This window comes from Lycium barbarum, chromosome 5, assembly GCF_019175385.1.
Source record: "Lycium barbarum isolate Lr01 chromosome 5, ASM1917538v2, whole genome shotgun sequence".
Taxonomy (NCBI): domain Eukaryota; kingdom Viridiplantae; phylum Streptophyta; class Magnoliopsida; order Solanales; family Solanaceae; genus Lycium; species Lycium barbarum.
Window position 1 is genome coordinate 5,133,471 of NC_083341.1, and position 69,873 is coordinate 5,203,343.

At 34.3% G+C, this 69,873-nt stretch overlaps 3 protein-coding genes and 1 non-coding gene across 7 annotated transcripts; 2 read left to right on the forward strand and 2 right to left on the reverse strand.

Annotated features, from left to right (window-relative positions):
• The first annotated feature begins 11,656 nt into the window (after positions 1-11,656).
• Positions 11,657-18,650, forward strand: LOC132640231 (scarecrow-like protein 13). Of its 3 annotated transcripts, none has more exons than XM_060356742.1 (3): positions 11,657-11,881; positions 16,042-17,842; positions 18,259-18,650. In XM_060356742.1, the coding sequence occupies exon 2, from the start codon at positions 16,204-16,206 to the stop codon at positions 17,824-17,826; it is 1,623 nt and encodes a 540-aa protein (XP_060212725.1). In that variant the 5' UTR covers positions 11,657-11,881; positions 16,042-16,203; the 3' UTR covers positions 17,827-17,842; positions 18,259-18,650. The 3 variants fall into 3 exon arrangements, with proteins under 3 accessions (XP_060212725.1, XP_060212724.1, XP_060212723.1); XM_060356741.1 differs by having other exon boundaries at positions 11,658-11,881; positions 18,233-18,650; XM_060356740.1 differs by lacking the exon at positions 18,259-18,650 and having other exon boundaries at positions 11,659-11,881; positions 16,042-18,102.
• A 2,811-nt stretch (positions 18,651-21,461) lies between these two features.
• On the reverse strand, positions 21,462-26,547 carry LOC132640232 (ras-related protein RABA5a-like). Of its 2 annotated transcripts, none has more exons than XM_060356744.1 (3): positions 26,266-26,547; positions 23,098-23,491; positions 21,462-22,137 (listed from the first exon to the last, which is right to left on the reverse strand). In XM_060356744.1, the coding sequence occupies exons 2-3, from the start codon at positions 23,351-23,353 to the stop codon at positions 21,803-21,805; spliced, it is 591 nt and encodes a 196-aa protein (XP_060212727.1). In that variant the 5' UTR covers positions 23,354-23,491; positions 26,266-26,547; the 3' UTR covers positions 21,462-21,802. The 2 variants fall into 2 exon arrangements, with proteins under 2 accessions (XP_060212727.1, XP_060212726.1); XM_060356743.1 differs by having other exon boundaries at positions 23,014-23,491; positions 26,266-26,545.
• Positions 26,548-37,873: 11,326 nt separating this feature from the next.
• Positions 37,874-37,954, forward strand: TRNAL-CAG (transfer RNA leucine (anticodon CAG)). The gene has a single exon. It is a non-coding gene; the product is annotated as a tRNA-Leu (tRNA).
• A 753-nt stretch (positions 37,955-38,707) lies between these two features.
• On the reverse strand, positions 38,708-49,761 carry LOC132640233 (putative MO25-like protein At5g47540). The gene is made up of 11 exons (XM_060356745.1): positions 49,453-49,761; positions 43,764-43,925; positions 43,414-43,532; positions 42,260-42,334; positions 41,900-41,993; positions 41,628-41,687; positions 40,764-40,832; positions 39,975-40,073; positions 39,305-39,349; positions 39,115-39,217; positions 38,708-38,954 (listed from the first exon to the last, which is right to left on the reverse strand). The coding sequence occupies exons 1-11, from the start codon at positions 49,579-49,581 to the stop codon at positions 38,872-38,874; spliced, it is 1,038 nt and encodes a 345-aa protein (XP_060212728.1). The 5' UTR covers positions 49,582-49,761; the 3' UTR covers positions 38,708-38,871.
• Between the last annotated feature and the right edge of the window lie 20,112 nt (positions 49,762-69,873).

Consider the following 69,873-nt stretch of genomic DNA (forward strand, 5'->3'; position numbering starts at 1 on the left):
AGTTTATACATCGATAAGAATTAACCTTAGAAGTTAAATTTACCGCAGGTTTAACTTCCGAATCCGCTTTTATCTATAATTATCTTTAGACTTGTGTAAAAACCATCTCTCTATATTCCTTATTTCTTTATCTTTTTCTTGTTTCTATGCTAAATATAGCTTTAATTTGTACTATATGAAACTTATTTTCTAGTTATTGTAGCATTGGAAGGTAGTGCTTGGAGGAGAACTAGAGGAAAAAATAAAAGCATAAAATGACAAGCAATAGAAGTGGGAATTATCATTGGAGTCCATGATTCCTCACTAACACTAAAATACAATTTATAAAGTCTGCCTAACATTCTCCCAGTATCTATAGCTATATAGCTTTGCTTTTGGAATAGAAAAATAAAATTAAAATAAAATCAACATTCTTTCTTGCTTACCTAATCCCAAATTTTGGGGTTTTGTCTTTAAGTAATTGGATGATAGTGGCATGGAGAGATGAAAGCTGCAGATGCTATAAATACATCATTTTGCATCAACGACAATGCATAGAACTTAATTAATTAAACTTACCCACAAACTTAATTATCTTGCATCGACGTCAATGCATAGAACTGAATAATTATTTATACATATTAAGTGAATTTTTTTTTAACACAAAATGTGCTTTTGGAAAAATGGCTGAGCTTTGACAAATCCGTAACTAAGAACGTGTTTGGATTGACTTATTATAGGTACTTTTAAGCCAAAATAGCTTTTAAGCACTTTTCTAGTGTGTTTTTTTAGGTTTTTAAATCACTTATTTTTAAGCCAAAATAACAAAAATGAGCAAAAACCATAAGTTAGGATTTCCAAAAATTTAACTCCGCCCATGGTGCGTGTATCTTTTTCTTCCTTATTTTTCTTCTCTTTTCCCCTTTCTAGTGTGCCAAAAGGGACATATGTTTTCAATTTGGGAGGAAAGAAAGCGCAATCTATGGGGGTTTTTGTCACAACTTATAATGGGATGGTTTGTGTTGGAAGTTGCTAACATGTTGCATTATCCCATGAGTGAATTCCATTTTACCACCCTAACATTTAAGGGTTGGGAAAAGATACCCCCTCACATATTGATGAAAACGATAACCCCCTATCCAATATTTTCCGGTGAGAATCTTTTGTTTTTAATAAAGATTTTTTTTCTTTTTCTTTCTAGAATTAAATATAATATATAACTCTTATTATTATCTCATTCATCTATTCTTCTGAAAATAATGTATAACAACTACTTGAAAAAATCTGTTAATAAATTTCAAGCTACATTTCGTTTTTTTTTTTGGGGGGTGGGGGGGGGGGTGTATTAGATTGCCAATATCTTAATTATTATACAATCTAGTATTAGTACCCGCGTGAGCGGACGATATTAAAAGACACTAATCTATGTTAAATTGTGATGTCGCTTGTTTGAGTACATTGTGTCATAACAAATGTCAAGTATCATCTAATTTTCGATATAATATACTCAAATTAATGATATTTCTGTGAAATTAAAGGAAACAAATTAAATCTTTTTAAATATTATTTGATTTAATCTTTATATTTAATTCATAATGAATACACACACACACACACATTTCTCTATCAGTTTTTCTTACTATGATATTTTAATTATTTTCTTTGTCAATTAGTATCTTACGTTTAATCAAAATAATATCATATATGATTTTAGTCGTGATTTTGAATTCGTCCAAAATATAAATAGAAACTTTTTCTTGTTACTTGTCGTAAGATATATTGATAAATTTAATAATTACTACTAAGCACTATTTTATATAAGCAATTGAATTATCTTCTTTTTTGTTTCCGGTCCACCAAATTTTTTTGTTTTAATTTTAATTGTTAATATATATATAGAGAGACGAAAGATTCAAAACTTGGATATATAGAGAAAAATATAGATAAGATTTAACAAAGATTAAATCTCGTTTCAATGGCTAGTTTAGTGACTTTTTTTTTTTTTGAAATTAATTACTTATTCTCACCGGAAAATATTGGATAGGACGGTTATCGTTCACATTCAATATGTGAGGGGGGTAGCATTTCCCAACCCTTAAATGGTGGGGGTAAAGTGGGATTCACTCTTATCCCATTTATGGAGGTAAAATTATTACTCTTATAGTAATTGATAAAGTACAGTAAGTAGCTAGTCTAAATTATGCTATGTACTTACTATTTTGCCCAATTGAGAAATGGTGCCAATGAAGAAGCCACTTTGTCTAATTAAATGGATAAAGGTACCAGTTAGAGGTAGCAAAAATGAGCCAGCAGCAATCTATAACCCGCCCAACTTCTAACAGGTTGGACATTAAATAATTTTCGTATGGGTTGATTTGGCCAGAAAGACAAAGCATTAGTCTCATGCGTGAAAGATCTTTAACTATACAAAAGCAAATTTACAAGGGATCACTTATTTAAGCCAAAATTACTAAGCTCTGATGAATCAGTATTTTGTACACTACATCCGTCCTTGCTATCTTCCTCTCAACCTGCCCGCCAACTTTGAGCAGATTGCATTTTTGTGGACTAATTTGACAAATTTATTACATTCATCGAAAGTAAATGAGTGAATATGATATTTAGCAGGGGTGTTCATGGTTCATGGTTCGGTATATATGATTCAACTTTTACATGAAAAGAGATCATACTATGTTCTTTGTTAAACATATAAATTAACAAAACCAAAATAAAAAGATTCGGTTTGGTTTATTATGGGTTTTGTTATGTTTTTGGGAGGTTTTTTATGATCTTTTTTCCACATGAAATGTTAACTCAATTATTTAATCTACTAGAATTAAAGATAGAAATTCAGCCACAAATATGGAAATGATCCCGACTATTTGTCAGGATTTGTGACTAAAATCTTGACGTTCACCATAACTTGTTGTTAAGATAAGTTTTGTGATTAAAATCTTGGCAATTCGTCATTATTTGCGGACAAAATTCTGATGATCACTGTAATATGTTGTTAAGGCAAGTCTTAACCAATATCAAATAAGAAATCCTAAACCGACAAGGTTTTGCTACAGATTTTGGCAAAACAATTATTCTTCTACATTTTTAACGAGGCTAAAATTTAAATAATGACACCCGAAGATCCTATTTGTGCAAATTACCCGTTGATGGGCCCCCTGCTGTTGGCCCAATAATATTGGTTTTCCTGCATGTTGGTAGGTAATCAAAAGCTAGCCAACACAAAGGCATGATACTTGTTGGGCCCAATGATACATACAAGTCATTGGGCAGCCTCGTAATGACAAATTGACAACTCGTTTCTTGACACAAATTATTTGCACTGACCGAAATATCAAGTTCTCAAACAGGCACTATTTTTTTTTAATTTTTATTTTTATACTTAGCTATAAGACGACAGTGCGATGCACAAATTATCTCACATTCACACAGGATCCGGGGAAGGATGTCGTTCTAAGCATAAACGGGTCAAGGATTTAAATTTTATGGGTTCAATCTTAAGATTCTTAGCATTGAACTCATTATATTTTTAAAATTATGAGTTCATATCTATTATTTATTAGATTTAGTAATTTTTTACATATAAATGTACGATCGCGTCGAAAGTTTGGGGTTTGAACCCCTTCATACAAGGTTAGATACGCCCCTTGTTCTAAAGGAGTATAATATAAGTAGCTTACCTTCACACAAGCATTAGCGACTTCACGACTCGAACACGTAATTTATAAATCACACAAAGACAACCTTAATGTTGCTCCAAAGTTTCTTTTCTGTATTTACCTATAATTTGTAAAATTATGTCTCCTCCTAAGAACTTGCATGCTTACTATTTACTTTTAGTAATTATAGCAGAGACATCTACTTTCCCTTGAACAATCATTTATTTCTCAAAAATTAAATTAAGATACGGCAAGTTAGACCAGACACCTTCATCATCAAGAAAAGCTAAAGTAAAGATATTCATATACTAGTGTTTCAATAGAGAAAAAAAGGCAATTTCTATTGTGATGAGTGATGACACACAAGATATTGATAGACCCGTCAAAATGGTGATTTGGTTATATTACTAAAAGATGACGTTGGATGACTAGTTTAACTAGGTCCCATTATGATGACACACAAAATTTCACTATTTCCTTTGTCTCATTTAAATGTCGTGTTGACCAAAAGATAATATTTTAGAATATAAACTAATTAATTTAAATTATATTTTTACTATTAAGGAGGTCAAAAGTGCTTGATAGCATTTACTTTCTAATTAATAGGAGTAATAAAGTGAGGAAAAAAATAAAGTGAACTAGTCAATTATATGTTATAAATTATATGTTATACTTAATGTTTTATTATTTAATGTATTAACATTGAAAGATGCTTAAAATTGGACGGAGGAAGTAAATTAATTTCTTCGTTTAGTGGACTGGTCAAGGGCTCAAAAATCAAAAGCTTATCTCATGAATTTGTTGAAAAATAGGGGTGAGTGACTGAATGAGTTAACTAGTTATACTTGCTATTAGAATATAACTGTAGTATTATTTTATCATATGATACAAGCAATCATATGATACAAGCAGCACACAGTATTAAATTAGCAACCATTATTGTTTCAAACACATAATCCACAGAGTTTGAACATTCATAATTCATTGTTGCTAGATTTGGTATGAGAATTAAGGAAATGGTTTAATGCTTAAACATAAACCTTAGGCTACTTTTCTTCACTTCTTTTTCTAATTCTTAATTATCTTTTCAACTGTTTTACTTATCCTTACCCATTTCCAGGATGCTTTTACTCTTTATCATTGCCCATCTCTAGGATGTTCTTTTTCTTTCATATTAATAAAAATGTTTTCTCTCTTTCTAGGAGTTGGGGATGGAAAGGACACAACCAAAATCTTGACCACCACCGATGCCGGTCAAGTGGGTCGGGTCAGGCTGGTACCGTCCTAGCTTGGCCCTGTACTGATATTGGGATCAATCCAACACTACTAAGGAGGTGGGAGACTGGGCTAGGGGGAGGGGTGGGACGGGTCTATATATGGGGCTCGTTGGATTGAACTCTTAAGGACCGAGAGGCAAGCTCAGTAGTCTAGACCGGGGGACTTGATTTTAGCATTTTTTTTCTAATTTTTTACAACCGTTAACAAGTAGTGGGCCGGGCCGAACACCTAAAAAGTCCCCAATTCCGATCCCCTAAAGCCCCCTAACCCTAAGCCCCCTAAAACTCCAGATGGTACCGGCCTGAGAGTGGTCAAAGGGCCATGATCGGCCCAGCCCAACTCTTTATTGGGATTAGGAAGGGACTCGTATGCATGAAGATTTAAAGATTGACTTTTTAAGGTTGTCTGCATACATCGAATTCTCTTATAATATGTATCATGAAGACACGTGGTAAGATGAATAAGATTTTTTTTTATTTTCAAACTTTTGGATTCAAGCCTTGTAAATGGAGTTTTTCAGGTAAGAAGTATTTCTCTCTTAAATGAGTTTTACATGATGCAAATCTTAAATTAACCGAATCAATAAATTTTGTGTACTGTTAAAAAAAATTTCTCAATTACATGCCTATATAGTAGATAAGATCATCCAAAGTAATAAGAATCTTTGTATACCAGCTCAACTTGATTATTTTTAGTCCACTTTGCCAACTACACAAATCCAATATCTATGATTAAATAATACTTTTCAGTCTTTTAAGTAGGACAATTAAGGGTTTAATGGAAGCTACCCACAAATGAGAAAGATCTAGACGTAGTATCAATAGCGGTCCATTTTAATTATTTTATACATTAAATTAAAAAAAATCTGGTCACCTTTTTCTTGCACATGGTCAAATATTATTACTCACTTTTTTTTTTGTTTCACAAGTTTGATGTTTAACATAGATATTTTTTTTTGGCTTAATACCCAGATGAACCCTTAAACTTGGCATGTTTTGTAAGATAGACATATAAACCTATAAGATGACCAGATAGACACTTAAACTTACTCAAAGTGTATTTTTCAAGTTTTTCAGTTGTTTTGAAAACAAAAACTATATTTTTCAAACACTCACAATTTTCATGGCCAAACAAGCCCTAAATATATCACAAAATATTTTTTTTTAAAATGCAAAAATAAGGCAAACGCATATACATGAGACTATAAATGTGCACTTAAACCAATAAATACTCGCTAATTGCAATTTTGCAGCTTTCAATTAACTCGGTTTTTTTTTTTTACACTTGAATAATTAAAAAACAATAACTTTAACCAATAAAAATCCTTAAAAAAAGAAATTTCAAATTAAGAAATTTCTTTTTTTTAAGGATTTTCTTCTCGGCTTTACAATTTTCTTAATTTGAAATTTCTTTTACACTTGAAATACTGAACTTAGAAATTTCTTAATTTGAATTTTTTTTTTTTAAGGATTTTTATTGGTTAAAGTTATTGTTTTTTAATTATTCAAGTGTAAAAAAAAATCCGAGTTAATTGAAAGCTGCAAAATTGCGATTAGCGAGTATTTATTGGTTTAAGTGCACATTTATAGTCTCATGTATATGCGTTTGCCTTATTTTTGCATTTTAAAAAAAATATTTTGTGATATATTTAGGGCTTGTTTGGCCATGAAAATTGTGAGTGTTTGAAAAATATAGTTTTTGTTTTCAAAACAACTGAAAAACTTGAAAAATACACTTTGAGTAAGTTTAAGTGTCTATCTGGTCACCTTATAAGTTTATATGCCTATCTTACAAAACAAGGGTCCATCTAGGTATTAAGCCTTTTTTTTTCTACAATTATTCAATTTTAAGCTAGCAAATTAATCTTCGTATAGACGGGGGTTCCACTTATAGAAAAGATACAGAAAAATATCAGAAGATAATGAGAGGGGGTCATTGGTAATATATTATATACCCACCCTTTATCATCAATTCTTCATCAAAATATATAGGAAAAAGAATGGAAGCATCAAAGAATTCAAGAATTAGACTCTCCAAAAGCTTAACTCTTTCTTGAACTATCATCATTACAAATTAATCTCTATTAATAGTGAATTTCTAATTAGTTTCAATTCTCATATATTAAACTCTCTTCTTTTTGTTTTCTTTGATTTTGTGAAACTAGAATACAAATATTTGCAAAACTATAAGTAGAAGATTCAAATGATGAAGACATTTGATAGGTAAGCCTTCTAGAAATCAAAATGGTTTCATTTTGACTTTTAATTTTTCTTTCTATTTGTTTGCTACAATATATATATATATATATATTTGTCTTTCTTGTGTATTGTCAATATATCCTACGTAACTCTATGTTGAACTACATGAATGATGCTCGTCATTTCAAGCCATTGTTATCACCAAAACAAGCAAAAAATAAAAACAAGGTTGGGAAGTGTCTCTTTCTCATCTTCTATAGCCAATTTCCACAATTTCCTTTTCTTTTTGCGGTTTAAAATTGGGAAACTGTCTAGTAAAAAAACACTATTTCCTCAGCCCAAAGAAAAAGATCAAAGCCAACAGATTTTGACTCACGTAATTGACGAGGAAATAAAGTCCTTATAGCTATGGAGTATTGGTAGGGTTAACTTAAAAAAGTTTAAGCAAATGCCCATGTCGTGGTTCCACTAGGAGTTATTTAGCATTGAAATCAAGTTGAAAATGATCCACTAGGACTTCTTCAGCATGGAAATTAATGATTTTTCGAAATTTTGATCAAAATTTTCAATTTGAGCTATATTCAACATGATTTATCTCTCAAGATATAGTCAATTCAATCATCCTTTCTTCATTTACTATTTTCTTAGCATTGCCTGAAAATATATAAAGTTATAAATATTAATATTAATATTGGATAGAAGAAAGTCTCAGCATTACACAAAATTTTTGTACGCCACGTAAATCAATATATACATCTACATTTAAGTGCATGATCTTACCATTAAAAATTGTGATATAGCAGTAGGTATTCCTTTTTCGTTAACCAGCTATCTAGAGTTCGAGCTCTTGGAATTGAGTTGTCTTTGGCAGGTAACACTTACCCCGAAATGAAACTTCCCGACATGAATACGGAATTACGTATTAGTCGAGCCCGTAATAAATATAGAACAAAAAAAAAAAAAGTGAACAATCTTGGAACTTTCGATATCATGACTGACCCCTAGCTACTTACTGAGTAATTAGCAAAAGACTTAGATCAGGAGAAAAAAAAGTCATGAAAATGACAAAGGAAACAGCTTGGGATGATACTAAAATAGGCCATTACTATAAGAGAAGGACCAAGGAAGATCATTACTTGTTTCCATGTCATCATCACATTTCGTCTTTTTTAAGTTACAATACAACAGTTGGTCATTTTTATAAATAATAAATGAATTTGATTAAAAACATGTGAGGAAAATTTAATTTAAGTGTGCTTAAATAATGTTTGTTTCCATCTTCCAGGAACCTAACAGCTGCAAATAAAAACAAATCCAAACGCGGTCTTCTTTGTCGGCACACATATTATATTACCCTTAATTTCATGTTTTATTTACATGATATGCCATTTATAACTTTCGTACGCAATTTCTCTATGTTTTCTTTAACGCTAGCATTCTCGAAGTACTTTGTGTACGATACTTGGGAATTTAAACTGTTGTTTCAGCCCTTGAAAACATAGAAATAAATGCACACATAGTGTTTTACGTAGCTGGAAATGTCAACAGGATATCTAGAAGGTCCATGATCCAAGATGGTGATTTAGGTTTTAGGGGGTGTTTGGTACGAAGAAAGTTGTTTTGTGTGATTGATGTGAGTAAAGTCGTAGCAACAATAGCATTTCTATAATTTGTGAGAGGGACCAACTCCCCGAAAGGCTAGAAGGCGGCGGAAAAGTAAGCCGAACCTCTAATCGATTTGGACACATAAATAATTTTCAGCGTTTCAATTTTTCATGAAAAGTAAGTGATTCTCTTAGTTATTTTTTTGGTGTTTGGTAAATAACTAAGAGATATTGTTTAAGAACATTTATATATAATCTAAGCAAATATTATAGTCAAGGGTGAAGCAGGAGCGGACAGAGGGTATTAGTTGCGGGTTCAGACGAACCCAGTAATTTTTGTTTAGACCATATATTCCTTTTTTAAAGATCCATTAAGTATGTAAGAAAATTTAATTTCGAACCCAGTAACGTAACTATCACGACTATGAGTTTGATTCAAGTTGAAAACCCAATAAACTTTAAATTCTGACTCTCTCTGAAATAGGGTAAGGTGGTGGGGTTGGGGTACTGTTGGTGCGAGGGACACTACTAAAAAACACTCTATTTTTCCACTGAAAAATGTTCAGTGGCTAATTCCTACTAAATGTCGGAAGGAAAAACCAAAATAATAGTGTTTTCACACGGAAAAATTATGAAGTTTCCTAGCATTTCAATGGAAATTTGTTTCCCACCATGCATTTTCCCGGTGATCTGATTCGATGGGAATAATGTGGGAAAATCATGTTTTAAAGCACAAATTTCCCACTAAATGTCGGTGGGAAAACTCTCAGTTTCTAGTGGTGGGAGTGTGTATATGACTCACAAAACAATTCAGTTAACCTATGTTTAATTATCCCTTTGTGTGTGCTAGGATTAGCCAAATCAAACATCCCTTGGTCGTTAGGGTCAAACACAATGACAATAGGGTAGGAATTGTTGTTAGTGAGAGTGGGGTTAGGGGTAGAGGCAGTGGTGAGGGTTGGGACTTAGGGGTTAGAGTGCTGAAGGGTCCGGAGGAGAAAATTAGTAGTGTAATACTATTTATGAAACTCACTGGGTATGTTATTGTTGTTGTTTTTCTATTTTGATAGAAAAGTCATTTTCTTTACTTTTAAAAGTTCTATGTTTAAAAAAAAACTCAAAAAATATTTGACTAATCTATGAGAAAATTAGATTTTTTTTTTTTTCATACCAAACAAGCACACCTTCAGTGTTAACAAGTGAACCGTAAAAGTCAATTTAAACATATGAATGAGCAACGAGCAATAAGCAATCTCTTATATAGTGTTCCAAATATATGTCATGACTAAGAAAGAGAACAAAAGAGCAAGTCAAAATGGCTCCAGCAAGTTAAGCCTAGCTATGCCAAAAGGACTACTGCTTCACTGTGTGTGTCTTATTTTAAGGGATGGTTTGGTTCATGAATAAATTATGTTGGATATAATGCAAGAATTATGATACTAGGAATATCAATTGTCACTAAATTATTAAGTGAATATACATCTTATTTAATGTGAATGTTTTTTTTTTTTTTTTTGTCAGCCACGAATCTTTGGTTCAATGAGATATATTGTGCATAATGAAAAACATGTGTTTCGCCAAGTTCAAAAATACCAGTATTTGTTAATTTTAGGCTTCATTTATTTGCGACTAATGAAGATCTGAATTTGAATTATTCAAATCTCAAGCATTAAGGTATGTTTTTTTTTTTTTTTTTTTTTTTTTTATGATAACTTAATGAGTCTGGATAGGTCTGAATGATTAAAACGTATTACGTAAAATCTTAATATGATTAAGATATTATTAATACATTCTTATCGCTAATCATATCGGACCACCATTGTGGTCCCCTTCCCAACCATTAACAACTATCATTATTCTTGTTGTCGCGCACCATTATTAACTATCCACCACCCACAACCATCATATCAACCATCACCGTCAATCACCATAATTCGATGTCATCACCACAAGCCACCGTTTACGATCACCATCACCAACCATCATTACCACAATAACCACCAATTATTATTAATATCAACTACTACTACCATTGCTGCTACCCACCATCATCAACGACCACCACCTACTAACGACCACCTACAACCACCATCGATCATCAACCACAACCCCCAATCACCATAATCAGTCGCCATCACCACTAGCCACTGTTTATAATCATCACCACTAATTTCACAATTACCATAATAACCATCAATTTTTAACAACAATCACCACCACTACATATTGGTAACTAACGTTTTCAATCATTACACCAATTAACTATCACAATCATCAATCGCCACCACCAGGCACTAATTACTCCGATCAACCACCACCATTAATAATAAACCTACTACATCACCCCCCGTCGACAATCACAATCACCCCCATTACTCATCACCACCGCCAATACAATTTTCTTAAAATATTTTATTAATGTAATACTAAAGTAATTTTATTAGATATCTACTATCTTTTAAATAAAGACAAATTTATATATTTTAATATTGAAAAAATGATTATTTAACATTCAGATGTTACTGCAATATTTCATTACTCAATACGTATTCAAATATTTTAATTTTATTACATATCTAAATATTTGAATATACTTATTGTTTTAGATTTTGCTGCCACGTAATCAGGAGTCATATGTTCCAGTCGTGAAAACAACTTCTTGTACAATAAACTCCTATAATTCAATTTTTTTTCAGATCCCGCACATAGACGAAAGTCTTAGTGATTTTAATAAAAACAAAATAATTATTTCCCTCAACCACCTAGGATAATTTTTCAGTCTCTCACCGCGGGAAAGAATATTCTGTACTGACAGGCCAAAAAAGTATGACCAAATAAACTATGACTAGTTACACTTCCCACGTGGTGCCAGCAAACTATAGTCTACAATATTGGTGGAGGAAAATTTCAAGTTGTTATCTCCAAGAAGCAACAGCCCTGTATAGTTAATCTTTTTATTTTGTCTTCTAAGTCTTCCTTTGACTATTTAACAAGCACCAACAACTCTCAAAACAGTTTCATTTCTTCAATCATCATAATAAGACACAAGACCCTTTTTTTTCTCTTTCTCTTCTATTTAGCAGAACAACAAAAGTCTGTCTGAAGAAAATAATCTTGAATTCATCAACAAGACTTAATTCTTTTGAAGGTTTGTAATCTTTTCTTCATTTCTTTGTTGGTTCTGCAGTTCTTGTTTTTCTTTGACTATTAGTAGTAGCTGTTATTTGATTTTGTATGGAGTTTTGATTAGTCTTAAGTAGTGATTAATTACCTGTTAAATGCAAGTTCTTGACTTTTTTTATGGTTTAAGTAAGTTTCTGTTATTAATCTTGACAATCAAGTTTGCTTCTTTGCTTATAGTTTTGAATGAAAGTTTTCTATGACTTTTTTTGTTTATATGAAGCTGATTACCAAAAAATATACCATCTGATTTGATTCTTGTTTCTCCATCTCATTTCTTTATTGGGTTCCTTAAATCTTGTTTTTTGTTTGACTATTAATAGTGGCTGTTATTTGATTTTGTATGGAGTTTTGATTAGTATTAAGTAGTGATTAATTAGCTATTAGATGTAAGATTCTTGGCTTTGTAATATACCATCTGATTTGATTCTTGTTTCTTCATCTCCCCTTTTTTTTTTTTTTTTTTTAATCTTTATTGGGTTCCTTAAATCTTGTTTTTGTTTGACTATTAGTAGTAGCTGTTATGAGATTTTGTATGGAGTTTTGCTTAGTCTTAAGTAGTGATTAATTAGCTTTAGATGTAAGATTGTGACTTTGTAATATACCATCTGATTTGATTCTTGTTTCTTCATCTCCCTTTTCTTTTTATCTTTATTGGTTTCCTTAAATCTTGTTCTTTGTTTGACGATTTGTAGTAGCTGTTATGTGATTTTGTGTGGAGTTTTGATTAGTCTTAAGTAGTGATTAATTAGCTATTAGATTTAAGGTTCTTGACTTTGTAATATACCATCTGATTTGCTTCTTGTTTCTTCATCTCCCTTTTCTTTTTATCATTATTGGTTTCCTTAAATCTTGTCTTTGTTTGACTATTCCTTAAATCTTGTCTTTGTTTGACTATTAGTAATAGCTATTTTTTTTATTTTGTATGGAGTTTTGATTAGTCTTAAGTAGTGATTAATTAGCTATTAGATGTAAGATTCTTGACTTTGTAATATACCATCTGATTTGATTCTTGTTTCTTCATCTCCCTTTCTTTTTTCTTTTCTTTATTGGGTTCCTTAAATCTTGTTTTTGTTTGACTATTATTAGTGGCTAGATTTGTTTTTTATTTTTTATGGAGTTTTGATTAGTCTAAGCAGTGATAGGATTAACTGTTAAATGCAAGCTCCTGACTTTGTTTTGTGGTTTAATTAAATTTTTGTTTTAATCTTGAAATTTGGTCTTTGCTTATAGTTTTGGATGAAAATTTTCTGTGACTTCTGTATATATATGAAGCTGGTTATTTGTAGCTTCTTTTATTTGTTTTTTGTTTTGTGGGCAAAGGGCTGATCCAAGATTTGAACATTATGGGTTCAAGTTTGAATTTTTATCACAATCTATTTGATTTTTAATGGAATTTTGATTAATTAGTCTAAGTAGTGATTAATCGCCTATTAAATGCAAGTTTCTGACTTTGTTTGTGGTTTAAACAAGTTTCTGTTTTAATATTGAAAATCAAAGGTTTGTTCTTTGCTTACAGTTTTGAATGAATTTTTCTGTGACTTTGAAGTTTCTCTTTTTTCCCTTTTTTGGTTTGTGGGAAGAAGTGGATTCCAGATTTGAATTTTATGGGTTCAAGTTCGATTTTTCGTCACAATCTATTTGATGTACTGGCTTTGAAATTTATTATTTGTTCTTGTTTAGTGAATTTTTTAATATATATAAGGTTTAATGTAAAGCTACTGGGTTCAGATGAATCTGTATCTTGTATTCTGCATCCCCTCCTGTGGGTTTTGGGCAGAGACGGAACTACGTGGTCAGAACTAAGAAGGGGTTCAATTGAATCCCCTTAGTCGGAAAAAATACCTTGCAAATAGAGTAAAATTAAGATTTTATAATAAAAAATTGTCAAATCTCCTTTTAAATAAGGAAGCTTCTAGTGTATTGCTTAAAAATTGCTTAGATGTGCAAGTTCAGAACTCAGGTTTGACATTCTTGCATTTTTTGTTTTTTGTTTTTCTTGTTAAAACTTTTGACTCTTCGTTGGGGTTGTTGGAGTGGATTTGGAGAAGAATATGAGTATTGATTCCTCTCTTTTGCTTATGTCAATTATTCTTGATCTTTATGTTTGGTCGGTAAGATGGATGTCAATATTGAAGAGGTAGGGGTAGGCCAAAGAAATATTGGGGAGAGGTGATTAGACAGGACATGACGCAGTTACAACTTACCGAGGACATGACCTTAGATAGGAGGGTGTGGAAGACCCACATTAGGGTAGAAGGCTAGTAAATAAGTCTCGTTATCTTTCCTTATTAGTAGGCGCATTAGCGCATTATAGTTTCTTGTGCTCTGATTTATGTTATTATTTGCTACTTTCTGTACTTTGATTACTCTATTTTATCTGTGCCGCTTCCGTTATTTGCATTTCCATATCGCTTTGAATTCCTTGATTATCCTGTTTTTACTGTGTCGCTTGCATTATTTCATTGCAATATCGTTTTGAATCTTTTAACCTTATCTGACTCCCTTTTTATGCTTCTATTGAGCCGAGGGTCTCTCGGAAACATCCATCCTACCTTGGTAGGAGTAAGGTCTGCGTACATTCTACCCTCCCCAGACCCCAAGATGTGGGATCTCACTGGGTTGTTGTTGTTGTTGTATCTTTTTATATGTCATTTTTTGTAGCCTGGACACGAGTTCTGAATATTAAGTATGAATCATAGTTCAAATACAATTCTTGCTCTTAATATTCGAAGTAAGGAGTTTTTGTCTTCTGAGTAATCCAGTGGCGGATCTTCACCAAGGGGTTCATTACTATTATAGATACATAAAAAGAAAAATTGACCTTTCTACCATGTGATTTTCCGACTACCCTCCATCCCTCTAGCTCCGCCCCCTTGAGTAGTCTATTCTTGTTTCGTCTTCATGGGTATGAGAAAAGATTTAAACTCGACAGCTTTCTGGTCTGTGTTACCCTTTTTTTCTTAAAGGGCTTTAATCTTCAGTATAGTAGGAGATTTGATTGTTTCTATGTCTCCTTTTGGTTTTACAATTTTATTTATGTTGATTCTGTTTTCTCAATTTCAAAGAATAGTTTTATGTGTTTTCTGCCTTTTCCTCCTCCTTTCGAAGTTGCTAACTTCCCTCAAGTTACCATAAGATTGATCTCACACGTTAAGTTATTACTGTACTGATTAATTTTTCAGTAGTTAATGATCTGAATATTTCAAGTTCCTTACTTTTCGTCTGATGTTGTTGTATTTTTTTTTTAAAATTTTTTTTTTGTGGGTTGTGGGGGGTTGTGAATTTGTTGATGTTGCTAACTCTTCATTACAACAATCTGATTGCTTGTGAATTTGAAGATATTTTCTTTCTATCTGAATATTATCTGTTGTTCCCAATATTTAAATGGAAATTTGATGTTAGGCGTAGCATTTATTGAGATATCTGAAATAGGCTCTTTCTCGTTTTGATTTCATTTTTTTTATTCTTTTGTTGATAAGCTTGCCACTACATTTAGTTTTCTTTATTACTTTATTTAGTAGTTATACATAATGAATTAATCTTCTAATGCATTAGCTGTCTTTGCTTGTTCTTTTCTAGATGTGAGTTGGTTACATTTTATCTTTTTGTACTTTTGTTCATAAAACCAACTTCATTAATTATCGCGTTTTGTTTTTTTCCTTGATATTGTTGACTAATTACACATTCTGGTTTAGAGCTCGAATATCGAAGATGTAAAGAGATGCTTTTTTCCCACTGTGTGTGTTGTTTTGTTCTATTTCTAGGTTAATGATCTCACTTACTCTTACCTAATACTTATCTTTCCGGTGACCTATTAGAGTGAAAATTCTTTTACTCGATCAGTCTATAGAAGTTAAAACTGTTCGTTATGATACTTCTTATTCATACTTTGTGATAAAAAGATGTGGATGCTTTCTTACTTGTCTTACATCTTTTTCCAACTGGTATATTTGGTTCGGAACATTAAATATCGATCAGACCTGTGTAGACGCTGATGAAATTTACTTTTTTGTTCTTGAAAAAGCTTCTTTGTTCTATTGTCGAAATTCTCCTGTTGCCCTTTACTGCATTTTACCAAATTCTAGTTCATCAAGTATACTGATCATGATTTTCTTTATTTGGCAGATTTTGTTGGTTGTGACATTCGACGTATCTGCTGAAAACCTCTAAAGGTACCAAATCTAAGAAGCTTGGAACAGTTATGCAGCACCTTAGCCAATTCGAAGAGAGCACATATAAAAATAAAAAATAAAAAATAAAAAAAAGGAGCGCGTGACTGATACCGAGATGCAAGCATCCCAGAGACCTGAATCATCAGGCGGAGTTCACAAATTGTACCATCAGCCAACTGCGAAAGTTGAGCAATATTATAGCCCTTACAATGTTTTTAACAACAATTCCAACGATACTAGCAGCTCAGGTACACAAATCTCCTATGAGACACAAAATGAACAGTTCTTTACTCTCGACTCGCTTCCGGCTTCCGGTTATGTCAACTATGATTCGCCTCCAACTGTAAGTGTCTCGTCCAACTGGAGTCCCTTCTCTCCTCAATGTTCTAATTCATACATTTCAGATCAGCGGCATTCCTCAGATAACACGTACGGTTCACCTTTGAGCGGGTGTTCGGTAGTTGATGATGGCAATGCACTGAAACATGTGCTAAGGGAGATGGCAAATAATTTGCTCGGCCCTGACTCTGATATTGATGAAGACAGCAGTTGCTCTTTTAATGGCGAGGTCTCGAAACCTTCAAAGTGGAATCGAGTATTGGAAATCGCATCGAGTTTGGACGTGAAAGAGCTCCTCCTTGCCTGTGCTGAAGCAGTGTCGGATTCTGATTTCTCAGCTGCAGAAGTTCTGATGAATGTCCTCGAGCAAAAGGTATCGGTTTCCGGGGAACCTATGCAACGGTTAAGCGCATACATGTTGGAAGGGCTTAGAGCAAGATTATTTTCCTCGGGAAGTATTATATACAAAAAGCTCAAGTGCAACGAACCTTCTAGTTCAGAATTGATCTCTTACATGCAAGTCCTCTATCACGTCGTCCCTTACTACAAATTCGCCTACACATCCGCCAACGTTGTGATCGATGAAGCCATGAGGAACGAGAACAGAATCCATATAATTGATTTTCAAATTGCACAGGGAAGTCAATGGATGTTCCTCATGCATGATCTTGCTCGTCGGCCTGGTGGGCCCCCTTTCGTCCACATCACAGGTGTCGATGATTCTCAATCAGCTCATGCACGGGGAGGAGGACTTCAGCTAGTCGGTGAAAGGCTAGCAAAAGTTGCTGAATCATATAGAGTGCCTTTTGAATTTCATGCTGCTGCAATATCTGGATCTGAGGTACAGCTAGAAAACCTTATTATTCGACACGGAGAAGCCTTGGCTGTTAACTTCCCGTACGTGCTGCATCACATGCCAGACGAGAGCGTAAGCACTGTGAACCATCGAGACCGTCTACTAAGACTAGTTAAGAGCTTGTCCCCGAAGATAGTTACCCTTGTTGAACAAGAATCTAACACCAACACTTCTGCTTTCCTTCCGAGATTCCGTGAAACTATGGATTACTATACAGCAATGTTCGAGTCAATCGATGCAGCTCGCCCGAGGGATGACAAGCAGCGGATCAGTGCAGAGGAGCATTGTGTGGCACGAGACGTTGTCAACATAATAGCATGCGAGGGGGCTGACAGAGTGGAAAGACACGAACTTTTCGGGAAGTGGAGTATGAGACTTATGATGGCTGGATTTACTCAATGCCCCTTGAGTCCATCAGTTGGGGAAGCCATAAACAGCGTGTTGAAAGAGTTTAGCCCGAATTTTAGGCTTGCAGAGAGCAAAGGGGCGCTTTATCTCGGATGGAAGAACAGAGCTTTGGCGACTTCTTCAGCTTGGAGATGACTGCTGAAATGTTTGTGTAAGCTTTAAATCTCTCCTAATCTTTGATTTGTTGCCTTTTGGGAGGACTAGAAGATTGTATTGTTAACCCTTTCTGATTTACGAGATATAGGACAATGAAAATCTTAGGCTTGTACATGTTAACATTGGAAGGAAAATAGTCCTCTCTGAAATATAATTAGATATTGGGAATACTCTTGTCTCTTTTGCTGGTATGTTGATCTCTTTTTGAAATTTATGAATTGTATCAATAGTTGCTTTCATGATTACTGTTGATAATCCATTAGCCTGCTGGTTTCTTGAAACATAGTCATGACTAAACCCTTTACATCAAGGCTTATAAGCTGTACCAAACAGTTTCAAAAATAGAAGTGATCATATCATGTTTGATTCTTTGGTTGTCCCACAGATCTTAAATGTATCTATATGAAGCAGAAATCATGGTAGGAAGGGGATGATTATTTGTACAAATGGTAGTTCGAGCTTGGAACGAGCATGAAGAGATTAATGTTGTTTCTTTATCTTTTGAGTTATTCTGATCTTTGGTCTTTATCCTGACTGAGAAAAAAAGGGGATCACTTCTTATGGATTCATTAAGAATGATTCCTATATAGTCATGGCCTATTAGTAGTACAAGACGCTCTGGTGGGATTTTTACAGAAAAAAGATTGCAGTCAGTTTGATAATGATCCAGTGACATTGCTTCTTTAGCCCGAACGGGTGTGATGATTGAAGCAAAGAATAGTAGTGTTCCGCAATCAGATGGATACTGGTTTTGGACGAAAATTGCAGGAAGACTGTTCCAAATGGCTAATGAAGAGTTGTAGGGAAATAAAGATTGTCTTGCGGTGAGTAACTGGCGGATTTGACTAATATACACTGACAATGTAAAGATTTTTCACACTATTTGTGCATGAAGTTATATTCTATTCTCTGCTATTTGATACTCTGCTTAAACTTATGATTTTAGTACCAAATGTTTATATCAGTTCATCTGCGGCAATGAATGTTTAGATCGTTTCACCAATCTTAAAATATATGTTGCTCGGACTCTTCAAAGTTATCATCGTGTTTCGATTCTCCAAAATCTATGCATATTTGAAGGTTCTGACACTAGTGCGGCAACATTTAAAATTGCAGCAATGACTGCTTAACTCTTTATGCGAATTTTAAATCTCCTCTGTGATTGAACATGTGGTAATGGGACAGTACCTAAAGCACAGTCTGACAGACATTTGGAACGTCTATCAATCATTTTAGTCTCAATTTTGGATGACATTCTTTTTCATTTAAAACGTATCAAAATTCTTGAAGCCATTATACATTTGGAACATTTCTTTCATTTAACATAAATAAAACAATGATCAATGCTACATATATCTAATACATAATTTACAAGGATACACACACAAAAAAACACCCAAAAAGAAAGGATTATTAAAAGAAAATACACAATTAAGGAAAGAAGTTATTTATATATCGAAAAATCCTACGTTTAGCAAAAATGATACATCAAAAAATATGTTCAAGAATGTTGATTATTCCCTCTCTCGTATATCTTTGATCGCGATTCAACGCCCTGGACATTATTGTTGTTGTTGCTGTTGATATTGTTGTGCCTTGATCACAATTTGACGCGCTAGATATTGTTGTCGTTGTTGTTGTAGTAGTTGTTTTTCTTTTTACAGGCCTTTCTGCATTCTCTTTGGCATTCAGTCAATGTGAAAACTCTAATTTGCAAGCATTCATAATAACATTGTGGCAAAGAGTAATTCACATTGTTACTCCTTTCAGGTGCTACATTTGTAAATTTTGTTGTTGCTTCTGTAGCCACTAGCAGGCAAAATATCACCATCAAGGTAATCATTTTCCTGCTGGCCATTTTTGTAACAAATAACAAATTAGGATAAAATAATCTTTCTTTTTCTTGAATGGTTTATAAATGTTTGTGTTTTGATAGAAAGGAGGAGAAGGAAAAAGAAAGATTTTCTTGTTCTTTTTTACTTTGTTTCTTTCTTTTCCCTTCTTCTCTCTCTTTGAAAGATTCTTGTTTGTGTGTGTGTGTTTTTTTTTTTTGGAAAAGAATGAAAAGATTGGTTTATATATAATTGCTTACTATTAAATAAATAAATAAATAAATATGTAAATTAAAGGCCAAAGAAAATGAATGGGGTTGTGGATACATTTTTGTTAGACATTTCTATGGCTTAAAAGAATGTGATGGAAATTTCGCGTTGGTTTAGATTTGGAGAGAAATACATTATTTAGCTCACATAAAAATTTGGAATGCCAGTGATAAATAGTGCATTATATAGAATTAATTTCTTGAATTTAGGGTTATGGTTGTTGGGGAATTGTAACTGCTAAAAATAAGGGTCGTAACTTTTTCATCTAAATACATTAAGAAATAACACACTCATATATTATTTGAGAATTGCACTAAAAAATAACATAAAAAATAAAGCTCGCACGAAGCTTAACTTTTCTGGTTGAATCTTATCTTGCTGGATTAAACTGATAGAAAGAAAGGACGGGGCAACCACACATACTACTTTTTCAAAAAACACTTCGATAAAAAGTACTTAAAATAAGTTGATTTCGGCAACTTGACCAAACAGTTTAGTTCATAAGTTTAAAATCCTTAAAGAGCAAATTTTAGAAAGCAATGTTATATTAGTGAATATTGAATTGCTAAGGCTCTACATATCCACAAGATAAATGTCATACAAAAGTAGATCGTAAGATAGATGTGCAATTTTACAAAATGGAACAAGATTATATATAATCAGGTAATCACATCTAACGCAAGCATTAAATGGGAAGATCGGTTAAGATGGTTTGATCATGCTCAGACGGACCTCCACGTGCACTTCCACATGCGACAATATGATGATATAAGGGACTAAAAATGGTAAAGTGTATTTCTATGATAAGTAATTGTGATTCAGAAAAAACCTACAATTTCTTGAAAGCAATGCAAACTAATCAAAAAATAAAACAAATGGAAGCAGATTCATATAAGCCATACGAACTAGTTGGCGTAAAGGATTAGTTGTTACAACTTCGAACTCTCATATTAGATCTAATAACTCCTTTTTATTTTGGTTAGGAGCTTGTATGCACACATAAATAAGTGTGATGTTTAGAGCCTTTAATTTGTCTTTTGTATTGGAAAAAAATGAACACGACTAGAGTGGAATGAATACAGAAAATTCATATAGCAAACTCCAACCAACTCGAGACTAAAGTATAGTTGATACATTGAACACAAATTCTTAATTTTGAAGGACTCGTGTAGCTATGAATAAGATTTGGAATAATATTTTGAGATTATTTCAAATAAGTATATAATTATCAAACGGGCTAATTATTTCAACTTCAAACTTGAAATAAACTTCGAAGTTTAAAAAACATGATAAACTTCGAAGTTTGAAAAACATGTAAAAGCTTTTCAAGTTTTCACTCACAAAACTTAACTTTGTTTTCATGTCCAAACACAAATCCAGCTCCACATACCCTTTTTAAACTTCACTTCAACTACCACTTTCTTTCAAATCTCAATCAAATCTTTATCCAAATGCCTACTAAGACTAAATCTAATCAAGGAAAGAAACAAAGGCCAGGTTGAAGCACAAACATAACACAAACAGCTGAACAAATTGAATTATACAAAACTGAAAACTCAAAACACTGTAAAAAAAATGCTCTTCTCCCCTTGAGATAATTTATATTTGCTGAACGGAAAGTTTTCCCTATAGATAAAGGTTATACTTCTTCAACCAATAAGAAACTCAATTACATCATGGGAGAAGATACGTTGACATGTCTTAGGACTCACAAGAGGAATTGTTTTTTTTTTTTTTTTTTTTTTTCGTTTTCCACCCGGTGTCTGGTACCCACATTGGGGCCCGACAGGAAGTCCCAAATTGGGAGGTAAAGTGATCCCTAACAAAGGCGACTCCAAAAGATTGTTTACTTATTATGAACAACATCCACCTTTCTTTGTTTCTGAAACTGTTTCTTGATTTTCATCAGCCTGCAAAACCACAGTTTTACCATTTGCTAGCCGCCCGGAATCCTTTTTCTGGAGCTCTTGAGATTGAATAACCTTCCTGCTCAGAATATTATAGATCTCCCTAACAACTGTCTGAAAAGCAGAAGTAACATTCGACGAATCCAAAGCTGAAGTTTCGATGAAAAAAAGACCCTTTGCCTCAGCCAAGGCTTTGCCTTCAGCTGTTGTAACCTCCCTGGCCTCTTTGAGATCGGATTTATTGCCGACGAGTATTATAACCACGTTCATGTCCGAATGAGCTGTCAAACAGATTAAAGATACAAGTCAAAAGACGATGCTAGTCAACTTAAGGAAGACGTATGTTGCTTTATTTTATGAGCAATTTTAGAGACTATAAAGGATACTGGCTATCTTGCTCGGACTCTTTAAAAATGTCGATGGGTCCGTGTCGGATCCTCAAAAGTAGTGCATTTTTGGAGAATCTAATACAGGTATGGCAACATTTTTATAGAGTCCGAGCAACATAGGATACTCCTGCCTTCCAAAACCAACCAAGAAGAATCATACGGGAGGAAAATGCATGATGCAACAATGAGTTTAATGTACAGTTGGCAAAATAGATTATGTGTTAACCGACATGGCATAATCTCTGTCAACACAAAATTTTCAACTATTGAACTATAACAAAACAAAATCCCTTGAACGCCTTCCTCAAGTACCTTAAAACGTGGAGAATTTAGTTTAGGCAATTATAAACTAAATGAGAAAGCAAATTAGTAGTTAGTCAATCAACTAGCCTGTTTGGCCAAGCTTCTAAAATCAACTTATTTTGAGACGTGCTTTTTTTCAAAAGTGTTAGCAGTTTGTGTTATGGGTAATCAATTTGAAAGCACTTTTGAGCAGCAATTAGTCTTTGGCCAAGCTTTTAAAAAGTGTTTCTAAGTGTATTTTCTCAAAAGTGTTTTTCAAAAAAGTACTTTTGGGGAGAAGCAATTTTTTTCAGCTTCTGCTTCTAATCAGAAGCACTTATTTTTCTCCTGAAAGCTTGCCCAAACATGTCAGTTTTTTTTTTTTTTTTTTCAAAAAAACACCTTTGGCCTTCGATAAGCTTGGCCAAACAGGCTACTAAAAGTATAAACTAAAACAACAAAATTAATTAATAGCATATTGCTTACTCTGAAGTTCGTTAAGCCATCGACCAATGTTATCAAAAGTCAGGCGCCTACTAATATCATAAACAAGAAGAGCTCCAACTGCACCTCTGTAATATGCAGAAGTAACTGCTCTAAATCGCTCTTGACCAGCCGTATCCCATATCTGCGCTTTAACCTCTTTTCCATTTATGTCCATCTTTTGAGTCTGAAATTCTACTCCAATTGTCGATTTTGAGTTTGGATAAAATTCATCTCTAGCAAATCTAGCAAGCAAATTGGATTTACCAACTGCAGAATCACCAATCAATACAATCTTGAAAAGGTAATCCTCCTTTTTCTCTTCCTCGGAATTGTGTGCCATCTTCTTCACCACATAAAATGGGAAGCTAAAACACCATGACTATTTATTTATAACAATCTAAACATAATAGGGATAATGCCCCACCACCTGCTAAGCTCCCCCTCCCTTGCTTCTTGCCGCCAAGTATTATGCTCAAACCTGAAACCATTTGGATGGAAATCAAGCACTTTGGAAAAATGTGCACACAGAAAATTTTAGTTTTATATTCTAAAATGACGTCGCAAATTAGTTTGGGATTGAGGTGGTGTAGTAGTAGTTGCTGTTATAGTAGTATTTTATGATGACATACATAAGAACAATCTTTTGAACCCAAAGAGGTTTCCAAAATTCACCTAATTCAGTGTAGGTTTACCTGATTATTTTTTGAGAATGTTAACAGTAGTAGGTTAACCTAATTTTACCATGTTATTTTACAAACTACTGCTCAACAAAGTATGCGAAAAGACAAACAATCACCACACACTTCGCATGGGCTTTTTGTTGTGGTGTAGATAGAGGAGATAGGTTAGCGCAAAAAAAGAAAATAAGTACTAAATCTCAGTATATGGGGAATTACGACCATAGAACTGTTGGTGCTGTAAAACACAGGAATTAATTAAAATAAAAAACAGTACTTAGGATCTGAAAAATGCCAAAAAAAAAAAAAAGACGGATGCAATGCACAGAACTTCAGAAAGGAAAACAGATTTGTCAAACTCTTTTTGTAGAATCTAAACGTCGTATATTAAGCAACTCAAGATAATTTTGTTTCAAATGGACATGTTAACTATAATTCAACTAAGGGATATTCATCAAAAACCATAAGGAATTACAGATGGAGCTGTAACTTCTGAAAAAAGAAAGTCGTAGTCATGCATTTAGTATTCTAAGTATCATTTTGAATTCTCTGAGCTATACTGAAAAAAGACTAAAAGTTTATACACGAGCTGTAATTGATGAATCTTGAAGTTCAGCATTGTACATTTTACTACATTTCGACATCTTGTCCTCTTTCCCATATAACTGAAAATATTAGATTATTAACTTGCAGTATTTTACGGTTGCTCATGCTCCTTTTTTCATGTGCAAATCAGTCATAACGAATGATACAAATTGCACTTGTATTCTGCAAACATATACGAAGATTAATGATAAAGCTCTATGAAAACTAGAACGCCGACCACTTCTAACCCCTCTTTAACACTCCATTTTCAGCTAAAGCCACCTCGAAGATTAGAAGTTCCATCTCCCAAAGAACCTGCTTCAGCACTTTTTTTGTTTTGATATCGAAAGAGTCCGAGCCAAATTACACGCACCTCTCCAATTTTATCTAAAATTGCATCAACAACCTGTACGATAATCAGGTTGGCTATATAAATCTTGTATGCCATTAGCTCTCTGTAGGTATATTTCATTCCGTGACTACATAATTTGTCCTTTAGGGGAAATCAAAGGTTATATAGATCTCTACCTATCCATAGACAAGATAGTTTAATCCCAATTAGTTCACGTAGATAAGGATCCTTTGGTTACCTGACTCTGTTATTAGTTAACTCTACTCTTCCTATAACCTATGTTGTTCAGACTCTCCAAAAATGTTGCTGCACCCCTATCGGATCCTCAAGAAATGCACTACTTTTAGAGGATTTGACACGCACTCGGCGGCATTTTTGGAAAGTCCGAGCAACATAGCTAATAACAAAGACTTAATATCACACCAATAAACAGAAAGGTCAACGTTCAGCAAGTAGTAGTAATCCCTAAAATGGCTAGCACATAGCCTAAAAATTTATAACTTCAGCAGGTAGAAGTACTTCATAACATAGCTACCAGATCCCTTATCAGGAAAGAAAAAATAAAAACATGTCTAGCAGATTGTCTCCAAACTTATTCCAAAATAAAAACACATTCCTCATACGACAACTACATCCGAGTCCCAAACAAGTTGGGACCAAGCACGGAAAAAGGAGGGTTGCGGTAGTTGGCAACTAGCGTAAAACTTGTCAATTTATGATGAATCCTCATAATGCAGATAACCACATATTCCTTATCCAAGAAAAAAAAATATATTCTCACCCATCCTCTAGATCCATGAATAGGAAATGAGCCCCATCCACATGTAACTCACTTGGACAATTGAAAGCAAAATTGACCTTCAGATAGAACAGTATCCTAAAGTTGAATATTTTCCTATATGTGGACCCTTATAGTAGTAAATAATTTCAACAATAAGCTACACTGCATAAGCTGTCTCATCATGTCTACTAAAAATAACTCACAAAATATTTTGTATGACTCAAACAAGACATACAATAATTAGTAACTAATATAACAGTTTCCTGACATAACTGCTTCTAGTGCAACATCTTTAACACCTAAAATCATAGAATTTTGGCATTTACCCATTAAAGATAAAAATAGACACCTGATAACTAAATGCAATTAGCAACCAACTTCTTTTAGGATATTCCTAAATCAACCCCATATGTCCATTTCAAAGAAAAACTGGAAAAAAGCTGAAAAAATTCAATCTTTAGCATTTCTCAAACTCAATGATAACAAGAAACTAATAAATAAACAAATTGAGCTCAATGATAACAAGAAAGTAATAAATAAACAAATTGGATTAAAAAAAGTTTCAACCTTTATCATTTTTCAAGCTCAATGATAACAAGAAAGTAATAAATAAGCAACTTGGATTTAAAAAAAATTCAATCTTTAGCATTTTTCAAGCTCAATGATAACAAGAAAGCAATCTTTTCAATCTTTAGCATTTTTCAAGCTCACTGATAACAATAAAGTAATACATAAACAAAATTGGATAAAAAAAAGTTTCAATGTTTATCATTTTTCAAGCTCAATCATAACAATAAAGTAATAAATAAACAAGATTGGATAATAAAGTTTCAATCTTTTTTACAAAAGACACATACCCAATTCTTTATAATGATTCCCTTATGATTCAATCAAGTGTTTGATCAAATCAAGAACCATTTCTTGATTGCAGATCAATGAATCAAACAGGACCAAAATGGATTGATTTGAAAAATGTGGGGGGCTAAAAACATAGGAATCAAATGATTATGGGTTTGGGTTTTTGGAGAGATTAAGGACAATTTCAAGATTCAGACAAGATTGAAGTGGGCAAGAGAGAGAGAGAGATAGGAGAGAGAAACCAGATTTACAGCATTACACTATACAATGTTGAACAGATGGCAACAATAAGTGGGCTTATTTCAACTAATGGATATTGGTGGCCCAATCCAATTGAAAATATATTTCCCACCGTACCAATTTATGTAACACTTTTCGAATTTTAAGATTCAAACAAGTTTTTCTTTGATCGGATTTTTTTGGATATATCTTTTGATACTTTGAATTCTTAATTATTGTGACCTATAGTACTTTTTACGGGTGAATTGATTAAACGATCCTCTACAAAATATAATAGATTGTCTCTGTGTTATTTTAGAATCGTCCATCTATAAAGAGGGTCATATACCTCTATTCATTTTTGTAACGACCCCTTTTAACTAATTTTCTCTACTTTTTACGTAATTTTTAAATATATAAATTTTATTTCAAAAGGTTAAAGATTTCATGCTCGAATTCACAGTCAAAATTAGATTGTTTCGCTCTCGAAATTCGAACTGTGCTGATGTATATTTGATGTATATTCACTGTATATCAGTGTATATCGGTTGTTTATGGAATAGTAATGGGATATCAACAACAAGGATAGACAATTCTAGGGTTCTAGTCGAAGAATTGTAACTAGCAGTTCAGGGAATAATCCGAGAGAAGCTAAAATAGAAATATAGAGAGAGAAAGAGTTAATCTTGTATATTCATGAATGATTGACTGAAATTGTAGTTACAAGTACTTATAGATTCATGTGAATGCTTAACTCCTAATCTACAAAGCTACATCTGTCAATAACCACTTCTCACAATTGGACAGCCTGTACTAACAACTAACAATAGGAGTTGTAACTAACTTTTGAATTCTAACTAACTTTCAAACCTCCTAACTAACTACTGGACATCTGGTTCCTTGCTATCTGATTCCTTATCATCATACCATCATAACAACACTAGGACCTCCATTTAATAATTTGTAACATTGTAACAATACCCCCCACAAAACTACAGACTTGTCCTCAAGTCTGAAAAGAAAGAAATCTGTGGTGTAACTCAGAGACAAATTCCCAAGTAGCATCAGCTGCATCTAAGTCTGACCACTTCACTAGAACTTGAGCCACAACCTTATTACCTCTTTTGACAAGTCTTCTATCAAGGACAGCTTCAGGATTAGGACAATAAGGACTAGAAAGTTGAACCACAGGAGGATGAGTAAATGTAGAGGGAATTTCATGGCATTTCTTCAGTTGTGAGACATGAATTGTAAGATGAATGAGCACCTCAGGAGGCAACAACAACTTGTAGGCCACAGCCCACACCTTAGCTTCAACCATATAGGGCCCAAAATACTTAGCAGCTAGCTTGTTGTAGGGTATGACAGCAGCAGAAACCTGCCCATAAGGCTGTATTTTCAAATAAACCCAATCACCAACTTCAAAATATCTATCGGACCTGTGCTTGTCAGCCAAATATTTCATCCTCTGTTGAGCTCTTGAAATATGAAACTTCAAGAGAAGTATAATAGCTTCATTAGCAGTCAAGGATCTGTCCACCATCTCACAAGATGACTCCCCAGCCAAATAAGGAAGTGAATAGGAGGCTTTTGACCATACAAAACCTCATAGGGAGTGCACCTTATAGCTGTGTGATATGTGGTATTATACCACCATTCAGCTAAAGGTAAATACTTGGACCAATCAGCAGGACAATCAGAGCAAAAACACCTCAAGTAATTTTCAAGTGTCCTATTCAAAACCTCAGTCTGACCATCAGTCTGAGGGTGATAAGCAGTAGACCTATGCAGTTGGACACCTTGCAACGTGAACAATTCTTGCCAAAAAGTACTGAGGAATATGGGATCCCTATCACTAGTAATAGTAGCAGGCAACCCATGCAGTTTAAAGACATGATCAAGAAAGGATTGTGCCACAGACTGAGCTGTATATGGGTGATGCAAGCATATAAAGTGACCATACTTACTCAACCTGTCAACTACAACCAGAATGACATCCTTGCCTTTAGACTTAGGTAAGCCTTCAATAAAATTCATGCAGATATCAGTCCACACCCCATCAGGTATAGGTAGAGGTTGCAGCAAACCTGGATAGGCAGCCACATCATATTTGTGTCTTTGGCACACATCACATCTCTGAATGAAATCTCTGATGTCAGCAGCAAGAGACTTCCAATAAAAAAAAGATTGAACCCTTCTGATAGTAGCATCCATTCCAGAGTGCCCACCTTGTGTAGAATTATGCCATAGCCCAATAATAGTCTGCTTTAACTGTGAATCATTGCCCACAACAAGTCTGCCCTTCCACCTAAGTTGTTCATTGGACCAGGTGAAGGATTTAAAAGGTTGAGCTTGTAGCTTGATAATTAAGTCCTGCAACACTGAGTCATTTGTCCAAGTTGCTTGAATTTTCTCAAATAGGGAATCATGAGGCACTAGTAGTGAGATTGCCAATAACTTAGAATCAGGTCTTCTTGACAAGGCATCAACAGCTTTGTTTTCTGCCCCCTTCTTATATTCAATGGAGAAATCAAATGCCATGAGTTTAGAAATACCAGCGACCTGGAAATCAGTGTGAATATGTTGTTCTAACAAGTGCTTTAGTGCCTTCTGATCAGTTTTGACAGTAAATGGTCTTCCTAGCAAGTAATGGGACCATTTGGTGACAACAAATATGAGAGCCAACAACTCCCTATCATAGACTGAAATGGCTTGATGCCTTGGTTCCAAGGATTTACTAATATAGGCAATTGGATGCCTTTGTTGCATCAACACAGCACCAATACCTTTACCACTTGCATCAGTTTCCACCACAAAAGGTTTAGAGTAGTCTGGCATAGCTAGAACAGGTGCATAAATCAGTGCTAATTTCAGCTTTTCAAATGCTAAAGTAGCTTCCTCAGACCATTTGAACCCTTCCTTCTTGAGGAGATCATGTAAGGGTCTGCATGTAAAACCAAAACCTTGAATGAATCTCCTATAATAACCAACAAGACCTATAAATCCTCTGAGTTGCTTAATATTGCTAGGAATGGGCCAGTTTCCAACTGCAGCAATCTTCTTTGGATCTGTGGAAACACCTTCTTTACTAATGAAATGGCCCAGATATTCAACCTTAGGCACTCCGAAGGCACACTTGGACATCTTGGCATACAGTTGATACCTTTGCATCAAGTCAAAAACCACCTTGACATGCCCAACATGGTCACTTAGGCTCTTGCTGTAGATTAGGATATCATCAAAGACGACCAAGACTGTCTTCCTTAATAGTGGTGTAAAAACTGAATTTATCAAGATTTGAAATGATGAGGGTGCATTGGTCAGGCCAAAGGGCATGACTAGGAACTCATAATGCCCCTCATGAGTTTTAAAAGCTGTCTTATGAGTGTCATCCTCATGCATTCTTAACTAGTGATAACCAGCTCTTAAATCAATTTTTGAGAACACAACTGCACCACCTAATTCATCCAGTAGATCTTCAATTATTGGTATTGGAAACTTATCTTTTATAGTAAGCTGATTTAACTCTCTGTAATCTACACATAATCTCCAGCTACCATCTTTTTTCCCGACCAACACAACAGGTGAAGCATAAGGACTTGTACTATACTGTATAACACCTTGATCCAGCATCTCTTGAACAAGTTTTTCAATGATATCCTTCTTAATGCCAGGGTATCTATAAGGCCTCTTACTGACAGGATTAGCAGATTCCATAAGAGGTATTCTATGATCAAATGAGCCTCTATGGGGTGGAAGAGTAGTAGGGGGTTCAAAGATGCTAGCATATTGCTTAATTAGGACAGCTATAGCAGGTGTTAGAGATTCACCTTGAGTAGTTTGTATATTATGACACTGTAGATCATCCTCTAATCCAGAAATCAGTGATAGCATAAAGAATTGAGTGTCTTCTCCTTCTATGAGGTTGAGTGACTTAGCTTTGGCAGATTTGACTGAAGTACTTGCCCCCCTTAGAACATGCTTCTTACCCTGGTACATAAACTCTATGGTTCTATTTCTAAAGTCAAAGAGGATCCTACCAAGGGTGTTTAACCACTGGACTCCCAAGACAATATCAACATTACCCAAGGGCAACAATAAGAAATCTGAACTGGATGTTGTACCCTGTAACAACCATTGCATATTTCTACAAACTGAAGCTGTTTGGACCCTCCTTCCATCTGCTACACTTACTGATTGTTCCACAATAGAACTAGGCTTGCATCCTAGCTTCTTAGCTACTTTTTGATCAATAAAATTGTGGGTACTTTCGGTGTCTATTAAAACCTGCAAAGGTTTCTTCTCATGGTAGCCAGTTACCTTTATAGTTTGATATCCCATGACACCTGTAAAGGCCTGAAGTGAAATGGTCATGAACTCATCAACTTCTTCTGTGTACTCAGTTAGTGATTCTTCTATCCCACCTTCCTTAATTTGTTCCTCCTCCACTATATCCACTAGGAATATCTGCTTATTAGTATTACATTTATGCCCAGGGACATATTTTTCATCACAGAAAAAACAAAGTCCCTTAGCTCTTTTCTCATCCATCTCTGCAGGGGTTAACCTTCTTCCAGGAATTTTGTTGGTTTTTGAAGAATTTGGTTCAAAGGGCCTTTTGAAAGTATTTGGTGATTTTGGAAGGTGTTTGGTCTGTAGTGACTTGGGGTAGGTAGGAGTGCAGGTTTAGTGACAGTTTTCAATCCCCATGTTTTGGCCTGAGCTTCAAACATCTCTTCTTGCAACCTTGCAATTTTGTAAGCTTGCATCAAAGTTCTAGGAGCTTGTATCTTAACAGCTTTGTTCAGTTCAGGTTTAAGGCCTCCTAAGAAGCAACTTAGAGTGTTTTCATTTGACAAATTAACAACAGTTAACAATCTATCAAATTCAGCCTGATACTCTTTAACACTACCAGTTTGAGTTAAGTTCTTCAAGGACTCCATATGGTCTTCAAACTCCTCTCCAAACCTTTCATTTAAGGCCAATACATACTCAGTCCAAGTAGGATCTACTCTAGATTTCATAAATGATCTATGCGAAGCAATAGCCTCCCCTTCTAAGTGAATAGAAGTTACCTTTACTCTTTGATCAAAGGGGACCTCATCCATAGCAAAAAACTGATCCACCTTATAAAGCCAAGTTCTCAGATCCTGACCAGAAAATTTGGGAAATTCTAGTCTAGAGAATCTAGTAAAGAAGTTACCACTGTGAGCATGAACTTCTTTGGTTCTTCCTTCTGGTACAACATCCACAGAGCAATTCCTATCAACAGATGGAGATTCTGCTCTTCTTATTTCTTGTTCCTTGCCTCTTCCATTCATGTGATTGATAACAACTCTCATTTCCATCATCTCCTTATCAGCTGCTACATTGCGTTCATTCATATTGTTCATTCCCTCCATTAATTTTTGTAAATGTTCTTGGATCTGAGTCCATTTATCACTCATTTCTTCACCAGCTTGGTCTTGATTCTTGCTTCTTGTCACAATTTCGTTACTTCTGGTCATTATTTGCAGTCGAGAATCAGTGGCTCTGATACCAATTGATGTATATTTGATGTATATTCACTGTATATCAGTGTATATCGGTTGTTTATGGAATAGTAATGGGATATCAACAACAAGGATAGACAATTCTAGGGTTCTAGTCGAAGAATTGTAACTAGCAGTTCAGGGAATAATCCGAGAGAAGCTAAAATAGAAATATAGAGAGAGAAAGAGTTAATCTTGTATATTCATGAATGATTGACTGAAATTGTAGTTACAAGTACTTATAGATTCATGTGAATGCTTAACTCCTAATCTACAAAGCTACATCTGTCAATAACCACTTCTCACAATTGGACAGCCTATACTAACAACTAACAATAGGAGTTGTAACTAACTTTTGAATTCTAACTAACTTTCAAACCTCCTAACTAACTACTGGACATCTGGTTCCTTGCTATCTGATTCCTTATCATCATACCATCATAACAACACTAGGACCTCCATTTAATAATCTGTATTCTATAAATTTCATTTTATGTGAATTTGTTTGATTGAGTTCAAAATTTAATAAATTAAAAAAAAATATTTTTTTAAAATGTAATTTCATGTCATGATATTTTTATAATTATAAGATCATCACATTAATGTTGCAAAGAGATACATGATTGTTGTCTTGTTAAAAAGAATTTCTGTTCTTTTTCATTCTCAATAAGAATGCATTAACAAAAAAAATGCTCTTTTATATATAAATTACGTGGCAAAAGTAAGTGCTAACATATGAAAAACAATAGTCAATGACATAAGTAGGGAGATTTAGAATTTGAAATTTATAGGTTTTTGTTGCAAATAATTTGTAAGCATTTGTCTTGAAATTATTTTTTTCTTAGGATAAGGCACTATTACCCCCTGAACTATACGCGAAGTTGCTACGACACACCTTATCTTTCCTTGGGTCCTGTTACCCCTCTAAACTAATTTAAAACGAAATAATTACCCCCATAAGCGCTGACGTGGCAAGGAAAGTGTGTTTCACTCTCTTTGAGAGAGTGAGAAACATAAAAAATGGGAAAACTTTATTTTTTTTCTTAAAAATCTGTATTTCTTAAAATATGAAAAACATAATTGTTTTTTAAAAATATGAAAAATTCATTTTTTTAGAAAATAAATCTGGAAAACTGAGTCTTCTTATTAAAATATTTGGACATTTTTTAAATGTGGAAAACTGATTATTTTTTTTTATATATGAAAATAAATCTAGTTTTCCAAATTTAGTTTTAAAAAACGGGTTTTCCACATTTTAAAAAAATAATTAATTTTTCCAAAATTTTATAAAAAATCAGTTTTTTTTTCACATTTTGACAAGAAAAACACCTTTTCCGGATTTTATTTGAAAAATAAAAGTGTCCTAAGAAAATGAAATCATTAAAATAAAGATTTTTTAAGACATTTTAAAAACATAATCAAGTTTTCCATATTTTTAAAAATTTGATGTTTTCAGTTTTTTTTTTTTAAAAAACAAACTGGTTTTAAAAAAAAAATCAAATTTTCAATTTTTTTTTTACAAAATACGGTTTTAAAAATCTATTTTTTTAAACAAAGTTCAGTTTTTTATTTTTTTAAAAAAAATTGACACGTAAGCTGAAAAAATTAAAAAAAAAACAAATAAATACACATGTGGTAAGGAGAGTGTATGTCACTCTCCCATATGAGAGTGGACATTAACGTTTAGGAGGGTAATTATTCAGTTTTAAATAAGTTTAGGGGGTAATAAAATATAGGAAGAAATAAGGTGTGTTGTAGCAACTTCGAGTATAGTTAGGAGGATAATAGTATCTTATCCCTTTTTTCTTTGTATGCTTTTTAAGATTTTTTGTTTTTGTATGTTTTCCTGTACTTGATTATACCAAAATGAAGCATCACCAGTTGATCATGTGCTAGACGATTCCAGCCCGTTCGCCTGGTTCATATTTCGATGGTATCACACAATTAAGGTTTGGCCGAATTCAAGTTAATATACAATAATAATTTAATTCATGGTCAAACATTAAATATTAATTAATGAATTATTTAATATATATACATGATATGAACAAAAGTTGTTGAATTCACGTGAACTCATAAGTAACATGTAGATCTGCCTGCCGTCTATCCTTGTTGATATTAGTCATATATTAGTATAAGATGATCTTTTTTCTTTCTCTTTCTTCCTTTTTCTGATTTAATATTGTCAAATTAAGTTTTGAGTTTGACTCACACGTCAAAAGCTAGTTAAAAGGGAGGAGGATTACCCAAGCCTAACAAGGAGTTTAGTGTTCTCGTCCATCACTCATGTAGTATATTCTCTTCACCCCTCACGTCCAGATTCAGACAATCTTTATCCGGGGTTCTACTGTCCAGCCTGAAGCATGCACATTCATAGACCGATCTCTTCAATTATGCACTATAGAAGTAATCTCAACTTGATAGTAACATTTTTTTCCTTTAGAGAATGGGGAAGGAGAAGTGAAGTAGGGATTTTTCAAATGGAAGGCATAATAACATAAGAGTACTGAAATTATATGAATTGAAATTAAAGGTGACAAAGACAGGCAGTTAGTTTGGCAAATGGCAGTACTGCAAATCTGCAATTGCCTTGAATAAAGTTGACAAAAGGAGCAGCACCTCATCAACTTTCTGTACCTCTCTCCCTATAATTTACCAACCCATTGAAGGAGTCCGTAACCCCCATCCATTCCTTTTTTTTTTTCCTTACTTCTTTTTCTTCTTAACTCAAAAAAGCATATGTGAATACTGATCAAGTTTGAAATGATATCACTTTGAGTCCGTCTTTGGTAGGAGTGTTATTCCTTATTAGTAAAAAAAAATAGGCTTGAATTCAATTTAGTCAAATTCGAAACAAGTATCAGACATCGGGTGAAAACTGAGTAGCTTTGACTCAAACCTTGTATATATATAAGTTCATTCACTAAATGTATACAAAAATTAAATTCAAGCTAAAGCAAGTATATATTATCATATTTTTGTATCTATAGAGAAAAAGATCCCAATTAACTATTACGGTTGTCAATGCATCTCTTAGTCAGGGCGGAGCTAGGGATGCAAGGGGGTTCATCTAATTTCTTTCACAAAAAATTATACTATATATATAAAATTAATTTTTATGTATATATAACAAATGTTGCACCCCGTTATTTCTTCGTATGCTTATTTCTTTATATTTTGAATCCCTTTTATAAAAGGCGGACTCCGCACGGCTGATAATCATTACTATGGAACATTATTATTAATTCCCAATGGATTTAACTTTTTTTTTTTTTACATAAACTGCGTGAGACTATGCGTTCGCTAATTCATGGTTGCCTTTTCCGGCAAGTAGGTAATTTCGAACACCAGATGATTAAAAAAAAAAAGTAGTGGATGGTGTTCATGCCCGGCTAGTCTAGATATGCATCATGTAGAGTTCATTAAAAAGGGGAGCGCTTCCTACTAGAGTTTATTTCCAAGTCTTGAACCAGTGATTTCTAAGCATAGAGAGACAAGTTTCATCCATCTCACCACTTCTCTTAGTAGTCGTTGATTACTAGTGCTCAGGAAAACAATCGAAGATCATATCTTCTCTTTTTGTATTTATCACTGCCATTTTGACTTTTGAAAATTTGAAAGAAACCATTTTGGTATAAAGATTCCACTAATCTGTGTAATACTTTTTCACAAAACAATGGAAGATTTTTTTCACAATGCTTCAATGATCTCTGGAAAGCAACCATGCACACCGACCTCTTGAACAAAATGAGACAGGTATACTTGGTTATATTTTTATAAACAATTTATATAGAAACTAACATATTTGTCCGCGCGAACTCCTTGATTATGTATATATAATATTTCTTTACTGAGAAAAAATAACACATGATAAGAAAGAAAAGTAAAGCAAATTATACAAAAATATCATCAACCAAACCAAAATTTGTGGTGTTGGTTAGTGTTACACTGTTACTGCCTATACTTCAGTACAATAACATCTCCACTAATATTTGTTCCTCAAAAGGCATCGAACTATTATTTTCATTAAATTCACTTATGTCTTACTAAATCTGCAAAACTCATAAATTATGCACTCCTTTGGTGTTGCAAATGGAAATATATTTAACTTTTCTAGCCCTAAAATATTGTGAGACATATAGCCTGTTTGACAAGCTTCTAAAATTAATTTATTTTGAAAAATACTTTTATCGAAAAGTACTTTTCAAAAAAGTACTTTTTGAGAGAAGCAGTTTGTGTTTGATCAATTAATTTTAAAAAACACTTTGAGCAGTACTTAGCATTTGACCAAGCTTTTAAAAAGTGTTTTTAAGTGTATTTTTCTCAAAAGTGCTACTTGGGAAAATCTATTGTTTTTAGCTTCTAAAAAACTGCTTCTGCTAATTCACAAAAGTACTTATTTTCTCTCAAAAACTTGACCAAACACCTCATTTTTTTTTTAAAAAAAAATAAACACTTTTTGAAAAATATAAGTACTTTTGGAGAAAAATAAGCTTGGCCAAACAGGCTAACAGTGCCACTCTAAGTTTTTTCTAGGATCAGATAATATGGTTACTACATTTAGATATCCATTTCTAAGGGTGAATATGTGGTTAACTCTGTTCTTTCACTTTTTTTGGTATTGCCATAGAAAATATCAACTTGGATAACCAAACCTGTTTACAAAATAAAAGGAGATTGTGCATTGAGATACCTCTATTTTTTATTACTTGACAAAGTTCTCAAAAGTATCCATTTCTTTGCTGGCCGGCAAATTCTGCGCTCACCGTTAAAGAAACTATCAAATTAAAAGGCTGACATAAGTATCCATATTTGAGCATTTCATAAATTTATTTTGGACTATGAAACTGTACCAGAATATAATTCAAAGAAGACTTTTTGACTTGTTAATTTTCACTGAAATGCAAAAATATCAACAAAACTAACGTGTAATTATCCATATTTAAGTATTTCATAAAGTTTGTCTCGAATTCTATCTTTTTCTTAAATGCCTGTAGACACATTATTTGCACATTAACAGTAAGGAGAAACTGACTTGCTGTTTCTATGTAAAAGACATATTATGTAGAAAATACTATTGCTATGATGCCCGGCATGAATTCCTTTACATGAAATATTATTAGCGTCTTTTTTCTTCCGGAAATGTAATAATTTAAGTGTTACAATCTTATAGAGATAAATTCATTTTGTTCACCTAATCAAACATTTATAAATTATATAAAAGTTCATTTTCATTTGAGTCAAGCTACTTCTTCACATGGCTATTACCAGTTCGGTGAATATTATAATCATATCTCCTGGCTAGTCACTAAACATTTACTGATACTCAAAGGTGATTTCTTTTCTTTGAACAAAGTGAAGACATCCAGTCCAGAGAAGATAGGCAACCGCAACATTAGTATCAAAACTTTCATAAAGAGAGGCGTGAAAGTCATAATGAGATTAATCTGAACAAATAAAATTCTAAAACAGGACTGAAGCACCCACAGAAAAGTTGAAGCACCCAAGGTGAGGAGGATTTAAGATTTGCAGGAGGTTTTAATGTGTGTTATGAAGCAGTTAAAGTTTGTCATTATAGCCGTAATTAAGAGGTGATCATTCAGAAAATAAATCGCAGGAACTTTCTAAAAGAGGTGACTGTTCGATTTCGTTAAATTGAGCATCGATTTTTAAAAGGTAAATTACAAGAAAATGGCAAAATTCTAAGAAAAAAGATAAATAGTAAAGATGGGACACCACCACGTAGGCGCTTTTATATATATATATAAAAGATAAGATAAGATTTTAGGAGTAACATTTTTAGATAACTTTTCTTTGCCTAGGATTTTATCATATATTGTTATGAATATGTCAAAAAGTCAAGATGGCCGAGTTGGTCTAAGGCGCCAGTTTCAGGTACTGGTCCGAAAGGGCATGGGTTCAAATCCCATTCTTGACATTTGCTTTTTCTGTTTTTGGGTCCTTATTGGTTTATTTAATATTTAAAAGATAAATGCGCTTAAATAATGTTTCTGGCCCAAGTGCTATTTTCTTTTAATGACAATGATATCCGGTTCAATTTGCTCCCACCTCAACCATTTCATCGGATATCAACTATTTCTGACGAGATTAACTACAGTTTGGCGATAACATTGTACTAAGGACACGTGTTATTTATTTATTTGGTTGGTGTAAACATCAAAAAACACGCTCTTGTTCCACAGAAACAGACATTTGGGCATAAAATATACAACATATAATTAAATCTTCAATCACTACTTTTTTGGTTTATTTAATATTTAAAAGATAAAAGCGCTTACATAATGTTTCTGGCCCAAGTGCTATTTTCTTTTAATGACAACGATATCCGGTTCAATTTGCTCCCACCTCAACCATTTCATCGAATATCGACTATTTCCTTCGAGTATCTGCTACCTCCCAGCAGAATGTGATTAACTACAATTTGGAGATAACATTATACTAAGGACACATGTTATTTATTTATTTGGTTAGTGTAAACACCAAAAAAACACGCTCCTGTTCCACAGAAACATGCATTTGGGCATAAAATATACAGCATATAATTAAATCTTCAGTTACTACTTTTTTATAGCCTCCAAACCTTTCAAAGAGTAGCACCAGGCTGTGATACAATGCCATTCATGTTTAAAGGGATTTTTTTGTGTGGCTAGAATAAGAAGATCAGGAATCATAACAAAGTAACAAAATAACCACAAAAAATAAGTTAAATTCAATTAATAATTTCAAGAACTAAGACTATAAATTCAGAAAAACAGTGTTCAGTGAGGAAACAACATCATTCATTTACACACAGAGTCATCACCTTGACAGCTTAGGAAGTAACTAGTACTGAGTTCAAGAGAGTTCCTTGGTTTCAACTTCAAGTGCTGCAATTTCTTTGACAACTTGTGATTTGTCAGCCTCAAATTGCTCATCCTCTGTAGATAAGAAAAGACAAGAGTAAGGAATTTTTTGGACAACCGTGGTGTCCGGGCCAGCTTGCGCACATAAGAGTAAGGAAAATTGTGAGGCATCCCGATCTGTACTCGTATTATAGAGCAAGTACCTATTCTTAATCGATATATACTGTCTATGTACCTTTGTCAGTCTTAAAATCGGCAAAGAGGCGCAAGAGCTTGCTTCTGTTTGCGAGAAGGATGTTAACAATATCTGAAGGCTTGTTCTTGTTTGCAGCAAATAACTGCAAAAATTGAAAATCAGAGACGAAGCCGTTGCTAGCAAAACAATCAGCAGACATGGTAAAAAAATGTCAATCAATTGAGCGTACCTTGAAAACATGGAATGCTTCTATCTGGATACTTTTGCTAGATTCCTGTAAAAGGAGGAATTCAGCAATCACCAAAAATTGACAGCAAATCAAGAAGATATTTTTAGTTGGCCTAGCCATTCTTCTCGGTGCGAGGCTTTTCAGGTATACTCGTAAAACTTGCCACTCTGCCCCAGAAAATGTTTATGCATGTTTAAACGGTCAACTTGTAATCACTCCAAAACCACATGTTCACTGAAACAATTACTTGTGCCGCACTGGTAAAGTCACGGGTCTTGTTTAGGGTGACAATTTGATACCTAGTTTTTTCAATTTGCTCACGTGAGTAAGTGAGTAGGTGAGTGATATATTCAACTTCAAGTCTATATGTGCTGAGCAAAAAGTGGTCCATCTAATTTTACTCATTTCACAAGTTAATGATTTGTCCGTCGTTTTGAGTTGGACTTGTCACACACAATCTTGAACTGATGATGTGAAGCAGAATATCAACTGCAATGGTTTCATGATAGATATGGTAAAAAACCCCCACCACCCACAACATAGGAAGAGAATATAATTAAATGCACCAAAGGAAAAAAGAGAAACTTCAAGAGAATAAAAGATTAAAGTATAATGACAGTCAGGGAGAGAGGGCTGAAATAAGAACGAATAACCAAATATAGCTCAATACCCTGAGAAGATTCATAAGGATCCTTAAGTTGTCTCTTGAACTAACGTAACGCGTCATTACTGCAGAATTTGAGCGGTCGAGCAGGATATCTCCCAACAGCTGCAACAGTTAAACAAACGTATTTAAAGATTAAAAAAACAATGGAAAGGGGATTTCTGTCAGGCTAGAAGTCACAGCTGCCTCAACATAAATTGGAAAAACTCACTATATTAAGAAAATGAAAAAAGACTCCAGAATTATAATGACTTATTAGTGATGTATATAAATTTCCGGTAGATAGAAATTACAAGAGCTTGAATAAATGAAAAACTGAACTGCTGGAAATTTCTCCTCAAAGTCAAAAGGTTCTGTTTCCCGTCAATCAACAGAAGTCTGAATACATGAATTTCATTCAATTTTCTCTTATCCGAGCCCCAGAATTTCCTTCTCTTCCCTTCTTTAATCATGGAAAGAGGATTCCTGCCAACCCCAACCCAAAAGGTACTTATAAAGGTATTTTCTAAAGAAATTACAATGTTAACCGGTAACAGACCCCGAGTAAAGAAAGATGCAAAAACAACTCTTTCAACAAAAAGAGGATCAGTATACAAGGGATCGAGAAAAAAATGTTATCCATGTAATACGAGGAGGGCTTGAGGTAGAATATGCACATCAAACATTTATGAACCACCATGTACTCGATCGATACTTGCAAAAGATGTGAGAAATTTTCCGGATGAGCACTATTTTCTCCAGAAGTATATTGTTCAGCACAAATTGTTGACAAGCAGAGGGGAGGCTTCTCCTTACCTTGATAGCTTGCCTTCGGGTGATGTAATTACTGGACTCGAGCAGCTTTGAGTTATACTCGGCAAAGAACTAAAAGCAAAACCAGCAGATAATAAGTTCCTCAAGATTCATTTATCGAAGCAAGAGTAATTGATGAGAAAATCCCACAAGAATACTGGAAAAAGCTAATAGAAGTAAGATTTTAAATATCATACAGATATATTTTGGAACATTTATGTATCAATCTGTAAGCCTAACTAATGCAAATCAAATACTGGAAGTTCATGTAGCTGACACCAAAATCCTCCTTACCCCTATCCTTCAGATAATAACAGTTGATCCTATTCATCCCTATTCTCAACTGCATATACCTGGATGAAAAAAAAAAAAGGGCAGCAACAAGAACAGACTCTAAGGTTCTTAACACAACTCTTCCCAATTATATGTCACAATTTTATCACCCCTTTGTTGATGATGGTGTCTCAAGGGCACCATTGGGTGAAAGCAAGAGCTTCTAAGATAATAAAGTAATGGTTAATAGTCATGAAGTCCTAGGAAATAAAAGTAAGAAGTGCATAAACTGAGTGCTGTATCAGTACTACAAGAATCATTCCATTGTAATAACTAATAAAGAACATAATAGCGTCAACAACAAAATGTGTTGAAGTATCTTGAGAGCATAGTTGCATAAATCAAAGCTACAAGAAGCAAGAAGTTTCTTGAGAAAAACTCTTAATACAGTTCACAAAACATGCTTGCATGTGAACAACTAAAAATACAATCAGCAACAACTTCATAGAGCTCTCCTGGTAACCATGGTTCAAACAATTCACTTGCATGTTTGTACAACAAAAAGCAATTAGACAAATACACTAAATCTATTACCCAGTCATAATTCTTCGAAAGAAACTCAGCTACTGTTGATTTGTGCCTCGTCAAAAGTTCCTGCCACAAAAATTGCAACAGCCAAGGGCGTCATGTGGAGTAGCAAATTGGCTTATCTTTCCTTATTTTCGTAAGAGGTTTGCTAGTTCAATAGGGAATAAGGCTGATGCCATATTTTCTTAATAGCCATTGAAATGACAATAGAACATTTACAAGGAACAAAGATTATCTATCAGATATTCATTCCATTAACACAATTGAAAGGACCCGACCTTAAATGTTGCAGCGGCATCAGCAGCAATGTCAAAATTTGGCAGCTGAATATAATCAAAAAACTTCTTCACATGCTCTGATTCCAAGACATACCTAACAACAGAAGCACACATATAAGTTCTCAAAACAGATCCAGCAGTAGCAGCATAAAATGCCACACGTCTTAATAAAATAAAAAATTCATAAATAGATAGCAAAAAGAAAGCTAATTCAGTAGTTAATTATCTATAAATGAACCTTCTAATACCAATCAATTCAAACAATATATAACTATTTGAGGCAGTCAAAAGCAAAAGTAAAAAACAAAATAAAAAAGGAGGAATCTAAATAAGAGCATCAGATAGGTTTATGTGCCTCACCTTGCAACACTCTGATGTCTAATGCATTCCCTCAGCATTGTACCATAATGCAAAGCCAGATCTGTATTGTCATACCTAAACGACAAGGGAAAAGAATCATCAGAAATCCATATACCAATAACCAAAAGATTAACAAAGTGATCTTCAAAAACGTCTTTCCGTTCCCAGGAAACAAATTTCCTAAAGGATGCTACCCCATCAAGGCTTCTAAAAATGGCATGAAATACTACCTCAGTCCCCTTTAGTATGAAAAAGCTTGATAAGATATGTGAATCAAGAAGTTACTTTGATTGCAACAACGGCTCAATTCCAAACAGTTGGGATTGGACTATATAAATTCTCACTGACAATGTAACTCCATTTATACTCATCTCAGGCCAATATTATAAAAAATAAAAATAAAAAGTAATAGAAATTCTTTATATTTTCAACTGGTATATATAAAAATCTCTGACAAAATTAAAAGACTCCTTGAAAGTATAGGACCTAAAGTAAAAGTACAAACAAGACTAAAACATATACCCAACTATTTGGTATCGCTTATATAGATCTTTTTCTTCCATCTTGCCCTATTTTTTGCTAAAACTACATTGATTCCAAGATATTATAGGTCTTTCTAAACAATTTCCTTCCAAGTGATTTTAGGTATACCTTATTTCCTTTTAACACATTTACTTGTCATGATTTCACACCTAGGGACCGGTTCATCCAGAGGTCAACGTAGGATACGAATAAACTATCTTAAACCATCTTCTCTCATTGTATCCTCGATATATGCTACTTGAACCTTTTGTTGAATGTGGTCATTACTAATCTTGTCTGATTTTGTATGACAGCATATCCATCTTAGCATTCCCATCTCTGCGACACTTATCTTGTACAAGAGTAACATAACAAGTGACTTCCAAATAAAGTTTAATGACGAAATATATTTCAAATGAGAACATGCAAGAGAACTTCTAATGATTTCTTCATTCAAATAATTTGTTCTAGCTTGCCATGGATAGAGATCAGCAATGTGCATTAGAAAAGAAAAGCCCAAAAACAATTTAAACAATTCTAAAACTCAAAAAATGAAGCAATTTGATAAGGCAATAAACACATGATAATAACATGCCACCGTATTTGTAAACCTCTTTTCTGCCATTTCTTACCCTGTTACTAATATATCCATCAGATCAATGTTTGCTTCCAAGTAATCACAAGCAATCAACCTCGACTGAACCTGCTGTCTTTGCAGATTTGCAACTACTTGAGTAGCATCTTTACGAGCCTGCAAAAAGTAAATCTCCTTGTAATAGGAAGACACGGGGATGGAAACAACAAGATCTTACAACTAATAGGGTTAATAAACATCATGCAGTGACATTGCAGAGGCAAAAACTAGAGAACCAGATGATATTCTCATGAAATGCAGAAAAATGCATAAGAAAGCCAGTTGATACGATAAGGGCGAGACGACATGACCACAAGAAATTTCATGCACTCAAGGGGTAAGTATTACCTCTAAATTCAGTTTTGGAAGCATATTAATCAGAAGCCGTAGAGTATCTTCTCTAAAGAATTCTTGAGTCAGCTGAGAACAAGCGTCAGAGACAGGTTCTGATTGACCATTCCCATAAAGAACACACTTTAAGTCCCGAAGTGTCTTGCCTAACTCCATCATCTGCAGGTTTGGATAAGGAAAGAAGTACACAACTCAAATTTATAGCCATTTGGTGTATTTCTATTCAATCAAAAACAGAACTACATATGGATGTTCTTTCTTTTCATCATGCAATTCATTTTGGTGGCACTGTTACTGGTGATAAGAGTAAAAGATGATCTCAATGTAGTACCCCAAAACCTAAAGATAGAACCAAGTCCAAGGATGACACAAATTTGAAAAATCGTCCGAGTACAGCTAGCAAGTACACTAAGTAACTTCTATCTACCAGTTCCATTACATTAAACTGACCAAATAAATTCGGGATTAAGGCATAGTTGATTGATCCATTGAACTTCTACCAAATTAAATATCCAAGTCAAGGAAATTCAAAGTAAAGACTGAACTTTATTTTAAAAACAAATGAACCAGATCCAAATTTAGCTTATTACAGATATCCAATTTTGATAATTCACAAAGCTACCCAGATTCAAAAGCATACCGCCAAAAAAAACAAAGAAAAATCAAACCCAACGAACAAAAAGGAAGACACCTCGAATCAGGTGCATAACGAGTTAGGTAGAACCCAATAGCTTTAGCCTAAACCACGTATTTGTATTAAAAGATCCATTTAATACACATATAAATAATTTATCCAGAAGGCAATAAACTGCGTTTCTGTAGAATTCAGAACTCATAAACTCAAAATCCTATATCTGACTCTGACTCGAATCCCAACAAAACAAAAAAGTTAGATGATTTCTTAATGCAGGTAACCATGGAATAGTCAAGGTGCACACAATCATGTATTTTTGTTAAAAAGATCCACTTAATATGTATAAATAATTTATCCAGATTCCAATAAACTGTGTTTCTCTAGAATTCAGAACTCGTAACTCAAAATACTAGCTTTGCCTCCGACTCGAATCACAACATAACAAAAAATTTAGATGATTTCTTAATGCATGTAATCATGGAATATTCAAGGTGCACACAAGCTCATCTAAATTAAACAAAATGATAAATTAGAAAAATAAAATCAGCAAGAGAATATCAACCAATCAACTAACCTCATGGCCTAAACCATGTATATTTGTTTAAAAAATATTCACTAATTTATCCAGAATCCAATAAATTGTGTTTCTCTAGAATTCAGAACTCACAAACTCAAAATCCTAGCTTTGCCTCCGACTCGAATCACAACAAAACAAAAAAGTTGGATGACTTCTTAATGCACGTAATCATGGTATAGTCAAGGTGCACACAAGCTCATCTAAAGTAAAAACAATGATAAATTAGAAAAATAAAATCAGCAAGAGAATATCAACCAATCAACTAAACCTCATGGCCTAAACCATGTATATTTTTTTCAAAAATATTCACTAATTTATCCAGAATCCAATAAACTGTGTTTCTCTAGAATTCAGAACTCACAAACTCAAAATCCTAGCTTTGCCTCCGACTCGAATCACAACAAAACAAAAAAGTTGGATGATTTCTTAATGCACGTAATCATGGTATAGTCAAGGTGCACACAAGCTCATCTAAAGTAAAAACAATGATAAATTAGAAAAATAAAATCAGCAAGATCATATCAAGTTATCAACCAATCGACTAAACTTCATTGCCTAAACCATGTATTTGTTCAAAAAATATCCAATAATTTATCCAAAAACCAATAAACTGCATTTCTCTAGAATTCATAACTCATAAACTCAAAATCCTAGCTCTGCCTCCTACTCGAATCACAATAAAAGAACAAAGTTAGAAGATGTATTAATGCACGTGATCATCGAATTGCAAGGTGTACGCGAGCTTATATAAACACTACGGTAAATTAGAAAAAGGAAAGAAGAAAGAGAATATCAACCAATAAACTAAACCTCATTGCAAACTAATTACTATGTTCAATTATATGCTATATAGAATTATCAATATCGACTCCCTTCGATTTAATAAGAAATTTCACACCTTTTCTTCTCTCTTGCCCAAGCGTGTATAAACACTACGGTAAATTAGAAAAAGTAAACGAGCAAAGAGAATATCAACAAATCGACTAAAACCTCACTGCAAACTAAACTGTGCTCGATTATACGCTGTATAGAATTATCTATATAAATTCCGTTCAAAATAAGATTTAATAAGAAATTCAATCAATCAACTAAACCTCATTGCAAACTAACTATATTTTGTTCAATTATATGCTATCAATATCTAACTCTGTTCGATTTACTAATAAGAAATTCAAACACCTTTTCTTCTCTCTTGCTTTCGCGAGTATCAGAATTACGCTGTGCATCTACAGTAATTAAGAATGTCTAGACACTACGGTAATTTAGAGGGAAAAAAAAATCTAAAGCAAGACAATATCAACTAATCAACTAAACCTCAACGTGAACTAACAGTGTTTATACGCTATATGAATCCTATATATCAATTCCGTTCAAAAGAAGATTTAATAAGAAAATCAACCAATCAACTAAACCTCATTGCAAACTAATTACTGTATTCGATTATACGCTATATATGAATTATCTATCTATCTATATCTAACTCCGTTCGATTTACTAAGAAGAAATTCATACCTTTTCTTCTCTTTTACTCTCGTGAGTATCAGAATTACGCTGTGCATAGATAAGGAAACGAGCAAGAGAATATCAAAACAATCAACTAAACCTCAATGCAAACTAGTAACTATGATGTTCGATTATATGCTATATATGAATTAATCTATATCAACTCCGTTCAAATTTAATAAGAAATTCAACGAATCAACTAAACCTCATTGCAAACTATCTATATCGACTCGGTTCAATTTAATAAATCAAAATTCGCACCTTTTCTTCTCTTTTGCTCTCGCGAGTATCAGAATTACGCAAGAGAATATCAACTAAACCTCAAAGCGAACTAACTGAGTCGATTTATATGCTATATATGAATCATCTATATATAAATTCCGTTCAAAATATAAGAAATTCAACGAATCAACTAAACCTCATTGCAAACTAACTAACTGAGTCAATTATACGCTATATATGAATCCTCTCCGTTCAAAATAAGATAGTAATAGGAAAATTCATTACCTTTTCTTCTCTTCTACTCTGGCGAGTATCAGAATTAATATGTATAAATAATTTATCCAGATTCCAATAAACTGTGTTTCTCTAGAATTCAGAACTCATAACTCAAAATCCTAGCTTTGCCTCCGACTCGAATCACAACATAACAAAAAAGTTAGATGATTTCATAATGCACGTAATCATGGAATATTCAAGGTGCACACAAGCTCATCTAAAGTAAACACAATGATAAATTAGAAAAAATAAAATCAGCAAGAGAATATCAACCAATCAACTAAACCTCATGGCCTAAACCATGTATTTGTTTAAAAAATATCCACTAATTTATCCAGAATCCAATAAACTGTGTTTCTCTAGAATTCAGAACTCACAAACTCAAAATCCTAGCTTTGCCTCCGACTCGAATCACAACAAAACAAAAAAGTTAGATGATTTCTTAATGCACGTAATCATGGAATAGTCAAGGTGCACACAAGCTCATCTAAAGTAAAAACAATGATAAATTAGAAAAATAAAATCAGCAAGATCATATCAACCAATCAACTAAACCTCATTGCCTAAACCATGTATTTGTTTAAAAAATATCCAATAATTTATCCAAAAACCAATAAACTGCATTTCTCTAGAATTCATAACTCATAAACTCCAAATCCTAGCTCTGCCTCCTAGTCGAATCACAATAAAAGAACAAAGTTAGAAGATTTATTAATGCACGTGACATCAAATAGTCAAGGTGCACGCGAGATTATATAAACACTACGGTAAATTAGAAAAAGGAAAGAAGCAAGAGAATATCAACCAATAAACTAAACCTCATTGCAAACTAATTACTGTGTTCAATTATATGCTATATAGAATTATCAATATCGAGTCCCTTCGATTTAATAAGAAATTTCACACCTTTTCTTCTCTCTTGCCCGAGCGTGTATAAACACTACAGTAAATTAGAAAAAGTAAACGAGCAAAGAGAATATCAACAAATCGACTAAAACCTCACTGCAAACTAAACTGTGTTCGATTATACGCTGTATAGAATTATCTATATAAATTCCGTTCAAAAGAAGATTTAATAAGAAATTCAATGAATCAACTAAACCTCATTGCAAACTAAACTGTGTTCGATTATACGCTGTATAGAATTATCTATATAAATTCCGTTCAAAAGAAGATTTAATAAGAAATTCAATGAATCAACTAAACCTCATTGCAAACTAACTATAGTCTGTTCAATTATATGCTATCAATATCTAACTCTGTTCGATTTACTAATAAGAAATTCAAACACCTTTTCTTCTCTCTTGCTTTCGCGAGTATCACAACATAACAAAAAAGTTAGATGATTTCATAATGCACGTAATCATGGAATATTCAAGGTGCACACTAGCTCATCTAAAGTACACAATGATAAATTAGAAAAATAAAATCAGCAAGAGAATATCAACCAATCAACTAAACCTCATGGCCTAAACCATGTATTTGTTTAAAAAATATCCACTAATTTATCCAGAATCCAATAAACTGTGTTTCTCTAGATATGAATTACTATCAATATCTAACTCTGTTCGATTTACTAATAAGAAATTCAAACACCTTTTCTTCTCTCTTGCTTTCGCGAGTATCACAACATAACAAAAAAGTTAGATGATTTCATAATGCACGTAATCATGGAATATTCAAGGTGCACACAAGCTCATCTAAAGTACACAATGATAAATTAGAAAAATAAAATCAGCAAGAGAATATCAACCAATCAACTAAACCTCATGGCCTAAACCATGTATTTGTTTAAAAAATATCCACTAATTTATCCAGAATCCAATAAACTGTGTTTCTCTAGATATGAATTACTATCAATATCTAACTCTGTTCGATTTACTAATAAGAAATTCAAACACCTTTTCTTCTCTCTTGCTTTCGCGAGTATCAGAATTACGCTGTGCATCTACAGTAATTAAGCTTGTCTAGACACCACGGTAATTTAGAGGGAAAAAAAAAAAAACTAAACTAAGACAATATCAACCAATCAACTAAACTTCAACGCGAACTAACAGTGTTTACACGCGCTATATGAATCCTCTATATCAATTCCGTTCAAAAGAAGACTTAATAAGAAAATCAACCAATCAACTAAACCTCATTGCAAACTATTCGATTATACGCTATACATATGAATTATCTAACTCCGTTTGATTTACTAACAAGAAATTCATACCTTTTCTCCTCTCTTACTCTCGCGAGTATCAGAATTACGCTGTGCATAGATAAGGAAATATCAAACAATCAACTAAACCTCATTGCAAACTAGTAACTGTGATGTTCGATCATATGTTATATATGAATTAATCTATAATTCAACGAATCAACTAAACCTCATTGCAAACTAACTTACTGAGTCGATTATACGCTATATATGAATCATCTATGTATCAAATTCCGTTCAAAATAAGATATAATAAACAAATCATTACCTTTTCTTCTCGTTTGCTTTCGCGAGTATTATCAGAATTACTACGCTGTACATAGATAAGGAGATCACGTGTTTGACGAACAAGTTCAACTGGTGTTTTAGGCTTTGATTTGAATAATAAACTCTTCATCTTCTTCTTCTTCGCCGGCCGGATTGTTTTCCGGCACCGTGATGTTATTTTCCGGCGAGCAGAGCCGGTGTACCAAAATTTTGGTTCGTGTGGCTCTGTTGCACCGTAAGTTATTTCCCTGTACTGCGTGTACACTAGATTATTACTGTTTTCAGTTGAATCTGGATTGGGCCCCACCACAACTTGAATATTGTCACGGATCTAACACTTTTTTTTTTTTTTAGTAGGTGGAAGCAAAGTACAGTTGCACACAAATGCACTTTGGTGTTCCTATTACTTGTCACTTTTGGTAAAATAATAATTATAAAATATTTATATTTTAGAAAAAAATTCTCTACAAACAAGTAAAAATTGAGAAATTAAAAAGTAAGGATATTTAGGGAAATGGCTTTGTGGGACTATGGTGTTCAACGTAATTTGCATATACCTCGACCATTCCACAAGGTACTTGCTGTCTTCACCAACAGAGGAAGCGAGAATCTATCTGTCAAGGCTTAGACAGATGAAAAGAAATAACATAATAGTCTCTGCGTGTATTAAACTCGAAATTCCATGATTTTCATTGACGATTAAGTCACACACTCGGGTGTAATGTAGTCAAATAACACACAATATTAATGTTTTCTTAAAGAGCGTAGAAGACTCTCGAGATTCCACTTATGGGATTATACTGGATATATTGTTGTTGTTTTTACAAAGCGTCCAGACTAAACAATAAGTAAACAGGACTTTAGAGGAGTTAACGTCATTTAGGGGCAGATATTGCCTTTTAGCAGCGAGTTCATTTGAAACCATAAGTTCTGATAAAGAAAATAGGTATATATTTAAAAGCCTATTAAAATCTCAATAAATGTTACATTTAAGTCCGCAATTTTAACAAAAAAAAAATCCAATATGAGCATCCTAAAAGTTAAATCCATTAAATATAAGTTTTTTTGTGTTTTTTGTGTTTTTTTGTGCTTTTTTTTTTTTTTTTTGCTTTTAAAGACATTCCAAATACATTGGATTTACGGCGAATAGTCCTTCTAAAGGGTCTTCCATGAGAGGGTCATTTGCACTTTCGTCCCTATTTTGTGTTGGTTCAAAAGGGGTGGTCTTTTTTCACCCTTAAAAATCAAACTTGCCCTCATAAATATCAGTTCGATTTTGAAGAAAAAAAACTAAAGATCAGTCCATTTAAAGGGCAAACCGTGCAATTACTACCCATGAGATTGAACCAGACATCTAATTAATAATAAAAAAGATTTCTTCGTCAAGGAAGACTTTATCTTGTCTTAGTCTATAGTTTCACATTAATAATCTTTCAAGAAAACGATCGCTTTAAAGTGATTTGATTTAATACTAGCGTGGGATCCTATATGGATAATATAACGATCGCTTTAAAATGACTTGATTTAATACTAGCATTGGATTCTATATTGATAATATGGACACTTCACGTGAAACAACTAAACATCCTTTTCCTCACAATCACAGCGACTTTGTACTCCTTGAAGACAATTTAATTTTTGTCATGTTCTCTAAACTAGTCATAGATCCATAATTAAAGAAAAGATGGAGAAGCAAACAAAAGATAATTTATGTCGATCCAATGTCTGTTGATTTATCATCCGGTATTTTGTATTTATTATGATATTAATTTTTTCGGTTCTGCATGCTTAAGATCCAACAACAACAACATACCCAGTGACATCCCACAATGTGGGGTCTGAAGAGGGTAAAGTAAACGCAGACCTTACTCCTATCTCGGAAGAAGGGGGTTGTTTCTGAAAGACTCTTGGCTTAACAAAAAACATTACGAGAAAAGGTCAGATAAGTATAAACAGTTCAAAGCAATATGAAATTGAAACTAACGAAAGCGAAAAAGATATTTAGAGAAAACTAACGCATGCTTAAGCTCCATTAACGAATAATTCATCCCGCTAAGTATTACTAGTATTTGTTTCAACCAGTTATAGTTGTTTCAAAATATTTGATATTTTACAAAAAATAAGAATATTTGAAGTCTACCCTTACTTTTTTCTTTTACTATTCTGTTGTACTAATTAGTGGAGGGTTTACAAATTTATATGACAGTTTATATAAAAAAAAAATTAATTAACAGAATAAGAATATACTCTCTCTGTTTCAATTTATGTGAATCTATTTTCTTTTTAGTCCGTGTCAAAATGAATGACTTCTTTCCTAATTTGAAAACAAATTTACTTTATGAAATGGTTTACAATCACACAAATATTCAAGACTTATTTTGAACCACAAGTTTCAAAAGTCTTCACTCTTTCTTAAATATCGTGCCCAGTCAAATGGGTTCACATAAATTGAAACGGCACTACAAGAAAGTATAGAAATCGCAACAAATTTTTTTATATTTGGCAACAATTTTGTTTTATTGTTGGCAAATGATTTTTTTGTTGCCAAAGAATTTAATTTTGTTGTCATAGTATTGATTGTTGTTGCAAAAAGTACTTTTGGCAATAAAAAAAAAAAGTTGTTGCACGTTGTTGCAATAACAGCCGTTGGGAAAAGTTCATGCAACAAAATATATTTTTTTTGTTGCCAAAAGTACTTTCTGCAACAATAATCAATTTATGGCAACAAAAAAAAAATTATTGCCAGATATATCTTTTCTTGTAATGGGGAGGGAGTATTAGGTAATTTTGTTTCATCTAAAGTTAAGCTTTGGCGGATAATATTACTTGGTACCCGTGCTATTGCGAGGTAGCCGCATAGACACCATAATTATAAAATTACTTTAATGATTAATGCTATTAAATATCTTTTGATGTTAACAACAGATCATGTGGATTGAGAGGGGAATGTTAGGATAAAATGACGAACATTCGATTATTTAATTAAGGCACTAATTGCAGGTCCAGGCAGCATTATATAATTAGTGACGCTTAAGCATTATATAATTAGTGACGCTTACTTGCACCATTTAATGAATTTAATGCATATAAATAAAAGTAAAACAAAAAAGGAGATTGATAATTTAAAGCCTCAACATTAAGTGCTCCAATTAATGAAAGAAAAAGAAATTATCCAAAAATATCAGATAATTCATCACAAGATTACATAGCAAGAATTTAAGGCTTATCCGCTAGGTGAAATTTTATCTCCGGAAAAGGACCAAATATACCCCGTAGTATCGAAAAAGGGCCAAATATACCCCCTCGTTATACTTTGGTCCAAATATACCATTATCAATGTACTTTGAGTTCAAATATACCCAAGAAAGACATCTAATCTTACGTGACACTAACATTTGATGAGATGGATGCCCTGTGGCATGCCACCTCTAACCCATTTTACCGATCTCCTCTATTTGTTCTTCCAACATTTAAATTTCCTTCCCCTCCACTATCATTGCCACCATTACCGTCACTAAAGTTAGACTATTTTGTTTTTTTCGGAAAAGGCTCATAAATACCCCTAACCTATTGAAAAAGACTCATAAATACCCTCCTTCCACCTTTTGGTCTAAAAATATCCTTCCATCCACCTTTTAGGTCTAAAAATACCCTTAAGGTTTGTTTTTGGCTCAAATATACCCCTTAAACTAACAAGTTAAAATTAACTCTTTTAAAAAGCCAAATGGCATTTTGTAATTGGTCAATAATAAAATTCCGTAATTTAAAAAAAAATCCAGATTTAAAAAAAAAATTGTCAATACTAAAATTCCGTAATTTACATATTTTTTTAAAAAACAAATTGTGTGGAAACTTTAGGTTTAAGTGTTTTATTTTTTAAGGTTTTGATTCAAGCGTGTTATTTTTTTAATCAAGACATAACTTTATTTTGAACATAAATCTAATTCAATTATTCTACTATTTTTTTAAAAGAAATGGGTGGGTTTGCGTCTTAAAAATTGGGTGGGTTTTACTTATTTTAAAATTAAAATGTATGACCAATTACATTTTTAAGACGCAAACCCACCCAATTTTTAAGACGCAAACCCACCCATTTCTTTTCAAAAAATAGTAGAATAATTGAATTAGATTTATGTTCAAAATAAAGTTATGTCTTGATTAAAAAAATAACACGCTTGAATCAAAACCTTAAAAAATAAAACACTTAAACCTAAAGTTTCCACACAATTTTTTTTTTTTAAAATATGTAAATTACGGAATTTTATTATTGGCAATTTTTTTTTTAAATCTGGAATTTTAAATTACTGGCAATTTATTATTGGATTTTTTTTTTTTAAATCTGGATTTTTTTTTAAATTACGGAATTTTATTATTGACCAATTACAAAATGTCATTTGGCTTTTTAAAAGAGTTAATTTTAACTTGTTAATTTGAGGGGTATATTTGAGCCAAAAACAAACCTTAAGGGTATTTTTAGACCTAAAAAGTGAATGAAAGAATATTTTTAGATTAAAAGATGGAAGGAGGGTATTTATGAGCGTCCAGCAACAATGGCTAATTCTGAATCTTTTCCTTTTTAATTTTATCATTAAAGAGTACAACTTGACTTTGAAGTTCCAATAGTCAGCAAAAAGACATCGAATAAACCAACCATGATTTCGGTGATTTGCTGATTTGGGGGAATCATGGTATGTTTCTCAACTTATTTCTCGTCTAATATGTGTGCGGAATATTAAGAGAGATAAAACATATTCTTTTCTCCCTTTTTTTTAGTTGAGAGTTGCTAAATGGCCACACCAATTTAATCCAAATTTGACCACACTTATATAAAAATTATCATAACCTCTATTGTATAATTTTAAATTAAGATAAACTTTGAGAAAAAAAGATAAAAATGACATTAAGTAAGCATAAATTATTAAATTTGTCATAAATAATCATATGAATTTACCTCATTTGGATCATTGTGGCCAAAATAGTGTGGTCAAAAGACCTTATTGTTTTCAGTTATCCTCAGGCGTACAATAGACCCTTATGATCCGGCCCTTCCCCGAACCCCGCGCATAGCGGGAGCTTAGTTCACCGAGCTACCCTCAAACGGCGTTAATGGACTAAGTCCAAACCCCACCATAATAAAATACAATAGTGTAAAATAGTAAAACTTAATTCTTGGAACATGGTCCTAAAATCTTTGCATCTTTACATTCCCAAATTTCTTCATTTCTCAGTTCTTCTTTATGTAAGTGCCAAAATCCTCAATTCTTAGTCGAAAGAAATTTTAATGATAAAAGAACAAATAGAGGAGAGGGATAAAACGGGTTAAGGATAGTGAGGTGGTGTTATATCCTGCATTTTCGAACGTCGAATTATTTGTAAGCTGAGGTGGGGCCCACACGTCAAGATTTTTTTTGGGACATGTGACAAATTATATAACTCAAATATGTGAAGTTAAACACAACTCAAGAAGGACCCTTGGGCCAAATCAAAGTGGAAGCCCTCCAAAAGGACAATTTAAGGAAGCATTTTCGGATGATCTGACTTCTAGGGGCAAAAACGGTATTATAAGTTTGGAATTTGGGAAAACGCCCAGAAATAAAAGTTGTAGATAATTGAATTATCTGTCCATCCATAGGTCGTGGGCCCTCATACGATATCGGGATCAAACGTTATGACCGTTTTACTGAACGAACATCCAGTCAGACATTTTAACCCTGCGCGAACGCGCCCAGAGGGGGCGCGAACGCGCAGAAGGAAATCATTTACTCTACGCGATCGCGCCAGAAGGCAGCGCGATCGCGATGAGTACTTTTCTAGCTGCTTCTGGCAGCTTCCAAAACAATTATAAAGAGGGGGAGACCCCCTCATTTTCAGTCCAAAACCACGAACACCACCCCAAAAATCCCAGAAAATTTCCCAACTTTCCACCGCCAAATTTTAGCCCAAACCAGGTATAATTTCCCAATTTCAGTCCGGATAGCGTATAATTTTCACTGCAGAATCGTATGGCGGTGTGTTGTGGCATAAAAATAAGGTGAAAAAGGGAAGATACAACAATAGTAAAAGGAGAAAGGTATGAATCTCTTCCTATTTGTGTTAATACTAGTTTATTTACGAAGAAGACGCGATTAAATAATTGTATACTGAGTTAATTAGTTAGGAAAGTTGGAAAACAGCGTGTGGGCTGTTTTATGGAATATGTTGATATGAAAAAAGGATATTATTGATGTTGGTATTGTTGTTGTGTTGTTGACTGCTGAATTAAAAATTCGAGCTAGGCATATAAGCAGGGGAGATGCTGCCCAAATTTCTGTAGACAAATAGTGAATTAAAGAATGCTAAAAGTCTTACTATTGACAATTGGTAAATGTTACCATTTGTAGATTTTGAGCGAAACGGGAATTGAATTTGGACAAGCGTAAGACGCAGCTAAGGTATGTAAAGCCTTTCCCTTCATTCTTAGGCATGTTCTGAACATAATAGGCTCGGCCGCGAGCCTTAAATACGACTCCGTTCCTCGGAATTCGATATGGAAATCTGCTCCAATTCCTTCAGTAAGATTGAAACCATGTCCTTATAAAATATCTTTAAAGTATGCTTTTGTACGAAACCTTCCTAAACGGAGTCGGAATACTTCCGAATGATTATGGGTGACCTCATAAAGTCTTTTATCAGTAATTTATGTATCTTGCCTCGAGTTGGTCCGAGGTGGGCCCACGGAGCCCCGATACCCCGTGAATGATCTAAATTGCCTCATTTCCGTTCGTTTTTCACAGGCAACATCCGAACTATCATTTTGAACATAATATGACTGTTTTTATATAAATCTCACAATATGGTTTTGATATCTGAAAATCTAGTTCGGGTTATGATCTGTCGTGCCTCCCCAAGTGACGCGTAGGTGCGTAGTTTGAAAACTATCTGAATACTTTGATTCGATCTGCCAGTTGGCCTATTTCTGTTCCGTTGAATCTGTACGACGATCTGTACGTATGTGGTTTTTCATTAATCAGTTCGTGCATGTGCTATGATTCCTTTCACCGGATCCCGGGCCGGTATGTATATCGTGCGGATGGGCCGCCGAGCCCCATATGTGAATTCCGAAGTATGATGTGTCCGGTTTCGGGGTACTGTGGTATATGTCCGTCCCCAATTACCGAGGATATATTATGAAGTATGATGTGTCCGGGCTCGGGGTGCTGTGTTATCTGTCCGCCCCCGGGTACCGTGGTTATGTTATGATGTGTGACGGAGATCGGAGAAGAATTTCTGATATCTGACGTATTGTGGTGCCAATGGCAGGAGTGGCGACCACGTTCCTGTACCCTATGTGTGATTCTGTCTGTCTGTATGATTTACGCTTCTGTCTGTCCGTCTGGATTATCTGACCGACGGGTTACGATTCTGTCTGTCCGTCCGGATCATCTGTCCGACTGGTTATGATTCTGTCTGTCCGTCCGGATCATCTGTCCGACTGGTTATGATTCTGTCTGTCCGTCCGGATTATCTGTCCGACTGGTTATGATTCCGTATGTCCGTCTGGATTCCGATTCTGTATGTCCGTAGGGATTCTGATTTTGTCTGTCTGGACCATGATTCTGTCCGTCTATCGGGACTATGACTCTGTCTGTCCGGCTTATGAGCCTGTCTATTATATTTTTGTGCTTCCGGTCCAGATCATGATTTTGTTTGATATATTTCTGCTTTACATACTCGGTACATTTTTGTACTGACCCCCGGTTCTTCGGGGGCTGCGCTACATGCCCGCAGGTACAGACGCACCAGGTGATACGCCGCCAGCGTAGGTTTCTGACTCTGCTGTTTGAAGAGCTCCTTCGATCCGGAGCATATACTTTTGGTATATATCTTCTATTCTTCCGTATGTTCTGTATGTATGGAAATTCTGGGTACGGCGGGGCCCTGTCCCGTCATATGATTCTGTATGTCTGTAGAGGCCTGTAGATAGATGTGTGGGTTACGGGTTTTGTCTGTATGTTAGCCTTATCGGCTTATCTGTAAATGTCTGCATGTTCAGGTATATACATATGTATATGTTGCGCGCCTGTCGTATCTGTATCGGCCTACTTCTGTAACATCTGTTTAAAAAAAAAAAAAATCTGTATGATATGAGATTCGGCCAGGTAGGTATGTACGGGTACCCAGTTAGGGTACCAGTCACGGCCCACGGGGTTGGGTCGTGACAGAAGTGGTATCAGAGCGGTTTGTCCTCGGAATGTCTGCAGGCCGTGTCTAGTAGAGTCTTGTTTATCGGTGTGTTGTGCACCACATCTATAAACAGGAAGCTACAGGGCATGTAGGATGTTACCCTTCTTTGAATCTTAGATCATGCGATAGAGCCAGCTGTAGGATATGAATTCCTTTCGACTAACTTTTAATTTCAGCCAAAGGACGGCATCGACAGAAGGCAATGGCTGATGATATTGGAGGCCGCACAGTACTCAGGTAAGCAATAATATGAAAGCTGTGTGTCGGAGAAGTTGTTTGAAGTGTGGTAGAAATATAAGGTTGAAGATCGAACAGAAAAGTGAACAGGAAGGAGCCTCCGATGTTGTTTGAGTAGGGCATGTGAGGTAAGCCTCGACATCTGTATAATTTAATCGGTAATTGTTAGCCCCGTGTGGCTACGAGATGACATGATATGATGTATATATATGCGTATATGTGTTGGCCCTGTGAGGCATGGTTGGTATTTCTTGTGTACAGGTTTCGGATAGTAAGAAATACAGAGGAACCTCTGCCCAAATTTTTCCAGAGATATGGAAGTAAATATATATAGATTAAGTACCAACAGGTTCCGCGATACTTGTCGGAATTTAGTTTTCTTCTGTCGGTGGTTGGAGAGCACCTTATGGTGATATTTTATCAGATTTCACCGACTATTTGGAGATGGAATTCGTGGGACGAAGACTTAAATCTGTGGACTGTCTGTAACCGTAGGTATACGTGTATGAAAGTGAATATCGAAGATTCAGAAAAGCAACAGGGTAATTGTATGACTTGGCCCGGGGTGGGACCCGCTACGAGAATTTTCCGAAAATTTGCTAAGACCCCGATCTGCCCTAAATTACGTGACAAAGGTCGTGCGGGGCAATCGATGAAATTATATTAGCCGTAACGCGCTAAAATGCATGAAAGTTCCGAGGTTAAGCGTGCTAAGGCCAGAGCAATTCTGGGATGGGTGACCCCCCCTGGGAAGTAATGCAAAATTTTTCACAAGTGTAAGTATGATAGATATAAACGGAAATTTGGGGTAACCTATGAGAAAAGAGAATGTGTGGAGTAACTAGTGCCCTTACAGGAGTCGCGCAGACCGATGTGGACTAAATGGGCGAAAAGAAAAAGCGCAATACTGCTTGGAAATTGGGTGAGTTTGAACAACGGGCGAAGGCGCTCACAAATAAGATATTAGTAAATGTATACGTATATGCGTATATGTATGTGTATGATTTTCGTCTGGTGCCCATATGAATCAAGAGCCGAGTCCCGGTAACTAATGTTGTGATAGACAGAAGGTTTTACTAAATCGAATACATGAAACGAAGCGGGGGTGAGGACACGAATGTTGTCAAAGAATAGAAAAACCCCTATTCCATTATAATTCAGTCTGGTATGACGATGTCTGAAAAAGAAAATGAGTATGGATAGCAGGAAAGATGAAAGATAAGAAGTGTGAATAAGCGGAATCTCTGAAAGAGTCGATAAGCGACACGTGAGACGATTTGTATGACAATTTGACGAACAAGTTTGTGAATGAGTGAACAGATTTCGACGAGATAATCCGTGGTATAATTGTCAGGGTGAACAATGAAATGTCGACAAAAGGGAAATTTTCGTAAATCACTGGAGCCTTAATAGGAGTGATCTGATTTTAATCAAAACTCTATCTGTTATACTTTTGCACCTCTGACTTTGATGAGGTTCTGCCTATTACGCCTCTGTACTTCTAGATCCGATTACACTTCTGTCTGATATGCCTCTGTATGATTGACTCTGGATACGAATCTGTCTGATGCACCTCTGTACGCTTGATTCTGATTACGAATCTGTCTGGTACATCTTTGTACGTCTAACTCTGATCGTGGATCTGTCTGATATAATTCTATACGTCTGACTCCGACTACGAATCTGTCCGACATAGTGCAGTACATCTGTCTCTGATTATGGATCTGTCCGGTATGCTTTTGTGCGTCTGCCTCTAGTAATGAACCTGTTTGATGTAACGTGAAATTATGATAACGTTGTAAGGAACCGAGAAGTGTGACAAGAGGTGAAAGATGTTGATGGCAATCGTAACGTTGAAAGGAATTTTGAAGGAAAGAAAGGAACCTCCCCGAAGTGTCACGAGACCCCCTAAGGTCAATCGAACATTCGAGGACGAATGTTCAAAAGGGGGGGAGAATGTTATATCCTGCATTTTCGAACGTCGAATTATTTGTAAGCTGAGGTGGGGCCCACACGTCAAGATTTTTTTTGGGACATGTGACAAATTATATAACTCACATATGTGAAGTTAAACACAACTCAAGAAGGACCCTTGGGCCAAATCAAAGTGGAAGCCCTCCAAAAGGACAATTTAAGGAAGCATTTTCGGATGATCTGACTTCTAGGGGCAAAAACGGTATTATAAGTTTGGAATTTGGGAAAACGCCCAGAAATAAAAGTTGTAGATAATTGAATTATCTTTCCATCCATAGGTCGTGGGCCCTCATACGATATCGGGATCAAACGTTATGACCGTTTTACTGAACGAACATCCAGTCAGAAATTTTAACCCTGCGCGAACGCGCCCAGAGGGGGCGCGAACGCGCAGAAGGAAATCATTTACTCTACGTGATCGCGCCAGAAGGCAGCGCGATCGCGATGAGCACTTTTCTAGCTGCTTCTGGCAGCTTCCAAAACAATTATAAAGAGGGGGAGACCCCCTCATTTTCAGTCCAAAACCACGAACACCACCCCAAAAATCCCAGAAAATTTCCCAACTTTCCACCACCAAATTTTAGCCCAAACCAGGTATAATTTCCCAATTTCAGTCCGGATAGCGTATAATTTTCACTGCAGAATCGTATGGCGGTGTGTTGTGGCATAAAAATAAGGTGAAAAAGGGAAGATACAACAATAGTAAAAGGAGAAAGGTATGAATCTCTTCCTATTTGTGTTAATACTAGTTTATTTACGAAGAAGACGCGATTAAATAATTGTATACTGAGTTAATTAGTTAGGAAAGTTGGAAAACAGCGTGTGGGCTGTTTTATGGAATATGTTGATATGAAAAAAGGATATTATTGATGTTGGTATTGTTGTTGTGTTGTTGACTGCTGAATTAAAAATTCGAGCTAGGCATATAAGCAGGGGAGATGCTGCCCAAATTTCTGTAGACAAATAGTGAATTAAAGAATGCTAAAAGTCTTACTATTGACAATTGGTAAATGTTACCATTTGTAGATTTTGAGCGAAACGGGAATTGAATTTGGACAAGCGTAAGACGCAGCTAAGGTATGTAAAGCCTTTCCCTTCATTCTTAGGCATGTTCTGAACATAATAGGCTCGGCCGCGAGCCTTAAATACGACTCCGTTCCTCGGAATTCGATATGGAAATCTGCTCCAATTCCTTCAGTAAGATTGAAACCATGTCCTTATAAAATATCTTTAAAGTATGCTTTTGTACGAAACCTTCCTAAACGGAGTCGGAATACTTCCGAATGATTATGGGTGACCTCATAAAGTCTTTTATCAGTAATTTATGTATCTTGCCTCGAGTTGGTCCGAGGTGGGCCCACGGAGCCCCGATACCCCGTGAATGATCTAAATTGCCTCATTTCCGTCCGTTTTTCACAGGCAACATCCGAACTATCATTTTGAACATAATATGACTGTTTTTATATAAATCTCACAATATGGTTTTGATATCTGAAAATCTAGTTCGGGTTATGATCTGTCGTGCCTCCCCAAGTGACGCGTAGGTGCGTAGTTTGAAAACTATCTGAATACTTTGATTCGATCTGCCAGTTGGCCTATTTCTGTTCCGTTGAATCTGTACGACGATCTGTACGTATGTGGTTTTTCATTAATCAGTTCGTGCATGTGCTATGATTCCTTTCACCGGATCCCGGGCCGGTATGTATATCGTGCGGATGGGCCGCCGAGCCCCATATGTGAATTCCGAAGTATGATGTGTCCGGTTTCGGGGTACTGTGGTATATGTCCGTCCCCGATTACCGAGGATATATTATGAAGTATGATGTGTCCGGGCTCGGGGTGCTGTGTTATCTGTCCGCCCCCGGGTACCGTGGTTATGTTATGATGTGTGACGGAGATCGGAGAAGAATTTCTGATATCTGACGTATTGTGGTGCCAATGGCAGGAGTGGCGACCACGTTCCTGTATCCTATGTGTGATTCTGTCTGTCTGTATGATTTACGCTTCTGTCTGTCCGTCTGGATTATCTGACCGACGGGTTACGATTCTGTCTGTCCGTCCGGATCATCTGTCCGACTGGTTATGATTCTGTCTGTCCGTCCGGATCATCTGTCCGACTGGTTATGATTCTGTCTGTCCGTCCGGATTATCTGTCCGACTGGTTATGATTCCGTATGTCCGTATGGATTCCGATTCTGTATGTCCGTAGGGATTCTGATTTTGTCTGTCTGGACCATGATTCTGTCCGTCTGTCGGGACTATGACTCTGTCTGTCCGGCTTATGAGCCTGTCTATTATATTTTTGTGCTTCCGGTCCAGATCATGATTTTGTTTGATATATTTCTGCTTTACATACTCGGTACATTTTTGTACTGACCCCCGGTTCTTCGGGGGCTGCGCTACATGCCCGCAGGTACAGACGCACCAGGTGATACGCCGCCATCGTAGGTTTCTGACTCTGCTGTTTGAAGAGCTCCTTCGATCCGGAGCATATACTTTTGGTATATATCTTCTATTCTTCCGTATGTTCTGTATGTATGGAAATTCTGGGTACGGCGGGGCCCTGTCCCGTCATATGATTCTGTGTGTCTGTAGAGGCCTGTAGATAGATGTGTGGGTTACGGGTTTTTTCTGTATGTTAGCCTTATCGGCTTATCTGTAAATGTCTGCATGTTCAGGTATATATATATATATATGTTGCGCGCCTGTCGTATCTGTATCAGCCTACTTCTGTAACATCTGTTTAAAAAAAAAAAAAAAATCTGTATGATATGAGATTCGGCCAGGTAGGTATGTACGGGTACCCAGTTAGGGTACCAGTCACGGCCCACGGGGTTGGGTCGTGACAGGTGGCATGCCACATGGCATTTACCTCATCAAATGTTAGTGCCACGTAAGATTGGATGTCCACTTTGGACAACTTTAACTGAGGAGGGATATATTTGAACTCAAAGTATAACAGCAGGGGTATATTTAAACCTAAAGTATAACGAGGGATATATTTATCCCTTTTCTAATAGTATAGGGGTATATTTGGCCCTTTTCCGTTTTATTTCAACAAGTTGTGCATCTATTCTCTTTCTTTTTCTTTTTCCTTTTTCTTTTTCCTTCATTTTTTGAGGCAAAACTCCATGTTCCATTATAGTTACTACAGCTACTTCTAAATGGGGCTAATTGTGTAAATACGTCAATATGATTAGCGAAGAAAATTTAAACTCGACCAGTAAACCTTCTTGAACCCTCTACTATTATATTCTCTTACTTTAATATGATCCACTATCTCTCATACATGCCTTTAAAAATAAGAAGTAAGCAGGGTTAGGCATAAATTATTGAAATCCGAATTACCGAATCGAATCGAGAATTTTGATAATTTGGGATTTGATAATTAGTACGATATTCGGGACTAAGACAGAGCCGGCTCATAGGCAAGGCAGGTAAGGCAATGGCCTAGGGCCCCACTTTTTTTTAAAACCCAATATATATATATATATATATATATATATATATATATATATAATTTGGACCAAATCGGGAATTTTGATAATTTGGGATTTGATAATTAGTACGATATTCGGGACTAAGACAGGGCCGACTCATAGGCAAGGCAATGGCCTAGGGCCCCACTTTTTTTTAAAACCCATTTTTAAAAAAAAATTGTAATCCTACGTTAACTTTGAAGTTGAAGTGATATATTTGAGGAAATGTATAATAGTAACTTCTTCCTTGAAATGTAAACTATCTATACATATATATAGTCTATATATATGTGTATATATATATATATATATATATATATATATATATATATATATATATATATATATATATATATATAGTTTACAATTTAAAAAAAATTGTAATCCTACGTTAACTTTGAAGTTTGAAGAGATATATTTGAGGAAATATCTAATAGTAACTTCTTCCTTGAAATGTAAACTATCTATACATATATATATAGTCTATATATATGTATATATAGTTTACAATTTTAAAAAAAATTGTAATCCTACGTTAACTTTGAAGTTTGAAGAGATATATTTCAAGAAGTGTATAATAGTAACTTCTTCCTTTTATTGGGGACGGGGAACCGCATTAATTGAGGGTTATTTTGTAGGAAAAGTACAATAGTAATTTCTTCCCTTTTATGGGAGAGTGGGTACTTGGGGGAATGGAAAAACTTTTCTAGGTAATTGTAGATTTGTGGTATCGTTATTTATTTGGGTAACTATTCTATTGCCTTATTTCCTTCTCCCGTTTATTATTCTTGTACTCTTATCGTTTGGTACTCGGGATAAGGTGGGATATCTCGGGATTAAATTGGGGATAAAATTTATATCTTGTTTGGTAGAAGGTATAAACTTATCTCAACCAAACAAGGTATAAGATCCCAAACTTAATTTTGGATAACCCGTCTTATCTGATCAAGCTTGGTATTATTTTATTGCACCTCCCAGTTGAGATAAATTAGTCTAGAGATTATAATTTCGGACCATAATACCAGGATAACTTAGTTTGCGTACCAAACGACTTGAAAATTCTCAAGTCTCCTACACACCTAACAATATATATGACGATCTTTTTTTTTTATTTTTATTTTTATTTTTTTACAAAAACATTAGGGCCTCTCTATGAAGTTTGGCCTGAGGTCCCCAATTTTATTAAGACGGCCCTGGAGTAAGATTTCAAAATTAAGAGATTCAGGTTCAGTATTAACACTGTTCGGTATTTAGTATTTCCCGAATACCAAATTTTTTATTGAATAAAGAACCACCCCTAATTATAACCCATGTATGTCACTAACATGCCCATCAACTTTTTCTATCTTAAACTTTTAGGGCCTGTTTGGAAAGCCACTCAGGTAATTGGAATTGGGTGTAATTACACAGTTTGACTTGTTTGTTTGACCAGGTAATTACACAGTTAGATGGGAATTGGATGTAATTGAGAGAGTGTAATTACGCTCTCCAATTCTCAAGAGGGGGCTAAGAATTGGGTGTAATTACACCCGATAATTACAGGGTAACCTTTTAGTTTATTTCTTTTTAATTTTTTTTAATTTTTTTTCTTTTTTAATTTTTTTTTATTTCCATTATTTAATTTATTTTTTATTTTATTTTAATTTCTTCTCTTTTCTGATTTATTTTTTATTTCTATTATTTAATTTCTTTTTTCTTTTTACATTTTAATTATTTTTATTTTTTAAATATATTTTTATTTTTATAATATTTATATTTCATTTCCTTTCTTCTCATTCCCAACCTTTACTTCTTGCGGTTCCATATAATTGCTAGTATTTTTTTTAGTTTTTTATTTTATTCATTTAGCATAACCGTGTTAATATTCTAATTTTTGAAACTACATCTCTTAATATTAGAAAGAATGAGTCATTAACAAACTTGGCATATAATAAGTGACGTTATTAAAGTAGAATTTCGTTGTGAATGAGGTTATAGATTTATATTTTCCCTTTCTTTTGAATTATATGAGTATTTACTTATGTTACGTTAAAACTTACTTATGTAACGCTGCAATTTGACATAAGAGTATTATGTTAATTTTTTTTTCTTTTGGATTTTGAATTTGGGTTATATTTTCGATTTTAAAAATATTTGCTTTAGTACTATTGACTTGTTATTTCGCATTGCATGCTGTTTATTTTTCACTTACAGTTGATAGAATTTTGTCAAACATTTGAATAATGTTATGGGCTTATGGCATTATATTTATAAATATTCTTTTTTTGTCAAACATCCAATCCCATGATGTTCTCACAAAAAAGGTATGCTTTTAAGTTTTATAATCAATTAAAATTAAAATATTATTAATTTGAAATTATATATCAATTATTTTTTACAATATTAGTTACAAATATATGATTATTAATTGACATATTTTCAAGAAACAATGTATTATTAAATAACTAATTTAATATCATTTATAAAGGCACATATTTTTTAAATATTAATTTTAAATTTTTTATAATCAAATGTTATTTTTAAATTAAACTAACTGTGTAATTACACTTGTGCAACCAAACAGCACGCTTGTAATTACACTGTAATTACATTATGACAAACAAACAGTTCATTGTAATTACAATACTGTGTAATTACTAGGGTAGTAATTACACCAATTCCAATTACCAGGTGGCTTTCCAAACAGACTCTTAATATTAACTTGGATGCAGCAGTAAATTTGCAAGTGCGTAAACTCCAAAAAGAGCTCATTAGCCCGACTTCTTTTCATCATATAATTTAGGTTGTTTTGTAGACTCATTTTTGGAAAAAGTAATCAGCTTTTTCTAGTATGTTTATGTAGCAGTAAAGCAAATTATGAATAAAGTTGAATTTGATCATTGAAATCTGATTGCATATTTTTACTGTTTCAAATTGCAGAAATTTGATTGCATTGCGCGGTTCATACACTAACCTTTTTTTAAAATATAAATTTAATCAATATGGATGATAAAAAATTCTTATAGAACTAACTAAAAAATGAAAACTCACAATTCTCTCAATTAGCAAGAAGAGTTAACTGAGTTAATCCTCCCATCTTCCATTCTTGTAGAACATTTTCGTGAATAAAATTTTGTTTTAGCATCTTTCCTTTATGGTTTTCTTGGAATATCTCACCTTAAATTAACTCTTATTTTAGAGGAATAAATATCTTGCTTGAATTTTTTATCAACGTCAATACAAATTTTAGTGAAATTTATAAAACTGAACACCTAAATGTTAGAAAATCTTAATGTATGCTAAATTTCCTTTTAGTAGGAAACTAATTGTAAGGCCCTTTAACAGAGGTTCTATTCAAATCTCACTACATACATGCGCGCGCGCACACATGCACTCTTGAAAAATAAAACTTACAAAAGCTTTCATATTCTTAAAAAGCAATGGAAAAATAGATAATAATAATAAATTGATTTCTACAAGTCATTTGCAATTTAATTTGAAAACCCATGTTTGTTACCTTGCCGGGAAAAAAAAGTTGGAGGAATATTTCGAGAGGCTTTTAGACATAATATAAATTTAAAAGAAGAAAAACAAAAATACAAAAAGATATAAAGATAAACAAATTCTATCGGAAACCACAAAACTGATATTGTGTATCAAAGTATTTATTCAAGTAAACGATTCAAATTAAAGTCTTTGAAATCAAAAGAAAAAATAAATATAAGAAGAACAATTGAGAGGTAATATGTTGTTTGCTACACACTTTTAAAAACCTTTAAGTAGCATCTGAAGATTTATCAAAACTAACCAACAAAAATGTGCAAAAGCAATGAAAACTAAAAGAAATTAAAGCAAATAAATACAACCCATCAAATCATACAAAATTTTAAGAGAAAAGAGCCTGATTTACCCCTCTACTTTGGGAAATAGTTCATATTTACCCCTCATTATACTATCAGCCCACTTACGCCCTTACCGTTACAATAGTTGCAATATTCGCTCCTATTTTTAACGCCTGTCCACCGTGGCCAATGGCTTGGGCCAAGCTTGTCCACCGTGTCCCATTAAAATGCCATATCAGCAATTCCTAAAATTAAATGACCAAACAATGCCTTCTTCTTCACCATCAAAAGCTATGGTTTTTCTGAGTTTTCAAGAAGAGAAACATATACATCAGCTCATGGTTTTTGTGAAGTATAACAACAGAAGAAAATAGGTGGCAGAAAATGAATGAAAGAGTATAAAATAAAGATGCTGAAGTTGGCTTTTGAATTATACCCTTCCAATTCCAAATTTAGAAAACCAATTAATAAGGAGGCACATGGGCCAATAGTGAGTAATATACCAGTGGATTATTCTTGTGCAACTTAACACAGAGAATTCTAGTAATACCACTTAAATCGCTTGTTTAGCATAGTTCCCTGGATTAATAGTTCCATTGATTCAATTATCAATTAACACACGTGACACTCCACCATTAAAGTTGAACCATTGAAGTAGCATGCCTATATCTTTGTAACCAAGATCACAGAGTGTATGCTTATATCTTTATAACCAATTATTTCATCTTACAACACCTAATGAACTCAAACAATGGATTATTTATGAGAACAAATTCTTATTTTTGATTGTGAAGAAGAAGGCATCGTTTGGTCTTTTAATTTTAGGAATTGCTGACGTGGCCTCTTATATAACATTTCAATGGGACACAGTGGACAAGCCTGGCCCAAGCCATTGGCCACGGTGGACAGGCATTAAAAACAGGGGCAAATATTGCAATTATTGTAACGGTACGGGCTTAAGTGGGCTGATAGTATCACAGGTGGTAAATATAAACTATTTTCGAAAGTAGAGGGGGTAAATCAGGCCCTTTTCCCAAATTTTAAATAAGGGAAAAGGGTCAAATATATCCCTCTACTTTGTTTTATTAGTTAAATATACCCTCCGTTAGTGAAAGTTAATAAAACTACCCCTGGCGTCTTCAAATTTCACACTTATGAAAAAAGAAACGGAAATAAATATAAAATTAAAATTTAGGAAATTTCCAAGGTGGCGCTAACGTGGCGCTGATGTGGCAAGAGAGTGGGTTACACTTCCCATTGTGCAACTGGTCATCAGTTTGCAGAGGTTAAATAAATTCACTTTTAAAATGTGTAGGTGTGTAATAGGTCACTAGTAAAGTTTAAGTGTGATATCGACTTTTGGGGTATAGATTAGGGGTCAATCTGTGTGTTGATGCAACATGGTAAGGTGATTGCGTATGCTTCAAGGCAATTACGAAAACATGAGAAAAATTATCCAACCCATGACCATGAATTGGCTGCAATGGTTCAGGCACTAAAGATGTGGAGACATTATTTATATGGTGTCCATGTGAATATTTATACAAATCATAAGAGCCTTCAGTATATCTTCAAGCAGAAAGAGTTGAATTTGCGGCAACGACGATGGTTGGAATTGCTAAAAGATTATGATGTCGATATCCTATATCACCTCGGAAAGGCAAATGTTGTGGCTGGTGCTCTTAGCCGTAGATCCATGGGAAGTTTGTGTGATGTACGACCAGAGAAAAGAGAAATGACTTGTGAGCTCCAGCAGTTAGCTAGCCTAGGAGTTCGAGTAGTGGACTCAGGTAGCAGGGGAACTACCATTCAGAATTCAGCAGTCTCGTCGCTAGTAGTGAAAGTGAAAGAGTGACAATACGAAGATCCTATGCTAATGCATTACAGAGATACACTCCCTCAGAAGGAGAAGTCATCATTTGAGATTGCAGGAGAAGGAGTTCTCCGATGCCGAGGCAGATTATGTGTTCCTAATGTGGCAGGGTTACGCCACCAAATATTGAGGGAAGCCCATTGCTCCCGCTATTCTATAGAAATTCCAACTTGGAAGTGGGAAGTAATTAACATGGACTTCATTACAGGCTTACCCCGTTCTCGACGTAAGTATGATTTTATATGGGTGATTGTGGATAGACTCACGAAGTTAGCTCATTTCTTACCAATCAGAACTATATATGTGGCAGAAGATTATGCAGCTTTACGTTAAAGAGATAGTACGGCTTCACGGTGTTCCGGTATCTATTATCTCCGATAGAGGGACTCAGTTTACAGCTAATTTTTGGAAGTCCTTCCAAGAGGGTTTGGGGACTCAAGTGAGCCTTAGCACGACATTTCACCCGCAGACTGATGGACAAGCTAAACGTACCATTCAGACTCTTGAGGATATGTTACGGGCATGTATGATAGATTTTAGAGGTTTGGCAAAAAGGGGAAGCTTAGTCCCCGGTACATTGGGCCTTATGAGATTGTGCGCAAGGTAGGCAAAGTGGCTTACGAATTAGATCTACCTCCTGATTTGGAGTCAGTTCACCCTGTTTTCCACATCTCGATGCTTCGTAAATGTGTTGGAGATCCAACTAGGATCGTGCCAGTAAATGATGTTCAAGTGACAGAAAAGTTGACTTATGAAGAGGTAGCCATTGCCATATTAGGTAGGCAAGTACGGAGGCTTAGAAACAAAGAAATGGC

Bases quoted from the DNA above. Each gene is read 5' to 3' on its own strand.
- LOC132640231 (XM_060356742.1), top strand. From the start codon at position 16,204: ATGCAAGCATCCCAGAGACCTGAATCATCAGGCGGAGTTCACAAATTG.
- LOC132640233 (XM_060356745.1), bottom strand. From the start codon at position 49,581: ATGAAGAGTTTATTATTCAAATCAAAGCCTAAAACACCAGTTGAACTT. The intron at 43,533-43,763 runs GTAATACTTACC...TACTTTTTGCAG, and splicing joins TTCCAAAACTGAATTTAGAG to GCTCGTAAAGATGCTACTCA. The intron at 42,335-43,413 runs GTAAGAAATGGC...CTTGTCGTTTAG, and splicing joins ATGGATATATTAGTAACAGG to GTATGACAATACAGATCTGG.
- LOC132640232 (XM_060356743.1), bottom strand. From the start codon at position 23,353: ATGGCACACAATTCCGAGGAAGAGAAAAAGGAGGATTACCTTTTCAAG. The intron at 22,138-23,013 runs GTAAGCAATATG...TCTGTTTGACAG, and splicing joins ATGGCTTAACGAACTTCAGA to CTCATTCGGACATGAACGTG.